Source organism: Saimiri boliviensis, chromosome 17 (assembly GCF_048565385.1).
Source record: "Saimiri boliviensis isolate mSaiBol1 chromosome 17, mSaiBol1.pri, whole genome shotgun sequence".
Taxonomy (NCBI): Eukaryota; Metazoa; Chordata; class Mammalia; order Primates; family Cebidae; genus Saimiri; species Saimiri boliviensis.
The window spans coordinates 48922425-48988595 of NC_133465.1; the positions used below are offsets into that span (position 1 = coordinate 48922425).

The following is a 66171-nucleotide window of genomic DNA, read 5'->3' on the forward strand; positions in this document are numbered from 1 at the left end:
ACAGGTGTGTGCCACCACACCCAGCTAATTTTTGTATTGTTGGCAGAGACAGGGTTTCACTCTGTTGGCCAGGATGGTTTCGATCTCTTGACCTTGTGATCCGACTGCCTCGGCCTCCCAAAGTGCTAGGATTACAGGCGTGAGCCACCGCGCCCGGCCCTGAGATGGATATTATTTTAAAGATGAAGAAACTGAGGTTCAGAGTGGATAAACTATTTGCCCAGATTACAGATGTATTTTAGATTTTGTCTGATTATTATAACTACCACAATGATGAATTACATTCTGATTCCAGCTTTTTTCTTTTCTTCTTTTTCTTTTTTTTTTTTTGAGACGGAGTTTCACTCTTGTTACCCAGGCTGGAGTGCAATGGCGTGATCTCGGCTCACCGCAACCTCCGCCTCCTGGGTTCAGGCAATTCTCCTGCCTCAGCCTCCTGAGTAGCTGGGATTACAGGCACGTGCCACCATGCCCAGCTAATGTTTTGTATTTTTAGTAGAGACGGGGTTTCACCATGTTGACCAGGATGGTCTCGATCTCTTGACCTCGTGATCCACTCGCCTCGGCCTCCTAAAGTGCTGGGATTATAGACTTGAGCCACCGCGCCCGGCCTCTTTTTCTTTTTTTTAAGATGGAGTCTCACTTTGTCACCCAGACTGGAGTGTGGTGTTGTGATCTTAGCTCACTGCAACCTCTGACTCCCAGGTTCAAGCAATTCTCCTGCCTCAGCTCCCCAAGTAGCTGGATTACAGGTATGTGCCACCATGCCCAACTACTTTTTGTATTTTTAGTAATACCAGGTTTCACCATGTTAGTCAGGTTGATTTTGAACTCCTGACCTCAAGTGATCCGCCCACCTCAGCCTCCCAAAGTGTTGGGATTACAGGCGTGAGCCATTGCACCTAGCTGGCTTTTTTTTCTTTTTATAAAAATTATTTCCTTGGAATAAATAAAATTATTTCTCATCTCTGAGTCTCAGTCCAAGTGCAAATAGTGACTACTCTGTAGGGTTGTACTGAGAATGAAGTGAGGTGTCCCACGTAAAAGCACCAGGCAAAGATTGGCATTTAATGAGTCTCCATCAATGTGGGGTTCCTGCCTTCTTTTTGTGACCCTTGAGAGCAGCTTCTGTGTTTGCTTATCATTTTTGTCAATAAGATGGTTCAGGGCTGTGTGGAAGCTTGACCACATATGCAGATGGCTCAGAGTTGGGAGAGTAAATGAATACAGAAGATGTAAAATAGAGTCTGCGGGGTCCTCACTTGCCCGGGGCAGGCAGAACGACTGTTTTCTAGAACTACTTTCAAGTCCTACATCTGGGTTCTGAAAATCAGTGGCATTGCCGGGCAAGGTGGCTCACGCCTGTAATCCCAGCACTTTGGAGGCCAAGAGTTTGAGACCAGCCTGGCCTACATGGTGAAACCCCGTCTCTACTAAAAATACAAAAATTAGCTAGGTGTGGTCGTGCACACTTTTAGTCCCAGCTACTTGGGAGGCTGAGGCAGGAGAATCGCTTGAACCCGGGGAGTGGAAGTTGCAGTGAGCCGAGATGGCACCATGGCACTCCAGCCTGGGTAACAGAGAGAGATTCTGTCTCAAAAAATAAAATAAATCAGATAAATCAATGGCACAATTATGCAATGGTGGGTGACTAGGCTTTCCTCACATTTCATAGAACATAGACCAAGGGGTTTTAGTCAAGATCAAAAGAAATCATCTGTGAGATACAGCCATTAAAATGCTAATGGCATCTTGGGCAGGAATCAGGGACAGTGTCCATCACACAGGGGGAAACAGTCCCACTGCACAACCACATCTAGAGAGTTGTGATCCATTGTAGCAACCATATTTTAGGAAGGACGCTGACATACTGGAGTATATACGGAGAAAGGTTGGGGAAAGTGACAGAGCGCCCTCATCGCAGACTGCCACTGCCACTTTAGGTTCCAGCTCCCTTTCTAGCCTCAGGCATTTCAAGGAAATCACTTCTCTTCTAACTACAAGCAGCCAAAAAGAGCAGACAGTAAAACAGACGAGACAGCTCGGGCACAGAGGAAGGTGGGGAGAAAGCCTCTTAGATTACTGCCAAACTTCACCCTCGTACAAGGGGCCCGGTGAAACAGTGGCCCCTAATAAGCTCGTTCCTTTCCCTTCAGGTGCACCGAAACAGAGCAGACTCAGAGAAATGCTGCAGCTGAAGAAAGATGCATGGCCACAGACACTCAACTCTCCCTCTTCAATAAGAACAAAGAGACACAGAAGCAGTCCAAAGCCGGGCGCGGTGGCTCATGCCTGTAATCCCAGCACTTTGGGAGGCCGAGGCGGGTGGATCACGAGGTCAAGAGATCGAGACCATCCTGGTCAACATGGTGAAACCCCGTCTCTACTAAAAATACAAAAAACTAGCTGGGCGTGGTGGCGCGTGCCTGTAATCCCAGCTACTCAGGAGGCCGAGGCAGGAGAATTGCCTGAACCCGGGAGGCGGAGGTTGCAGTGAGCCAAGATCGCGCCATTGCACTCCAGCCTGGGTAACAAGAGCGAAACTCCGTCTCAAAAAAAAAAAAAAAAAAAAAAAAAAAAGAAGCAGTCCAAGCCTCTGATAAATTCTCCCACCCCGAATTCTTCAAAACTCTTACTCGGTAAGAGAGTGTGCCTCTGACCTAACTGGGCCAGAAGCTTCTCCCAGGTTTGTTTTCTCTAAAATAAAGAGAAAACAAACTGTTTTGATTGGCGAGCCATCTTTCATGTTTCTTTCCTCTTTCTTTAATTCTTACAGAAGGGTGTGGCAATAAGTAGAGGCTGGAGGAACTGAGATGCTGAGTCCTGTATTAGTTATTAATTGCTGTGTAACAGATGATCCCCAAACTTAGAGGCTTAAGAAACCATACCCATTTATTATCTCCCAGTGTCTGTGGGTCAGGAATCTGGTATGAGTGCTCTGCTCAGGATTCCCCAAGGCTGCAGTCGGGGTTTTGGTCAGGGATATGGTTCAGGGGAGGAGGATTTGCTTCAAAGCTCATTCTCACTGCTGTTGGCCAGAGACATTAGTTCCTGCCCTGTGCTCTCCATAGGGCGGCTCAATATGGCAGGTGGTGTTGCCCAGAGTGACGGCTCTTAGGGACAGGAAGACAGAGTGAGAAAGATGGAAGTCACAGACTTTTGGTCACCTGATCTTGGAAGTGACAGCCCACCACTTTTACCCTGTTCTGTTTGTCAGAAGTGAGTTGCTATGTCCAGCCCACACTCAAGAGGAGGGGATACAAGAGGTGGGGCTCCTTGGGAGCCACCTTAGAGGCTGCCTACCGCAGGTGAAGAGGCAGGGAGGACAGAGGATAGACGTGCTCTTTATTAGGAAGGGGCGCCGGTTGAATTGCATGTGGGTTGTGGACACAGAGGGGAGAATGCATGAGTGAGAAATGGCAGGGAGGCCTGTTCAGCTAGTGAGTCAGTTAGAACTGCCCAATAATGGAAAGGACAGCCTAGGTAGATAGTGAGCTCCCTGTCACTCGTTGAATCCAAGCAGAAGCTGATGCCTTGTAAGGGAAGTGGTGGAGAAGCTTCTGTTTTGGGTGGCAGGCTGGACTGTCAGACAGGCCTCTGAATCAGGCAGGCCTCTGATTTTCTGCTGTTTGAACTTTCAGGCATTTGGAATTTAGGAATGATTAGGTGGCAATTTCTACCTAATCATAGCAGAATCTATTTAAATAGTAAGCTCTTTAACTTTTTAAAAGTCGGATTTTCTACAAAGCGGTGGAAAGTGGACGGGACTATCTTTTGAGCTTCTGTAATAGGCCAGGTACTGTGTCACTTACTCCTGCTAACAACTCTGCCATCTCACAGTCAAGCTCCTGGGATTAATATGATGGCTCCAGAGTGCTGGGGACCCAGGCTCCTTCTCTCTTGTTGCTCAGCCAGCCTTGGAGCATTGCCTTTGTCTGCATGGCCCAAGACAGCTCTCCACCACTTCTGTATTCCCAAGCAAGGCTAAAAGAAGGGTGTAGGAAAAGGTCTGACTCTTTTTTTTTTGTATTTGACTGCTGACAGCTTTTAAGCCCTACCCCTCTGTCTTCCTTTGGTGCCTCATGTCTGGCAAGTTGAGAAAGCCCAGGAGAGTCAGGCATGCTGGTACACTGGAGGCTGAGGATTGCTTGAGCCCAGGCATTTGAATCCAGCCTGGGCAACACAGGGAGACCCTGTCTCAAAACAAAAAAATCGCAGGAGTTCCCTTCTTCGCTGTCAGCAGGAAGTTCAAGTCATGAACTCGATCCCTCATACCAGCCCCACCCCTACCCCATCCCCATTTTATGTCCACCATAAAAATGCAGGACAGGTGAGCCCCCAAATTGGGGCTTAACCCAGGAGGGTGCTTAGCTTCACCCAAGAAAGAATTTAAGGGTGAGCCAGTGGTGTAGGATAGCAACTTTTTTTTTTTTTTTTTTTTTTTTTTTTTTTTTTTTGAGACGAAGTCTCACTCTCTCCAAGCTGGATGGACTGCAGTGGTACAATCTCAGCTCACTGCAACCTCCGCCTCCTGGGTTCAAGCAGTTCTCCTGCCTCGGCCTCCTGAGTAGCTGGGACTACAGGTGCACACCACCATGCCCAGCTAATTTTTGTATTTTTAGTAGAGATGGGGTTTCACCGTGTTGGCCAGGATGGTCTCAATCTCTTGACTTCGTGATCCACCCGCCTCGGCCTCCCAAAGTGCTGGGATTACAGGTGTGAGCCACCATGCCCAGCTGCAACTTTTTTTTTTTTTTGAAATGGAGCTTCACTCTTGTTGCCCAGGCTGGAGTGCAATGGTGCAATCTCAGCTCACTGCAACCTCTGCCTCCTGGGTTCAAGCAACTTTCCTGCCTCAGCCTCCTGAGTAGCTGGGACTACAGGTGCATGCCACCATGCCGAGGTAATTTTTTGTATTTTTAGTAGAGACGGGGTTTCACCATGTTGGCCAGGCTGATCTTGAACTCCTGACCTCAGGTGATCTGCCTAGCTCGGGCTCCCAAAGTGCTGGGATTATAGATGTGAGTCATGGCGCCCAGCCTTGGATAGCAACTTTTATTGAAGTGGTGCTGTACAGCAGCAGCAGAGAGACTGCTCCTTGTGGAGTAGGGCTACCCCACAGGCAGTGTGCCCAGAGTAGCAGCTCAGAGGCAGCTCTGCAGTCATATTTATATCCATTTTAGTCATATGCAAACTAAGAGGCAGATTATCCAGAAATTTCTGGAAAATGGGTGGCAACTTCTAGGTTATCAGGTTGTTAACACGGAAAGGGGCAGTAACTTCTGGGTGTTGCTATGGTACTGGTAAACTAACATGGCACACTGGAGGCCATGTCTTAAAGAGAGGTGCTTTCCCCTCCTCCCCTGTTTTAGCTAGTTCTCAAGCTGACCCATTGCTGAAGCCCGCCTCTAGAGTGAAGTCCCACCTCCTACCTCAACATGACCAAACCTAACTGCAAGCAAAGCCGGGGATGTAGTCTGTCTTGGGTGGCCACGTGCTCAGCTGAAATTCTAGTCTGTTGTTAATGGAATAAGGGAAGGATGGATATTTGGGGCCATATCACCCTTCTATTGAGGCAGAAACTGAGACACAGAAAGGCTAAATAGGCCAGGTACAGTGGTTCACACCTATAATACCAGCACTTTGGGAGGTGGAAGTGGGCAGATCACTTGAGGCCAGGAGTTCAAGACCAGCCCGGCCAACATGGTAAAACCCTGTCTTTATAAAAATACAAAATATAGCCCGGCGTGGTGGTGGGTGCCTGTAGTCCCAGCTTCTTAGGCCGAGAAGTTTGGCGATCTGGTGAGTTTCAGTTCTTTGATACTCTTTTTTTTTCCCCAGAGGCCTGAAGGTCTATTCCTGAGGAAGGAACTCAGATGAAACAAATGTAAGTTTTTTAAGACCAAAAGGGGCAATATCTATGTTTATCCAAAAAAAAAAAAAAAAAAAAAGGCTATTTATTGGGTAGATCTCACCACTTGTCTCCTGAATGTCTTCCCCAAGAGACTCTGATCTCCTTGAGAGCAGGGCATGTGCCTTTCATCTCTGGAAGGCACCTAGTAAGTGCCCAATACGCATTGGTTGTTATTGTGAAACAGCAGTAACAGATTACAGCTGCTTCCATAGCATTTCCTGGAGTCCAGCACTCACTGGGGACAAGGCTTCAAGTTTCTGGATGGGTAGGAGGGCTGGGGGTGAGGAAAACAAAGGAAAGCTGATTTGGTTCTTTGTTCCGTGTAGCCCTGTGCTAAGCTTCCCCCTCCCCCAGAAGCTGGCACAGACCCTGCACTTGCTGCGTTAGTGTGATATGTATTTTCATGTCTGTCCCTTCCCCTGGACTGAAAATGCCTTAAGGTTTCTTTAGCTCCAGCACCTAGATCAGTGCCTGAAACATAACAGGTGTCTTGTAAATGACTGTTGACCGCATGAGTGGGTATTTATTTTATTTTATGTTTGAGACAGTCTCACTCTGTCATCCAGGCTGGAGTGCAGTGGCATGATCTGAGCTCACTGCAACCTCCGCCTCCCAGGTTCAAGCGATTCTTGTGCCTCAGCCTCCTGACGTAACTGGGACTACAGGCGTGCACTAGCACACCCAGCTAATTTTTGTAATTTTAGTAGAGATGGGGTTTCACCATGTTGGCCATGCTGGTCTCGAACCCCTGGCCTCAAGCAATCTGCCTGCCTCGGCCTCCCAAAGTGCTGAGACTACAGGCATGAACCACCATGCCCAGCCTAATTTTTGCATTTTTATAGAGACAGGGTTTTGCCATGTTGGCCAGGCTGGTCTTAAACTTCTGGCCTGAAATGATCCACCTGCCTCAGCTTCCCAAAGTGCTAGGATTACAGGTGTGAGCCACTGAACCCAGCCTGCATGAGTGAATGAACTGAAGAAGTGAGGACAGAAGGAAGGATGGGGACAAGATCGAGGTTTAGCAGGGAACCAGAGCCACCGTACTAGGCAGTATTACTGCAGTAATGCTCCATGACAAGCCCTCCCAAAACACTGGCTTACATTAACCAGTGTTCATTCACATACTTTCCCCACTTAAGAGTCTGTGAGTGGGGAGTTCTCATTCACGAGGCTGGCGATGCTGGGGCTCAGCTGTGCTTGGCTCTGGGCTTCAGCTCAGGTATGCTACATGTGTTTCTTCCCTTTCTTGGGCAAGTTCCTATTTGGCATGTGCCCTTCTCATGGTGAGTGGCAGGAGTGGAAATATATGGCGTTGCTTCAGGCTTTAGCTTGGAACTGGCATGCTGTTGCTTCTTACATCCCATTGGCCCAAACTGGTCACATGGTTAAGCCCAATGCTGCTGGGTGGGGAAATATGTTCCACCCATTCTTCTGCCCGAGTCAAAGGTAAGTCACGTGAAGGGCTGAAGAAAACAGTCCACTGCAGCTTCCCTGAAACAAAACCCAGAACCTCTTTGGTTCCTCCATTGAGAATCTCTAGAAGAGTGACTGCTAGTCCCTGAGTGCCACTTGTGGTCCTGATAGCCCTTTCCTTCTGGGGTTAATGGCAGAAAGTGACAATTGTCCCCATGACCCATTGCCCCTTTCTTCCTTTTAGTAATAGAACACCCCAGGTTTTAGTTGGGCATGTGGTGCCCACTGGAGACCACATTTCTCAGCCTCCTTTGCAGCTAGATGTGATCATGTGACTAAGCTGTGGCCAAGGGGATGATGCAGAAATCACAGGCATCACCACAGGCACCTTCTGGTGATGGTCGTATGAGGAAGCTGCATGTCCTCCCCTCCTCTGTCCCCTTGGGCTGGAATGTGGGTGCTCAGGGATGGTGAGGTAGCCTCAGCCATGAAAATAGGGACCACACTCTAGGATGACAGAGTAACACAGTGGAAGGAATCTCTGGGTGTCCTCACAAGCTCTTGGTATTTGCCTGGATTGCCTGTCTAACCCTGGTCCCTAATGTGAGAAGAATAAAATTCTCTTCTGTTTTATATTTTTGTTTGTTCCTGTATCTTAACTCACAAAAGCTCCCTCACTTGTCACCCCTTTGCCGCCCCCGTTCTGGCTCCTAAAGACCCCTTGACTGCCTCTTATCTCCCATTCGCCAAAGTGTGGACACAAATCCCTTTTCTTGATTTTCTTTAGTAAAATGGAGACAGGATGGATTTTTTTAAAATCGTGAACTACAAAGAATAGTCAATGGATAAATAAAACCCAAGAAGTGAAACAGAAAGCAATCAAGTTTCCATCACAGAGATACCTTGCCCCATAATGGCCATGACCCAGGGCAGCCTGACTGGGCTTTGCCCAGGGGTCTGGACATTTAGAGGATATGGAATTCAAAGCGCTAAGGTGCGGAAAGTGATGAAAGTGAAAACGTTATGACATTTTTAACATCCTCACCACACATGCACCCCTGCATGACACAGAAACAAAGGGATGTGGCCCTTCCACAGGAAGCTTCCAGAGGGCGTGTGGTCAATAACATCTCTTTTGTGATTCCTAGATGGAAAACCAAAGTTGGTCTGAGAGTGTGTTTCAGACTCTTGCCTGAGGCAGCCAAAATGCCAGTTAAAGCTCTGTGTCCTCCATAGGTGACTCACCCCCCGGACTCTGCACCTTTACACTCTCACCTTTCAGAATTTCCAACAATTCCAATTTTGTGGCCACTTTATGGAGTCTTTTGCTCCCCAAACCTCAGGTTACTTCCCTCCAACCCACATCATCTTATTTCCCACCCTCTCTCACCTGGGCTCCTGGCCATGCCATTTCTTTATTGGTCAAGACCAAGAAAGTTACCCCCACTCTCTGGAACCCTTCTTCATCCTTCCGGGTTCCATTCAGAGTGACTGTATCATTCCTAGGCCATTGCCAGGAATCTGGTGATGAGTCCAAGAAGTAACCTGTGACCCATATTTTCCAGGGTCCTGTGGGAATTTGACATTTGCAGATCCTAATCTCACCATTTTATTTATTTATTTGTTTTTATTTTTTGTCTTTTTGAGACAATCTTGCTCTGTTGCCCAGGCTGGAGTGCAGTGGTGCAATCTTGGTTTATTGCAGTCTTTTTTTTTTTTTTCTTTCTGAGATGGAGTCTTACTCTGTTGCCTAGGCTGGAGTGCAGTGGTGTGATCTTGGCTCACTGCAACCTCCGCCTCCCGGGTTCAAGCAATTCTCTGCCTTAGCCTCCCAAGCAGCTGGGATTACAGGCACCTGCCACCATGCCCAGCTAATTTTTGTATTTTTAGTAGAGATGGGGTTTCACCATCTTGGCCAGGCTGGTCTTGAACTCCTGACCTTGTGATCCACCTGCCTTGCCCTCCTGAAGTGCTGGGATTACAGGTGTGAGCCACTGCATCCAGCCAGTTCACTGCAGTCTTAACTTCCTGAGCTCAAATGATCCTGCTGCCCCAGCCTTTCAAAGTGCTGGGATTACATGCATGAGCCCCCATGCCTGGCCCAACAATTTCTTAATTATACAATAGCCTTTCCTTCCACAGGAAGAAAGGGAGGAAGAAATATATATATATATATATATATATATATATATATATATATATATAGAGAGAGAGAGAGAGAGAGAGAGAGAGAGAGAGAGAGAGAGAGATGGAGTTTTGCTCTTGTTACCCAGGCTGGAGTGCAATGATGCAATCTTGGCTTACTGCAACCTCCACCCCCTGGGTTTAAGTGATTCTCCTGCTTCAGCCTCCCATGTAGCTGGGATTACAGGCATGTGTCACCATGCCTGGTTAATGTTGTATTTTTTTTAGTAGAGACGGAGTTTCTCCATGTTGGTCAGGCTGGTCTCAAAACTCCTGACCTCAGGTGATCTACCCACCTTGGCCTCCCAAAGTGTTGGGATTACAGGCATGAGTCACTGTGCCCAGCCAGGAGGAAGAAATATTAAGGAAATATCTATTACATGCCAGATATTTACCTATTTTCTTTCTCATCTAGCTGCAAGATCATATGGTAACATGAGACAGCAGAGAGAAGACCCTTTTCGCCCAACCGGTAAGTGATGGGGCTGAGATTTGAACTTGGGTTTCTTCAACTGCAAAGCCCATGCTCTTTCCTTCATGCAGTCTCCACACAAGAACATGCATAGGTGCTCAAGGGTGCTGAGGGGGAGTGTTTGGTTGGAGATGCAGGAAGAGAGAGGGATTCAATGGGAGTAGGCTCAGATGAGGGAGGATGGAGATGATGGGGAAGGAAGGTGGCAGACGGACTGGCTGATGGAGAGGGAGGTGGGGGGCGGGGAAGGGTCACAGGGGTCTGCTTTGCAGGGATTTGGGATCTCAAGTATGGAGCTTTTTTTTCCACACTGTGCCTTGCTGGAATCACCTCACGTCCCCACATGCAATGAGCTCACCCTTCTCTTGGCAACTGCCTCTCACCTTGGCCCTGGCTGGGACACACCAGCATTTCTGCAGGAGGAATAAAGCAGTAACAGGAATCTCATTTTTCTCCTTAAAATAATACCTCTCTGTTCTGCCAGCAAGCAGGGAGCTACTCCTGCCAGCACTCCAGTGGGAAGCCTGTTCCCAATCTGATGGGATTAGTCTGATACTGGCTTCCCAGGAGCCCCCAGCAGCCAGGGCAGCCCTCAGGTGACCTTGAGCTCCTGGCTACAGATCCCCTGATGTCCTTCTCAGCCCCCGGACAGTCGCTCACCTCCCTGTCTCCATCCCAGGCTCTTCAGGGCAAAGGGATGCTATTCTCACTAGTCCCAGGCTCCCCTTGCTGGTGGCTCCTTCAGCATCTCTCTAGGACCTAACCAATTTCCTCCAAGGAAAGGATCACTGGAAAAACCATTTTGAACAGGAAGAATTTAATTTTTTTGCAATAGGCTTTCCCCTCTTTAAAGAAAAGAAAGAAAAAAGAGTCCTCATTTACCTAAAGGTCTGAGTGCCTGGAAATTTCTTCCCTGTGTGCACATTACCCACTTCCTGGCTGCAGGAATGGAAGGACTCAGAGAATTCGAAGGATATTAAACAGATTCATAATGGACCCAGCAGTATAAACATGTCTCAAGTGCAGACAGAAATGCCACAAGCTCCTATTTGGTTTAATGAAAACATACACCAGTTGTGTCTGTGTTCCCATTTTACAAATAAACAAGGTGGGGAGATGGACTCAGAAATTCTCCCTGGGGAGCCAGGTGCCTCTGTTCATTGCAGTTTCAATGGCTTCTCCTGCCCACAAACAACTCTTAATGTAGCCTTGCAGATCAGTGCCAAAAGGCACAGCAAATGGGAGATGCCCGGCCAAATGGCCCACAGCCATTCCCGTTCTTTGTGGTGATGCCCCAAGTGGCTGGGGGCTCAGGGCCCCAGAAGAGGGTATTACCAACGGCACAGCTCCAGGCAGGGGGATGTGCACAGGATGGGGCATTGGGAGCCCTGGGTTCAAATCCAGCTTCTGTTCCCACTGCCAGCAGGCTGCGCCATCCCAGCACCTGACTCCACCCCTCTGCCTCCAATCAGGTTTTCCTCATCTGTGAAATGGGATAACAACCCCAGACCTGTGTTGGTCGCTGCGTGATCATGAGTGCTCTCTGAGGCAAGGTGGGCCAATGTCCTGGGTTAAGATGTAAATGACTTCAGAAATGGCCATTTTCCCTTTTTTTTTTTTTTTTTTGAGACGGAGTTTCGCTCTTGTTACCCAGGCTGGAGTGTAATGGCACGATCTCGGCTCACCGCAACCTCCGCCTCCTGGGTTCAGGCAATTCTCCTGTCTCAGCCTCCTGAGTAGCTGGGATTACAGGCATGCACCACCATGCCCAGCTAATGTTTTGTATTTTTAGTAGAGACGGGGTTTCACCATGTTGACCAGGATGGTCTCGATCTCTCGACCTCGTGATCCACCCGCCTCGGCCTCCCAAAGTGCTGGGATTACAGGCTTGAGCCACCGCGCCCGGCTCATTTTCCCATTTGAATTCAAGATCAGTATTTCCTATTACTGGTTCTTTCAAATCTAGAGCTGGAGGGACCGTGTCACTGTCAGAAAGCCTAAGCAAGTCAAGTCAGGATCACTGACTCAAAGACCAGCATGACTAATTTGGCCCCATAACTAGTTAATTTGGTGCTAGGAACATCCACCAAACCAGTGAGCTGGCTGGGTTGACCTGTGGGCTTGGTCAAAATGGGTATCCGGGTGTTCCAGCGGCGGGTACAGCCCACCTCTGGACAGAAAAGGAAGATAGTTGTGGATGTTGGAGCCAGCATGCCTGGGTGCTTCTGTGTGACACGAGGCAAATTCTTGAACCTTCCTGTGTCCTGGGCTCCTCATCTGCCAAATAGGACCTAATAGAAAGCCCTCAAAGGGGGTTTGGAGGTATAACTGCGGGAAGCTCTCTGAACAGTACCAGCCCCCAGCGAATGCTCTGCAAGTGTTAGGTAATGTTTGTGTCAGGGGAACTCTAGGCATGAACAGCAAGATGTTTCTTTCTTTTTTATTTTTATTTTTCAGTTGGAGTCTCGCTCTGTTGCCCAGACTGGATTGCGGTGGCATGATCTCAGCTTGCTGCAACCTCCATCTCCTGGGTTCAAGTGATTCTGGTGCCTCAGCCTCCCAAGTAGCTGGGATTACAGGTGAGCACCACCACACCCAGCTAATTTTTTTTGCGTTTTTAGTAGAGACGGGGTTTCGCCATGTTGGCAAGGCTTTCTCAAACTCCTGACCTCAGGTGATCCACCCACCTTGGCCTCCCAAAGTGCTGGGATTACAGGCATGAGCTACCACACCCAGCTATAGCAAGATGTTTCTAAAGAATAAAAGAATTTCGGGCCGGGTGCGGTGGCTCAAGCCTGTAATCCCAGCACTTTGGGAGGCCAAGGCGGGTGGATCACGAGGTCGAGAGATCGAGACCATCCTGGTCAGCATGGTGAAACCCCGTCTCTACTAAAAAAAAAAAAAAAATACAAAAAATGAGCTGGGCATGGTGGCATGTGCCTATAATCCCAGCTACTCAGGAGGCTGAGGCAGGAGAATTGCTTGAACCCAGGAGGTGGAGGTTGCGGTGAGCCGAGATCACGCCATTGCACTCCAGCCTGGGTAACAAAAGTGAAACTCCGTCTCAAAAAAAAAAAAAAAAAAAAAAAAAGAATAAAATAATTTCTCAGATAAGGAAGCAGAGGCCCCTAAGTGGGGCATGATCTGAGCAAGTTCACACAAGTTCAACTAGCATTCAACTGACATTTTCCAGGCACCATGATCGTAGTAATAATCGCGTGGTTAACATTCAGCGATCCCTTTTTCCATTTCAGGAGCAGTGCAAAAAATATCTTGGGCTCTAAATAGTCAAATCCTCAAAACACCATTATCCCCATTTTATAGATGAGAATATTGAGGCCCAAAGAGGGAGAGGACTTTTCCTGACCTCAGGTAGCTGGTAGCTGGGATTAGTCCATTTCTCTTCCCCAGAATGCTCACCACCTCTTTGGCCAGGCTCAGGCACCTGGTTCTTTATTCTTGGCCGACTCCAGTGCTCCCTGCATCACTCCCTGTGGCTTCTTCCTCTGTACTCGGTCTCACCCAGAGTGGGGACATGGGACAGGATGGCTTTGAGCTCAGCCTCGGGCCTGGATCAGTGACCAGCTGGGCGTCGCTGTGTCTCCCCGTCTCCTTGTCCAGCACTACATTTTTCACTGTGCTTGGTGAGTGCCTGCAGCATTTTTCCCCTCAGGTTTTTGGCCATGCTCAAGTCCAAGGCTCTAAGGATTCTCTGTTCTCAGATAATAAATAACAAGTTCCTAAGTCTTCCAGAGAGGTGGGAAGGGAGGTGCTCAGCAGCTCTTCAGGCCTTGGACCTAACCCAAGAGTTCCTGGCATCCTGGTTCATCTGTCCCCAAAGATACCTACTTTCCCACTTCTCTGACTGGCTGATGTGTACATTATCCCCAAATTCTTTCCTAGGAAAAGAAAAACGAAGAGTGGAGAATCAGAGAGAGAGAGAGAGAGAGAGAGAGAGAGAGAGAGAGGAAAGAAATGCCAAACCCTTGGGAAGAGAATAATTATTCCTCCTATTCATCATCACTTTATATAGAGATGAACCTACTGCAGAACATACTGCCCCAGACCAGGTAAGAGAGACCCCTGGCCTAGTCTTCAGCTGTATAGCTGGTCTCATTCTTCAAGCCATGCCCCTCTCTATGGGGCGAGGAGTCCATGGGGAAGGGATGTGCCCGTCTGGAGCCAGTGCCTGCTGATCCACCGTGCTGGGTGTGCCTGGACCCTAGAATGTCCTGCCACAATGACCCTGAGCCCACTTCCAGGATCTGCATGGGCGTCTTCCCAGAATCCATCCTCCCCAGCACCCCCCACCACCACCCAGTGTGTGCACCTCTGGGCTGAAGGGTGTGTGTGTGTGTGTGTGTGTGTGTGTGTGTGTGAGAGAGAGAGAGAGAGAGAGAGAGAGAGAGAGAAAAGAGAGATTAGGGCTAGGGCATCCTCATGCACCTGCCTGAAGCCCTTGCTGTGCAGGACGGAGCTGGCAGGAGGAAGGGAAGGGGAGAATGGGCCATAAGTAAGGGCCAAAGGCTGCTTCTCCCCATGCTGGAGTGTTCAACATTGAATTCCAGAGTCCAAGACCTGCAAATGCAAACCTGGCCTTCCAGAGTGTTAGGATAGGATATTTGTGAGAGTTGGAGGATGAAACATTTCATTTACAAGTTTACTAAAGTTGATTTTTTAAACCTCTTTAAGTACTTAGACATATGTAGGTGAACTTCCATCTATACTCTTGCCCCAGGCCCTGAAATCGTTAGGGGCTGGTCAGGTTTCCACATCCCCTTTTATCTCCTTTAGTCACCATAGCTGGTATAATCATTTGCATTTACAAATGAACAAGGCTCTGAGGCTCCGGGAGGTTCAGAACTTGCCTGACTTTGGAGTTCAAGACCAACGTGGCCAATACGATGAAACCCCGTCTCTCCCCAAAATAAAAAAACTAGCTGGATGTGGTGGCACGCATCTGTAGTCCCAGCTACTCAGGAGGCTGAGGCAGGAGAATCACTTGAACCCAGGAGATGGAGGTTGCAGTGAGCCAAGATTGTGCCACTGCACTCCAGCCTGGGCAACAGAGGGAGACAAAACACCAGAACTTGCCTGACTTTGCATGGGTGGGAAGTGGTAGAAATTGGACCTGAAACCAAACCCCCCAACCCCACATCTGGTTCTTCGTACTCTCCTGAACCCCGCTTCTGTCTTGGAGACTCTTTCCCCTCTAGGAGGTGGTGACTTCCTCCTCTGTGGGTGCCCAGGCGGAGTGGGCAGCCAAGTGGAAGGGGCACGTGCAGCCTTGGTGGGGCGATGTAATAAAACAGACTCACTCCAGCATGGGGGGGGGCTCTAAATTGGGGGCAACAGAGAAGAGCACCTACTTAGAAGAAAGAAAAATGAGAGCCTTGTTGCTCCTCAGATTGGTGATTCCTGACAGCTCCTGTTTCAAAACCATAACCTCATCAGGCCCCCCTTCCCAAAGCTCCCCTCTCCCGACAACAGAGTTTTCCATTGTAGAGAAGGAAAGAAATGCAGCTCTAATCCCCTTTGTTCCATGATTTCATCTCCTCCTCTCTCTCTTCCCTCGGGACTCCAGGCAATCACTTGGAGGAGGGAAGGTGGGGCAGGGAGGGGAGCCAACGCGTTCTTCGCGTGGTCTGGGGGGTCATCCGGGGCTTTGGGCAGCAGTGGGGAGCTGGAAGGTATAATCCATCCCCTCCCCAGCAGCCAAGAGAGCTGGAAAACTGGGAGGCTTCCATGAGGCCACCCTCCCCTTCCCTCCCCACTGGCCCACATGCCACTGATATCACCTCCTTGCCTCTGTCCCCAGTCATGTATCACGAGTACATGTATCATGGACACTCTTGCAGCTGGAGCGCAGCCTCATCATTTCTCACTGGATTTTGCGGCAGCCGCCTCGGTGGGCCTCTCAGACTCCAGCGCTGTCCACCTTGGGCCCGTCCTCCACCCAGCTGTCCCTGTGATCCTCCAGGTCACGCCTCAGGAGCTCCGCAGCACCCACAGGGTGAAGCCCACACTCCAGATGGTGCTCAAGGCCCTCCTTGTCCTCTCCCCACTTTCTCTCCAACCCAGTCATCACAGTCTCCTCTTGGCACTTTTTTTTTTTTTTTGGAAACAGGGTCTCACTCTGTCACCCAGGCTGGAGTGCAGAGGCACAATCACAGCTCACTACAGCCTCAACCTCCACATGGAGGGTTCAAGCAGTCTTCCATCCGCAGCCTCTCAGGTAGCTGCGATTACAGGCATATGCCACCACGCTCGGCTATTTTTAAAATTTTTTTTGTAGAAATGGGGTTTTGGCCAGGCACAGTGGCTCATGCCTGTAATCCAAATACTTTGGGAGGCCAAGGTGGGTGAATCACAAAGTCAAGATATCTAGACCATCCTGGCCGACATGGTGCAACCCCACCTCTACTAAAAATACAAAAATTAGCCAGATGTGGTGGTGCGCACCTGTACTCCCAGATGCTCCGAAGGCTGAGGCAGGAGAATCGCTTGAACCTGGGAGGCAGAGGTTGCAGTGAGCCGCGATCGTGCTGCTGCACTCCAGCCTGGCAACAAAGCAAGACTCCGTTTCAAAAGAAAAAAAAATATGGAGCTTTGCAATGTTGCCCAGGAGGCTAGTCTCAAACTCCTGGGCTCAAGTGATTCACCCACCTCGGCCTCCCAAAGTGCTGGGATTACAGGCATGAACCACTGTGCCCGGCCTTCCTCTTGGCATTTTATGATCAGTAACCCCAGATTCTATAAGGTGCTGTCCTGGTCTCTCCAAGGCTGCTCCTGTTGCTGTGCCTCCTCCAGGAAGCCTTCGTGGTCACATGCACATGCACACGCACAGGCACACATGCACACAAACACATGCGTGCACAGGTGGGACCACCACTTCTCTGTGGGGCTGCTGCTGAGTCCCCTGTGCTGCTCTCTCGTGTGCACGGACCACATTTTTCACCTATCATCCTCCTATCTCTCACCCACTAAGCTCCTTGAGGGATATGTGGTTTCTGCATTTTTACATTTTTTTTTTTTTTTTTTTTTGAGATGGAGTTTCGCTCTTGTTACCCAGGCTGGAGTGCAATGGCGCGATCTCAACTCACCGCAACCTCCGCCTCCTGGGTTCAGGCGATTCTCCTTTCTCAGCCTCCTGAGTAGCTGGGATTACAGGCACGCGCCACCATGCCCAGCTAATTTTTTGTATTTTTAGTAGAGACGGGGTTTCACCATGTTGACCAGGATGGTCTCGATCTCTTGACCTTGTGATCCACCCGCCTCGGCCTCCCAAAGTGCTGGGATTACAGGTTTGAGCCACCGCGCCCGGCCTAACATTTTTACATTTTTGCTTTCCCAGGTCCTAGCAAAGCCCGTTTACCCCATGCTCCCATGTGCTTCAGGGAAGCAGGCAGGCTCTCTGCTCTTAATCCTGTGCTTCCTATCCATACCTCCCAGCCCATCCTGCCGCCTGGCCCAACCCCATTGCAAAGCCCTTCATTTCTTCCATCTAAAGATGGTCCTAACCCTACCCCTTCCCTGGCCCTACCTCTTTCTGCCCCGTTCTACCTGGGGCCTCCTCCAGCCCACTGCACACCAACCCTGGGCTCTGCTGACACAGGGGTGCTGTGTGTTTTATAGACTTGCACTCCTGGTTTGAGGTGATATAGAGTTTCCAGGAAAGAGCCACATAGAATCGAATATCATCCTTTCTTTTTTTTTTTTTAGACAGGGTCTCACTTTGTCACCCAGGTTGGAGTGCAGTGGCACCATCTTGGCTCACTGCAGCCTCTACCTCATGGGCTCAAGGGATCCTCCCATGTCAGTCCCCCAAGTGGCTGGGACTGCAGGCACATGATACCACACCTGGCTCATTTTATTTTCGTATTTTTGGTAGAGACGAGGTTTCATCATGTTATCCAGGCCGGTCTCAAACTCGAGTTCAAGCGATCCACCTACCTCAGCCTCCCAAACTGTTGGAATTACAGTTGTGAGCCACCACGCCCGACCTGAATATCATCTATTGTTAGACCAGGAGTCAACAAACTTTTTCTGGAAAGGGCCAAATAGTAAATATTTTAGGCTTTCTGGGCCAAGAGCAAAATTAAGTGTATAGACTTACATAACAACAGAGAAAACACATTTTCACACGTCTTTTATTAATAATTCAAAACAATGAGAGAAAGACGGAGTTATTTTGGGGGAATAACATTTGGCTTAACTGAGGTTCAAAGTTGGTGTTCCTTCTCATCAAATTGATTGTAAATGTTCATCTGTAAAAACCATTCTTAGTGCACAGACCCTACAGAAACAGGTGTGGGTCGATTTGGCTGGTGAGCCATAGTTTGCTGAGTTTCATAGTTTCATCAGCCATCCCCAGCCTCTCTAACCCTCTACCACTGGCCTTGACCTGTCCGTTCATTGACCCTCCAGACCTTGTCTCTTATCTGTTCTCTGTCCTCTCACCGTACCCCAAGGCTTCCAGGCAGACGCTAGGAGAACTGTTTTTTGTTTTGTTTTGTTTTTTTAGTACTGAGTATTTAAATCCCATTAGGCTAAATTTTTCCTATCTAGGCCAGCAGTCAGCAAGCTACAGTTTGTGAGCCAAATCTAGTCTCCTATCTGTGTACAATCGGTGAGCTTAGAATCTTCCTGGTTATTTATTTATTTATTTGAGATGGAGTTTCACTCTTGCTGCCCAGGCCAGAGTGCAGTGGCACAATCTCAGCTCACTGCAGCCTCTGCCTCCCAGGTTCAAGCAATTCTCTTGCCTCAGCCTCCCGAGTAGCTGGGAGTACAGGCACATGCCACCATTCCTGGCTAAGTTTTGTATTTTTAGTAGAGATGGGGGTTTCACCATGTTGGCCAGGATGGTCTCGATCTCTTGACCTCGTGATCCGCTTGCCTCGACCTCCCAAAGTACTGGGATTACAGGTGTGAGCCACCGCACCTGGCCTGTGTACAGGTTTTCATGTGAACATAAGACTTCAGTTCTTTCAGGTAGAAGCCCAAGCCTGCAATTGCTGGTTTATATGGTATGTACATGTTTAACTTCATAAGAAATTGCCAAATGATTTCAACCATTTCAAAGAGTTACAGACACCATGACATGTCACTCCTAAATGTTTGTGCATACATTTCCAAGCATCAGAATTTCTCTCCTCAAATCATAATACTATTATCATAAGCTAACAAGGGTCTCTGAAACCATTTCGGTTTTTTTTTTGAGACAGAGTTTTGCTCTGTCACCAGGCGCCAGGCTGGAGTGCAGTGGTGTGATCTCTTGACCTTGTGATCTGCCCGCCTCAGCCTCCCAAAGTGCTGGGATTACAGTTGTGTCTGAAAACTATTTTTTAAAATAAGGCCAGGTGTGGTGGCTTGGCTGGGTGCAGGTGGCTCATGCCTGTAATGCCAGCACTTTGGGAGGCCAAGGTGGGTGGATCACCTGAGGTCAGGAGTTCAAGACCAGCCCAGCCAACATAGTGAAACCCTGTCTCTACTAAAAATACAAAAAGTATCCGGACGTGGTGGCACGTGCCTGGAGTCTCAGCTACTCGGGAGGCTGAGGTAGGAGAATCACTTGAACCTAGGACATGGAAGTGGCAGTGAGCCGAGATTGTGCCATTGCACTCCAGTCTGGGCAACAAGAGCAAAATTCTGTCTCAAAACATCTCTCATTCATGGATTGGGATATTTAATATTGTTAAGATGACAATACTTCTCAAAATGATCTACTAACTTGTGATGATTAATTTTAGGTGTCAACTTGACTGGATTAAAGGATACCCAGATAGCTGATAAAGCATTATTTCTGGGTATGTTTGTGATGGTGTCTCTGGTAGAGAATGGCATTTGAATCAAGTGGATTGAGTAAGTAATATCTGCCCTCACCTAATGTGGGCAGGCACCATCCAATTGGCTAAGGCCCCCGAGAGAACAAAAAAGCAGAGGAAAGGTGAATTTGCTTTCTCTCTTTTGGAGGTGGGACACTCTTTTTCTCCTTTCTTTGGACATAGAACTCCAGAGTATCAGGCCTTTTAGATTTCCTGGTTCTGAGGCCTTCAGACTTGGACTGAGTCATGCTACCAAGTTCCTTGGTTTTGCAGTTTGCAGAGGCCATATTCTCAGCCTCTGTAACCATCTGAGCCACTTCTCCTAATAAAGCCCCTCTCATCCATCTCTCTCTCTCTCCTATTTATTATCTGTCTCTGGAGAACCCTGACTAGCAGAAGATTCATTGTAGTCTCTATCCACATTCCAGTGATCTTTTTGTAGAAATGCAAAATTCTATTCTCAGATTCATAGGGAATTGCAATGGGCCTGAATAGTCAAAACAATATTGAAAAAGAGAAAGTTAAAAGACTCACACTTGGCCGGGCGTGGTGGCTCTCACCTGTAATCCCAGCATTTCGGGAGGCCAAGGCAGGTGGATTACCTGAGGTCAGGAGTTTGAGACCAGCCCGGCCAACATGGTAAAGCCCCATCTCTACTAAAAATATAAAAATTAGCTGGGTGTGGTGGCACAAACCTGTAATCCCAGCTACTCGGGAGGCTGAGGCAGGAGAATTGCTTGAACTTGGGAAAGGGGCAGTGAGCCGAGATAGAGCCACTTTACTCCAGCCTGGGTGAAAAAGTGAGACTCCACCTCAAAAAAAAAAAAAAAAAAAAAAAAAAAAAAGACTCATGCTACTTTCCAATTTCAAAATGTACTACAAAGCTACAGTAATCAAAACAATGTGGTACTGGCATCGTGATAGAAACATAGACCAATGGAACAGAACTGAGAATTCAGAAATATAGCCAAGTGGTTTTCAAGGGTGCCAAGACCATTCAATAAGAGAAACAATATTCTTATCAACAAATGAAGCTGGGATAATTGGAAAATCACATGCAAAAGAATGAAGTTGGACTCTTACCTCACTCCATAAACAAAAATTAACTCAAAATGGATCCAGAACCCAAATATAAAAATTAAAACACAGGAGAAAACATAGGGGTAAATCTTTAGGACTTTGGATTTGGCAATGGATTCTTAGACTCGATAAGAAGAGCACAGGCAACAAAATACATTTTAGATAAATTGGACGTCATTGGCTGGACGTGGTGGCTCACGCCTATAATCCCAGCACTTTGGGAGACTGAGGTGGGCAGATCACCTGAGGTCAGGAGTTTGAGACCAGCTTGGCCAGCATGGTGAAACGACATCTCTACTAAAAATACAAAAATTATCGGGGCATGGTGGCATGCACCTGTAATCCCAGCTGCTTGGGAGGCTGAGGCAGGAGAATCTCTTGAACTCAGGAGGCAGAGGTTGCAGTGAGCTGAGATTGCACCTCTGCACTCCAGCCTGGGTGACAGAGTATATCCAGCCGGCGATGTACTTTGTGAAACTGGCAGTATAGGTGAATGTCGGGTTTCCGTGAAGAATCCTCTTTGAGTCTCCCTAGTAGCCCTGCCACGTAAATTATTCTCATTTTATGAATAAAGAAACTAGTTGGGCAAGGTGGCTCACGCCTGTACTATCAGCACTTTGGGACGCTAAGGCGGGTGGATCACCTGAGGCCAGGAGTTCCAGATCAGCCTGGGCGATATGACAAAACCCCATCTCTACTGAAAATACAAAAAATTAGCTGGGCATGGTGGCTTATGCCTGTAATCCCAGCTACTTAGGTGTCTGAAGCACTAGAATCAATTGAACCTGGGAGGCGAAGGTTGCAGTGAGCCAAGATCGAGCCACTGCATTCCAGCCATGGCGACAGAGTGAGACTCTGTCTCAAAAGGAAAAAAAAAACAAAACAAAACAAAACACGAAACAAGAGTTTCAGGGACTCAATAATTTGCCCAAAGCATGGAGAGATATTTTGCGATTTTCACTTGTATTGTTTTCCTTCCCTTTACGCTGCCCTTTTGCATGCTGCCCAATGCCAGCAGACACCTGGTGTACTTAGGTACCCCCACAGGGTGGACAGGTTCTACCTCCTCAAATGCAAGCAGCCCTATTGTGCGGTCCTGTGAAGGCTGAGGTCCTGTCCTCAGGCCTGAGACCCTGAGGACAATGGTGGCTGAGGAGACATGGGCACGATGGGAAGAATGCCCCCTGCTCCCCCTCCCACCTCCCCCCACCACCCTCCACTACTAAGCCTTTTGTAAGCAAGAGGAGCAGACCAGATCTCCTAGAAGGAGAGAAAAAAAAAAAAAAAAAAAAAGGAAAAAATTCTCCCATCTGTTGAGTATTAACCTCTGAACCATTTAACCAAACATTGGCTTCTCCTGTCATTTGATAAGGTGTATCCAGCAAAGGGAGATGAGAAAATTGGGAGGTTATTCTTTTAAATTACATCAGCTGGGGGTTTGTTCCTGCCGCTGAGCTTGGAGGGTCCCGTCTGGGACATCACATCACCATCAGCACACTCAAGGACAGGCTTGAGTGCTTTCCTCTGCCTGGGAGTTCAGGCATTCACAGGGATATAGAAAAAAGAAAAAAAAAAAAAAGCAAGAGGGCTTTAAAAATAAAGTTCATGCACAGCAGGCTGTCTGCCCCGAGCCAGCGCCGTAGCAAGGGGCGATTATGGAGGAAGGAATGGTTTGTGTCACCGTCACACGGAAACGTCCGACGGCTTTTCTGCAGAGACAACACCTCTCAGTCTTCCAGAGACTCTGTGCTCAGACTTCCGGAGCTGTCGGGGACCTTCAAGTCCATTCTGCCTGCCCCAGCCCCGCTTTGAGTCAGGTTTCTCAGCAGAATGGGCCAACGAGCAGTCTAGACAGATAGGGACCTTCAGCGCTGGCCAACTGGCTTCCACTGACAGGTCGGACCTGTTGTGAGGACATCAAGCCCTGGACAGAGGGCAGGAGCCCAGACTTGGGCTGCTGTCTTTGGTCCAGCCCTCCCTCCTGTCCCTCTGCTGACCTCCAACTGATAAGAGCAGATTATCTCCCTGGGCTTAGGCCCCTCCTGAACTAGTCCCTTCTCTCTGCGCCTCAGTTTCCCCAGGAGTGCAAGGAGCTGGATGGGAGGGTCTCCAAGGGCCTACCAACTCTGCTACATAGTGGTGTTTGTTCATAAGATTCCTCTGATGGGGAGGAAACACCTATTCACCTATTCTCTACCTTCCCCAGTGACTCACAGCCCGTTTGTTGAAAGTCTTCCTTGCCGTCTTTTCTAGCCTCATTTTACTGAAACTTCACACACACCCCCCCTTTTTTTTTTTTTTTGAGATGGAGTCTGGCTGTGTCGCTAGGCTGGAGTGCAGTGGCATGATCTTGGCTTACTGCAACCTCTGCCTCCTCCTGTACCTCCCCGGTTCAAGCCAGCCTCCTGCCTCAGCCTCCCAAGTAGCTGGGATTACAGGCACATGCCACCACACCCAGCCAATTTTTGTACTTTTACTAGAGACAGGGTTTCACCATGTTGGCCAGGCTGGTTTTGAACTGACCTCAGGCAATCTGCCCACCTCAGCCTCCCAAAGTGCTGGGATTACAGGCATGAGCCACTGTGCCCGGTTACCTGAAACTTCACTCCTTTCATCTGGTCCTTGGTTTCCAGAGCCAGTGAGATCTTGCCTACCTTTTCTCCTGGACTTACTAATTTGCTCTCATTTATCACTTCTTCCCCAGTAAAGGCAAGGGAAAGGCAGCCCACTCTCCGGGTTCGCTAACTGAGCTCTAGACTCGGGGCTGGGCTCTTCCATGTGTGTTAGCTTATTTAATCTTCACAGCAGCGCAGAGCCATGGATGAAGTCCCACTTCAGATGAGAAAAGTGAAGCTCAGAAACGACGGCTTGGCCAAGCTTCCGCACTAGGAAGAGGAGTTGCTGGGATTCAAAGCAGATCTGTTTGAGCCTAAAGGCCAGAGTCTTCCCATCATATATAACACCTCCTCAGAGTCCTTCAGTCTTCGGGGCTCTTCCTGATCAAGATTCCTTCCTGGAAGAGACTCCAGGCACCTTGAGGACAGGGGAGGCAGAACAGCAGAGAAGCAAAGCATGGAATTTTGCTCCAAAGACCTAACCCTCCTCAGGCAGACGGGAAGAGAAAGGGAAGTAAGTACTCAAGTCTCAGAAATTGGTCAGGACATGGCAGTCATTAACTTGAGCCCAGGGCTCCACTGCAAGTGACTTTGCACCTAATCTATTTCCCATCTCAGGTGATGCCCAGTGTTGCTGGCCAGTGTGGCTCGCCGGAGAGAGCTCTATGGTGGGTTCCTTCCAACAGCGCAAATGACACAACACAAGGCATGTCATTTCCAGCATAGAGCAGGCATGTGACTGTGAGCAAGAGGGGGCCCTGAGACCACCCACTGTCAGAGCCTTGATTTCCTCACCTGCATAATGGGCATGATTACCTGCCCACCTCAACAGCTTGTGGTGGACGACAGTAAAAAGGCTGCACCGGCTCTGATGTCCCAAATACCGTTCCACCAGGTGCAGTGGCTCACACCTGTAATTGCAGCACTTTGGGAGGCTGAAGAGGGAGGATTGCTTGAGCCCAGGAGTTGGAGATCAGCCTGGGCAACACAGTGAGGCCCTGTCTCTACAAAAAATTTAAAAATTAGCTGGGTGTGGCGGTGAGCACCTGTAGCCATTTGGGAGGCTGAGGTGGGAGGATTGCCTGAGCCCAGGAGGCTGAGGCTACAGTAAGCTGTGATCATGCCACAGTACTGCAGCCTGGATGACAGAGGGAGATCCTGACCCCCTCCCACACTCCCACCAAAATTGTTCTTTTTCCTACTCTCTCATAGTGTCCGTCCCAAGTCTCACCTGTAGCAGACACCTGGCAGATGTTTACTGGATGTAAACCAGCCACTAACCTTTGGACAGCCCTTGAGAGTTTACTGAGTGTTTCCACACGTTACGTTCTTCATTTTTCTTTCTTTCTTTCTTTTTTTTTTTTTTTTTTTGAGATGGAGTTTCGCTCTTGTTACCCAGGCTGGAGTGCAATGGCGCGATCTCGGCTCACCGCAACCTCCGCCTCCTGGGTTCAGGCAATTCTCCTGCCTCAGCCTCCTGAGTAGCTGGGATTATAGACACACGCCACCATGCCCAGCTAATTTTTTGTATTTTTAGTAGAGACGGGGTTTCACCATGTTGACCAGGTTGGTCTCGATCTCTCGACCTTGTGATCCACCCGCCTTAGCCTCCCAAAGTGCTGGGATTACAGGCTTGAGCCACCGCGCCTGGCCTCTTTTCTTTTTTTTTGTTTTTGAGATGGAGTCTCGCTCTGTTGCCCAGGCGTGAGTGCAGTGGTGTGATCTCGGCTTACTGCAACCTCCACCTCCTGAGTTCAAGCAATTCTCCTGCCTCAGCCTCCTGAGTAGCTGGGATTATAGTGAGCACCACCATGCCCAGCTAATTTTTGTATTTTTAGTAGAGACAGGGTTTTGCCAGGCTGGTCTCATACTCCTGACTTCAGGTGATCCACTGCCTCAGCCTCCAAAAGTTTACAGGCGTGAGCCACCGCACCTGGCCTTTATATTCTTTAATTCTCCCAACAGCCTTTCAGAAGGCAGGGTTTGCCCTTGCTCTTGTTCACAGGTGTGGAAACTGAGGCTGGTCCTTTGTGGCTTCCAGCTTGCTGAGGGGTTAAGGTGCTTTTCGGAGCCCTCTGCCGACAGCTTTCTGTCTTCTTGTTTGGAGAGAGCAGCCAGCTGCAGCCCAGATGTGGAGACCCGGCAGGCCGCAAATGAGGTAGGTGGATGGGAATAGCCTACCATTTCCTCTCCTGAAGACAAATGGTTCGGGGCCGCTGGAGGCTCCGTAGGCTCCTCTGTGGCTGGATTAGGAGCCTCCGTGGGGCGGGAGACGTGCTCGTCTTGAAAACAATTCCTGCCTTGTGAGGTGGCCACTTGGAGGCTAGAAGCAGCAGACAGGGTCCTCAGTAAGCTGCCTCCCCTGCCCCTCACGCCACCGCTCTCTAAATAGCTTTGTTTAGGCTCTAGGTCCCAAAGGTCCTCAGCCTGGACTGTGAAAAGGAAGGGGTTCTAAAGAGGGTGCCCTGTTGACCGACATTTTGTGTGTTCGGCCAGCACTTTGAGCCCTCTCCTCTGGCCGTGGAGTGAGCAGATACACACACAAACTCAGAAAACACCCATACAACGCACGCACCCGCGGGCTGATAGATGTGTGCACACAGGTACACACACGCGCATACACAAGGGTACACACATGCACGTACATTCACACCTCCAAGGAGCAGCCAGGAGCTTCCCCAGTCTCTCAGAGCTGCGTTAAGCCCCTCAGGAGTGGAGGGAAGGAAGCTGGGTGTCGTATATCATTTCTCTCGAAACAGGCAGTGTCCTCTCTGCCCAAAGCAGGGGTGGGGGAGGTCGGCAACCGTGAACTGGTCTCGGGAAGGAGCCCCTCTGGCCCATATTTCACAGACACCCCAGACGGAGCCTGCTGTCAGGAACGCTGTCTAATTTCCTCCCGACTGCCGGCCCGGATCCCCCCGACAAAGAGGGGCTTTGTGTCACCTCCCCACCCCTGGCATCTGCTCCACAGAGATCCTTCAGGGGACACACAGAGGGGATTTGTGGGATGAAGGCGCCGCATCCTGTGCCACAGCCCTCAGAAGGGCCACAAATTCTTGAGTGGAAAGAGCCCGGTCTTGGCTGCGGGGTTCCCCCGGGCTCAGGGGCCTCGGTCCCTCCAGTAGAGACAGGGTTTCTCAGGCCTGTCAGGGAAGAGGGGAGTGAAGGGGAGCAGCTGAGGATGAAAAGACATTTTAAGGGGGCCAGGCCTCCCCACCCTCTCTTAGAAGAAACACAGCCTTCAGCACTCGGTACCCACTTCTGGAGGGGGACATGCCCGCTTGGCAGGCCACCTGCAGGGCACCTTGCTGTGGGGAAGGGACAGTTGTGGCTGGTTTCTCCCTGCTCTAGATCCTTCATGGGTTGGTCATGCCGGGAAGGAAAAGTGGGGTCCTGGGGGGCAGAGCCATGGAGGACGGGATGAGGGAGAGTGAACTGGCAAGCATGACATGGGCCTAGTGCCCTGGGCGACCTCCTGGGAGAACACAGCCAAGGAGTGCCCTGGGCCTTCACTTTCTGATCCGTCCTAATGAGGCTGCTCCTCCACAGGTGCCCCTGGGTCAAGATCCCAGCGATACCTCCTTTGGAGGGGGTGTGGATGGGAGGGGATTGACCTAGTAGCTGATTGAGTATCTTAAGGTGTGCTTAGGGGCTGTCATGTGTGGCCACAGTGTGAAAAGTTCTGTTCTGGGTTAACACAGAAGCTAATCTGGATTCTGCATCTTCCAAGCCCTTGACTTTCCCCATCATCCCCTACTGCCTCTCAGCTGCGCTTCGTATTTGGTATAGCTCAGTGCTTTGAAAACATTTTGCCCATAGTGTCTGTTTATGCTTTATATTCAAGGCAGAACAAGGTATTAGAATGCTCTGTTTTTGCAGTTGGGAAATCATCCCAGGGAAGGTGAGTGGCTTCCTGAAAGCTACACAGCAAATGAGTAGAAAACCAGGTACTGAGGGCCGGGCTTGATGGCTTATGCCTGTAATCCCAGCACTTTGGGAGGCCGAGGTGGGCAGATCACGAGGTCAAGAGATCGAGACCATCCTGGCCAACATGAAACCCCATCTCTACTAAAAATACAAAAATTATCTGGGCCTGGTGGTAGGTACCTGTAATCCCAGCTACTTGGGAGGTTGAGGCAAGAGACTCACTGGAACCCAGGAGGTGGAGGTTTCAGTGAGTGGAGATCATGACACCGCACTCCAGCCTAGCAACAGAGTGAGAGTCTGTCTCAAAAAGAAAGAAAGAAAACCAGGTACTGAAATGTAGGCCTCCTCCTTCGTGCTCCATGCTTGTACTCAAGGCAGAAGACAGTTCTGACACTGTGTTGCACCCTCCCTGAAGAAGGGGAAGAACACTCTGACTAGAATGTGTGTGTGTGTGTGTGTGTGTGTGTGTGTGTGTGTGTGTGTATGAGAGAGAGAGACTGACAGAGGGGAGCTCGCTCCCACTCGGAAGGCCCATTCGGCGAGGTGTTCTATAGACCTTACCCCATTTTCCTGGGGACAGTCTGACTGTCTCCACTCACCGTACCCAAGATTTAACACACAGTTAGCTCTCACGTAATGTTTTTGTGGAGTGAATGAAAGAATCGAATCCTCCTATCAGCCTGTGAGTTAAATATGAACTCTATTTTGTAGAAGCATTTTTAACAAATGTTTATCAAGCACCACTGCTTCTGCAGGCCACTGGATGAGGAAACAGGATCAGAGAAGACGAGTGACTTCATGCAGGCCACACAGCTAGTCTGTAGCAAAACCTGTGTCGGAACTGGAATCTGACAGTGTCCAAAGCTGGGGTGTGTGCATGTGCGTGTGTGTGTGGGGGAGATGGGGTGAGAGCTGTGGAGAGGAAAGGTGATAAGAAATACAGGATTTCTCCTCCTGCAATGCAGATAATTTTTATTTTTATTTTCATTTATTTAAGAGATTTTTATTTATTTATTTTTTTAAGAGATGGAGTCTTGCTCTGTCACCCAGGCTGGAGTGCAGTGGCGTGATCTCCGCTCACTGCAACCTCCACCTCCCGGGTTCAAGCAATTCTCCTGCCTCAGCCTCCCAAGTAGCTAGGACTGTAGGCACCCACCACCAGGCCAAGCTAATTTTTTGTATTTTAATAGAGACAGGGTTTCACTGTGTTGCCCAGGCTGGCCACGACCTCCTGTGCTCAGGCAGTCCACCCGCCTTGGCCTCCCAAAGTGCTGGGATTATAGGCATGAGCCACTGCGCCCGGCCAGTGCAGAGAATACTTTAAAGGAAAATAACCTGAAGATAGTATGGTCCCACCAGGCAGCCAGCCAGCTCAGACACAGGCCTCCAGCTCTCTAGCCAGGTGCACCGGGTGCTTTAGACAGGATTTGTGTTCCTGGAAAAGTGGTTTTAAATCATTTTTAAAAACACAAATAAAACCATCCTTTATAGCCACTGGGGAAGCCTGCAGCTTGATGGGAGGCTGCGGCAAGCTTTTTTATACCTGGAGGAATGCTTTAGAGCCTTTGGATCTGCCCTACTGGGTAAATCTGCTGGATGGTGGAGAAAACCAACCACGAGGCTCTTGCCAAGATGAGCACAGACTCGGTGGATGTCCATCCTGGGGGTTCTCAGACCCTGGCTAAGCCCGTTCCCTTCCCACTAACGCTGGATTGAAGCCCAGCCGTGGGCCCCAGCTCTGGGGCCAGGCTGGAGTCCTGAGCCAGCAGCTCCGGTTAGGAAATTAAAAAGAAAGAGAAGCTCTTGCAGCCAGGCCCATGGCGAGAGACGAGTTAGGTCATGTCTCTTTCTGTTCAATCGGATCTTAGTCCCAACACTGATGTCACCTTGAAGCTATTAAGCGTCACCCTCAAAGATGTGTGTGAGCGGCTCACGAACCTCTTATCAGGCACGCCTCTGAGTCGCTGCTGTCAGTGGTCAGGCTCTGGAAGCTGTCTCTTTGCCAACCGCAGGTCAAAGAGGAGAAGCTTGTCCAGACTTAAGCCAGAGCTCAGAGAGTGGGAGAGGGATTTGCAGAGAACTGTGGTCCCAGAGAGTTCCCAGGGCTGTAGAAACAGGGTGACTGTTGAGTGCCCCTCCTCAAGGGCACGGCCCGCCAGACCTGGTGGTCTCTGAAGGCCTGACTCCATCAAGCTACCAAACCAGCTTCTGGGCTGAGCTTCTCCCACATTGTCCGTGTGTCCAGCAATGGGCAGTTTTGAACTGAGAAGGCAGTGATGTCAATAATTTAGCAGTTCCCCCATCCATCCATCCATCCATCCATCCATCCATGCATGTGTGTGTCCACTCATCCAGTACTATCTATTGAGCATTTATTAGGTGCCAAGCATCATGCCAGTAGCTGGGAACAAATGGTCAGAAAAACACATCCCTTTCTCTTTCTTCCAGCCTAGAAAGCAGACCACACATGAATAGGCAAACAAAAAAACAGAAGAATGTTGGGTTGCGGTAGTGGCCATAAGGGAACACGTGCAAGGTGGGAAGATAGAGCATAAACAGACAGTCGTGGCCACAGGTCACGGTAGCATTAGAGAAAAGCATGGATTTGAGATTTATTTTATTTTATTTTGAGATGGAGTCTCACTCTGTTGCCCAGGCTGGAATTCAGTGGTGTGATCTCGGCTCACTGCAACCTCTGCCTCCCGGGTTCAAGCGATCCTCCTGCCTCAGCTTCCCAAGTAGCTGGGATTATAGGTGTGCACCACCATGCCCAGCTAATTTTTGTATTTTTAGTATAGAGATGGGGTTTCACCATGTTGGCTGGGCTGGTCTCAAACTCCTGACCTCAGGTGATCCACCCACCTCAGCCTCCCAAAGTGCTGGGATTATAGATGTGAGTCACTGCACCCAGCCAGATTGGAGGTATTTTTGAAAGTGTTTCAAAAATATTCAGATGCCCAGGGTTGGCAGCAAATGGGGCTGAGAAGGGGCAACTGGTGAGAGAAGGAACGTAGTGAGAGCCCAGCGCTGTGGTGGCCAAGAGAGGACATGACTGACCAGTGCCTCAGTGGTGGCTGTGAGGAATTAGCAGGCACAGGCTCCTCTGCCTGGCCAGGGAATATACAGCTCTTAAAGGGAATCATTTCCACTCACTGGAAGGAAAGAAAGCCACTCACCACAGGCTTACTCAGTTACTGGAACTGTGGTGCTTTGGGGATCTGGAGAGAAAAGAGTAGATCTCTGCCTGACACTGATTCTTATCTTTGAATAGAGGAACTATCAGAAATGCACGCATCCATTGCAGGACCTGGCCCAGGCAGGTGAGCAAGTTTCTGAAGGCCTGAGCTCCTCCAGGCCTTTGCATTTGGAAATTGATTCCATACTCGCTTCATCTCTCTCTGTTTTTTCATATTTCCTGGCCTGTCTCAGCAGGTCAGCCACACACTCCTTCATCCCTGATGCTCTTTCAAGGATGGAGAATCCCATTACTGAAAAGTTACTGTCTGGGAATTCTCAGTTGTTTGGATTCCTACCAAGCCACCATCTCTGTTCACACTCACTGGTTCCCATCAGGGTGGTGCCAGTGGGTGGCCTTGCTTCCTTCATGCAGCTTTGCCCTCGGAAGAAAGTAGAGGATTTTTACCAACTCGAAGAACAGCTGGTCCCAGCTAATGCCCACCCAGCGTTGGTCAATCAGACACCAACGCTGAAGAGGGAGAGGCATGTAGAGAGTGTTCAAAATCAGAACCCTCTTGATTGATGTGTGCGCGTACTTTTAATTTCATGACCAGACTCTCCTCAGTGGGCTTATTAACTGGGTTTATTGGGGAAAGGAAAATTCTCACACTGAGATTTTTTTCTGATGGTTTTAGAAATCGGTGACTGTTGCTGCCTCATATTAGGCATTGGCCTACTATTGAAAGTTAGTTTGGTCTGGGTGCAGTGGCTCATGCCTGTAGTCCCAGGGAGTTGGGAGGTGAAGCAGGAGGACCCCTTGAGGCCAGATGTTCAAGACCAGCCTGGGCAACATAATGAGACCCCATCTCCCAAAATTAAAAATTAGCTGGGGTGGGGTGTGGTGCCTCATGCCTGTAATCGCAGAATTTTGGGAGGCCAAGGTGGGCAGATCACAATGTCAGGAGATGGAGACCATCCTGGCCAACACGGTAAACCCCCATCTCTACTAAAAATACAAAAATTAGCTGGAGCTGGTGGTACACGCCTGTAATTCCAGCTACTCGAAAGACTGAGACAGGAGAATCGCTTGAACCTGGGAGTTGGAGGTTGCAGTGATCCAAGATGGTGCCACTGCACTCCAGCCTGGTGACAGAGTGATACTCTGTCTTTAAAAAAAAAAAAAAAATGCTGGGTGTGGTGGGTCACACGGCTACCCAGGAGGCTGAGGTGGGAGGATTCCTTGAGTTTGAGGCTGCAGTGAGCCATGATTACACCACTGTACTCCAGCCTGGGTAATGTAGTCTCTTGAGAAAAAAAAAAAAACAAAAAACACTTGGGCCATATTTACATTAAAACTTGTTGTGTGTTCCTTCAGAGTGCTCCTAGAATGCATAAGTCCTTGGGATTCCAGGTCTGGGAGAGGACTCCAGACAGAAGGGAATGAGCCAGGGAATGGAGAAGAGAAATCACAAGGCCTGTGGCTGTGGAAGGAAGGCAGCTTGGTCTTGATAGAGCACATGGCGGGGGTGGTGGGTTGCAGCTGTAGAGGTGGTCAGGAGCTGGATCATGGGGACCTGTGAAGGCTCTTGGACTTTATTTTATAAGTGAGGGAAGCTACTGATAGGTTTTAATTTGAGGGAGGCAGGGTTGAATTTTTGTGTGTGTTATCACTGTACAGGCTGAGAAGGGTTAGAATTTGAGCAGCCTCAGATCAAGAGGGAGAGCTTCCGAGGCTCTAATTCAAATGAGACGTCAACAGCAAGAAGGAAGCCAGTGGTGGTGGGAAGACAATGCCATGGGTGGGAGAAATATCTATATGGAAAGTAAAATGAGCAGGACCAGGTAGCGGATTGGTTTGGAAAAGCAGAGGTCAGTATCAAGGATGTGTCCCAGGTTTCCAGCATGAATGAACAGGTTGGTTGTGGTGTCGACAGCAAAAGTAGAGGCATCAGAGCACAGGGAGAGACTCTCACCTAATTTGGGGGATGGTGATTTCCCCTTCAGATATCAGAGTTTGAGATGCTTATAGTCCCCTGAAGCATGGAGTTGAGTTTGCAGCAGGAGGGTGGCCAGGTCTCCTCTCTTGCCTCCCTCTCTCCCCTCGCCATAACCACTCCTGTTTTGTCCATTGTTGACATCTTGGTGAGACAAATTGTTTTCTAGTTAAAAAGACATAGAGGCTGGGGGTGGTGGCTCACGCCTGTAATCCTGGCACTTTGGGAGGCCGAGGCAAGTGGATCACCTGAGGTCAGGAGTTTGAGACCAGCCTGAACAACATGGAGAAACCCTGTCTCTACTAAAAATACAAAAATTAACTGGGTGTGGTGGCGCACATCTCTAATCCCAGCTACTCCGGAGGCTGAGGCAGGAGAATCGCTTGAACTCAGGAGGTTGAGGTTGCAGTGAGCCAAGATGGCACCATTGTGCTCCAGCCTGGGCAACAAGAATGAAACTCTGTCTCAAAAACAAAACAAAAAAGATGAAGAATATGGGATATTTTTTTTTCTTCTTATTTTTTACTACTATTAATATATACTTTTCTACCTCGAAAAATAAAATCTTCCAACTTTGAATTTAAACATTAGGGATGGTTCCGTTTGTGGTCGAGTTTCCTTTATTCACAAAAGAGTTCATCTTTTGTTTACAAAACCCTATTTGATAGGTCATAGTTTAGGGAAACTGAAAGCTGGTTTTACAATGAGAAATGAAGACCATGCATTTGCATTGGAGAAAAGATTTATTTCCAGCAACGATTCTATTTGGCATGCACCTTTTGAGAAACTAAAGGGGGACTCCTCGATCTAGGTCATTTCTTCCCTTTTTCTCTTGCTTCTAGACATTGTCTCGTCCATCAGGAGCCTGCACATAAGAGCTGTGGTTGTTAGCCCTGCAAAGAAAAAGGCTGGGAACTTTGCTTTTTATTGATTTTATTTCTCCAAGAGTCTTCTTACAAAGCGAATTGACCTTGCACAATTAGCTTGATGTAATCTTAAGAAAATATATGAAGTATGCTTTAGAAAAAAAATCATCCTCTAAGCAGCCATCTCATTTGGGGATCATTTTCCACAGCTTTTGTCCTCTTTGGGGTGGGGAGGTGGGGTTATTTTTACATGTGAATGATTAAATCTGTGTACAAGAGATCCAAACTTACGTTGACCTCCCTCTGCAACACCAGCTGGTGTTGGGAGACAGAACTCTGAGGCAGGCCAGGGGGTCGGTCCCCCAGGCTGTTTGGCCATCAGTCCTCAAGCGGCATCCCAGAAGACCTGGCTGAGGTCTGAGCAGTCCACACACAAAAACCTAGCATTTCCTCCCGCAATAACAGCATGCGTAGAACACACAGGGAGAGCTTAAATCCATCCCATGGAGGAAGAGAACCTTCCACGCCAGGGTTCCACGTCTCCAGGCCCTCACCTGGCAGCCCTCATGATTATTTCCCCACCCCCTCCAGAATGCAGGGGACACGTTCCAGCCCCTGTGTTGTTTCCAGCTCCTAGTAGTTCAACTCAACAACTGCGCATCTGGAGAGGTTTTCAGTCTCGAAATCGTGGATTTAAAAGGAGTAGCTGCTCCTTTTCTCTGGACACTGCTTAGCAGCCCCTGCTGAATCCCAGAATTGATTTTGATTCAGAAGCAGCAGGTGCTATCATGGGTTCATTCTTTGTCCACCCAGTCAAGCCTGTGCGGATGGGCCTGTATGGGGGCACAGTAACCTACATCAGGCTCTTTTGCTGTCTTCTCTAGTCAGTGCTCAGAAGTGTCCCCACTTAGCCAACAAATTTGGAGACAGGGATGGGTTTCTGGCTTGCAGCAGCTGAGCTGCTGTCCTTGACTCTCCTTGTTCTGATTTTTCCTGGGGTTCGGGGACAACTAAGGGGCCCCAAAGCCTCAGATGTACAGCCTGCAGAGGAAAGGTGGGTCAGGGTGTGCGTGTCTCCATCATTTCCTTCCTTCTGAAGCATTTACTTTCCGAGTCACCAGCTGGTTCCAAAGCTCCTCTCCCACCAGGCCAGGTGGTGTCCAGACCAGGAGGAAGCCTGGCTGACACAGGAGAACGGAGGTGTGGGTGGCAGCCAAGAGACCCTGAGCAGCGGTGTCCCTGAAGCTGTTCCCAGATTCATCCGGCCTGGTAGGATGGCTGTCTGATTCCATGAGAGTGTGGGAAGCAAAGGCCCTAGGGAAGAGGCTGCTAAGAGGCTGGACAGAACTTCCTGGAAGACTCCCAGGAATGCTGGGCAGTTTCATATCCAAGAGTCAGTGAAAGATGTGGAGAGGCTGCCTGGCTGGGAAGGAAGAAGGTGAAGGTGGGGGTAGCTGGGGAGGGGCTCAGTCCTCAGTCATTTTCTCTCCATGCAGAATCTCACTCTGAACTTGGAGAGGCTGCAGAGTCCCCATCCTCAGGGTCCTGCCCATTGGGGGAGATGGGCTGACCTCCCTTCACACGCTTCCACTTCATCCTTCGGTTCTGGAACCATACTTTGACCTGGGGGAGGAAGCAAAGGAGCCTGGTCACTGCAGGGCTGGTGTGACCTCCTCCCCATATCAGTGCTCAGGCTAGCCGGGGTGTCACTCCAGGGACCCCAGCTTGAAACCATCACTTACTACTCCCTACTCCCTCAAAGGCCCCAGGAACTGAGACCAAAGAGAGGACACACCAATCTGCCAGAGGGTCTTTCTTGTGTCTTGGGATAAAGCCCCAGACAGGGGAACAAGTTCTCAAAGCAATCTGCATCGGCCCCACCGCCTTCACATGGCCTGCTCCGCAGGTGCCAAGTCCCATCGCCTCCCCCTCCATTCCTCAAGGGTCTGAGAGCTCAACCTTGTCCTCAGGCCTGTGTATAGAGCTCTTTTTGGTTTAGACAGCTTTGGTCAACACATTTTCTCATCTGAGCTTCAGTGTTACTTGCAGGCTTATGATCCCATTTTGCAGATGGAGACCCAGAGGTCCCAGGACTAGGAAAAGTGATAGAGGCAGGATTTGAAGCTAAGTCTTCTGACTCAAAGTCCAGCCTTCTGGCATAGCCCTCTATCAGTGGAAATCTTCTCTCAAATATTACTGTTATTATTACTATGCTTCCGTATTAGAGCATGGGTGTGGGGGGTGGGACGGCTGAGGGAAAGTCCAAAGCAAAGAGCCAGGGAAGGTTCTCAAAGTGTGCCCAGGAACCAGTGGCATATCCAGGTCACCTGGGGAACATACTGGAAATACAGACTCTCAGGCCCGCTCATTATGGCAAAATTGCTCTCCAGACCTCTGGAATCCACATTTTGAACAAGTGCCTTGGGGATTCCGACATATACTCAAGTTTGTGAAGAGGCAGACCAGAGGTCCCAACCTAGCTGCATATGAGAATCACCTAGGGGGCCTTTGAAACATTCTGAGGCCTGTATCCCATCCCAGACCAATTAAAATCATCCCTAGGGGTACAGCCCAGACGTTAAGCGCTACTAAAATCTCCCCGTGTGATTCTTAGGTATGGCCACAGTTGAGAACCACTGGACTGGGTGGAGGAGGAAGAAAAAGGAGAAGGTCCAGGGAGCGGGGGCAGGCAAGGAGGGAAGGGAGGGAGAGGAGAGCAGAGAAGAGAAGAGGAGGTGCTGCTGGGGGCGCACCTGGCGCTCAGAGAGGTCCAGGTTTACAGCGATCTCGTATCTGCGGAGCCGAGTCAAGTAGTTATGGTGGGCAAACTCCGCCTCGAGCTCCCGCAGCTGCTCCTTGGTGAAGGCTGTCCTCTCCTTGCGGGCCTTGCTGCTGCCGTCCGGCTTCCCTCGGCTCTCCTGGTTGTCTAGGGAGAGAGGATCCCAAACAGGAAGACATGGGCTGAAGGAGACTCCATTCCCTTTCTTTTGTCCTTGAGCAACTAAGCAGCCTTTCCCAGTCTCCCTTATTTTTACAGGATGCCGAGAAAGCTACACCGCCCCTTTCATTCCTTCTGGTGTCATACCCATCTTAGAACTTGGAAGTTTTTTTTTGTTTGTTTGTTTGTTTTTGGCTTCCAATTTCAGGTACCTGCTCCCTCCCTACCCCTACCCAAACTTTCTTTTATTCCCAAAGCTCACGAAGCTACTCTTGGCTGTTTAATGATGTCTACTCCCCAGCCCACCCCCCAGCATGTCATAACTGGTGGCCGTAAGCTTGTGGGGTGAGATGAGATGCTCTAAAAGCCTCAAAATGTGGTCCCCAGATCAGCAGCATCAGCCTTACCTGAGAACTTGTTAGGACTGCAAATCCTAGCCTCACTCCAGACCTACTAAGTCAGAAGCTCTGGGGATGGCGCTCAGCAATCTATTTTAACAAACCCTCCAGATGCGTCTGGTGCGTGGTCAAGTCCACTGCTGTACGACCTCACCACTCAAAGGAGGGCCTGGACGCCAGCGGCATCAGCAGCACCAGGGAGCTGTTCAGACCTGAAGGATCTCAGGCCTGCCCCAGACCTGCCTACCCAATCAGAATCTGCCCCAGAGGACCAAGTCTGGAAAGCCATTTGGACCCCTCCAGAGGAGGCTCCTGTTAGAATCAGGGTGGCTCAGTCATAACTGCCAGCAGGGTCCGGGACGTACCCTGTGCCAGGTGCTGTACCTGACAAATATTAGCCTCTTAATCCTCAATAGCCCAACCAATTGGTTCTAGTATTAGCCTCACCTTATGGACCAGAAAATGAACATGGAGAAGTTAAACAGATTGTCCAAGTTTATTCAGCCAGGGGGTGTGGGAGACAAGAATCAGATTCAGGCGGTTTGACTCACACATACTGTTCAAATGAAAAAGATGTAGGGGCCGCGCATGGCAGCTCACGCCTGTAATCTCAGCACTTTGGGTGGCCAAGACGGGTGGATCACGAGGTCAGGAGTTCAAGACCATCCTGGCCAACATGGTGAAACCACGTCTCTAATAAAAATACAAAAAATTAGCCTGGTATGGTGGCACACGCCTGTAATCCCAGCTACTTAGGAGGCTGAGGCAGGAGAATCGTTTGAACCCAGGACGTGGGGGTTGCAGTGAGCCAAGATCGCGTCATTGCACTCCAGCCTGGGCGATACAGCAAGGCTCCAGGAAAAAAAAAAAAAAAAAAAAAAAAAGGGTAGGAAGGGCTTACAAATGGTAAAGTCCTGAATATATAAAAGGGCTGCGTGGTTATCTCTTGAGCAGACGGTGGGAGGCAGCTTTATCTTCACTTTAATGAATGGAGATGGTAGGTGGAGAGGAGGCGGGGCAGAGACCACACACCTACACCATTAACTCTCAACGCATGCCATGTGGCCAGGGAATGGCTGCAGGAGCCACGCGTAAGAGGCTCTAATATTTAAGTCTTTCGCTTCATCGTCCTCATTGTATAGGCACAGAGACTGTGGTTCGTAGTGAGGTGGTTTACTGAAACCTGCACCCCAACTTCCCGCTCCCTGAAAGACCCATCTCTGCCTTGCTGGACAGTGTTGGAAGGGGTGTCCTGTTTTCAAAGGCCCAGTCTAAGCTACCTGGAAGCCTGGGCTGGGGAATTTAGACCAGCCAGTCTAAGGCAGAGAAGCCGCCCATGCAGGCGCCTAAGCAGTCGCACTGGGAGTGGGTGGCGAGGCAGGAACCCCACCTTAACCCGGCGATCCGCTTTGGAGCTTTGCGCCTAGCTGGTTCCCTTCCCAACACCTCCCTCTACTGCTTTCCACGCCATCCCTTCGTATTCCAGTTTCCCCGTCCTCCGCCCCCGCTCGCCACTGCCTTGGGCCGGGCGGCTCTCGAGCCGGAGGCGCGCGGTAAAGTGATTTGGGCGCCTGGCCGGGCCCACCTCCCGCTGCGCGTCCCTGGTCCCCGCCGGATGGAAGGGGAGTGGGTGCCACCGTTCCAGGAACCAGAGAATGGGGAGGAGCCTGATAGTCCCGGTGCCCGGGTCAGGAGTGTCGCGGCTCCCTGGCCCGGGGGTCCGCGTCCGATCCCGTTGGCCGCCTGTGGGGCGCGCCCAGGGAGCAGGGCAGGGGGCTGAGTTCCCGGCGCGGGCTGCCTGCCCGGTGGCCTCTGGCTCCCGGCAGGAGAAGGCAGGCCCAGACCCTCCGGAAGCGGGAGCGTGGGCCGGAGGGAAGGACGCACAGCACAGCCCCGGGCCGGGGTCCCCGAGGAGCCCTCCGGCCTTGGCCGCCGCCAGCATCGCGCCCCCTCCTGGCAGCAGGCCCAGGAGGGTCGGTCACGAGCGGATGACGGGCTTCCCGGAGCACAGCCCGGCCTGTGGGCCCGGAGAGAGGCAGGAAACCCGGGCTTTGACACCGGGCGCGGTCGGAGACTGGTTTCACAGTCTCCTCCGCCCCGGGACTCCGTGTTTCCCAGCCCTTCCTTTCCACGGTTGCCGGGAGTGGATAGCCCAGAGGACTGGCGCAGAGGCTTGAATCCTCAATCTCCTTGCTGGGGACTTTGAGGAAGTCACTTAACCTCTCTGGGCGTCGGTCTCCTCATCAAGAAATTGAAAACAATTTCACCTAGGGTTATTGGAAGACTGAATGAGTTAATATGTGTTTGTAAAATGCTATTAAAATCTAAAAGTGGCTCACGCCTGTAAACCCAGCACTTTGGGAGGCCAAGGCAGGCAGATCTCCTGAGGTCAGCAGTTCAAGACCAGCCTGGACAACATGGTGAAACCCCGTCTCTACTAAAAATACAAAAAGTATGGTGAAGAGGGCCTGTAATCCCAGCTACTCAGGAGGCGCAGGCAGGAGAATCACTTGAACCCGGGAGGAGGAGGTTGTAATGAGCCAAGACTGTGCCACTGCACTCCAGCCTGGGCGACAGTCAAAAAAAAAAAAAAAAAAAAAAAAAAAAAAAAAAAAATCTAAAGTGCGGGACAAATATATTCTCCGATTTATCAGCTCCACGAGATGCCACCTGAAGGGCTGGGCTAGAAACAGCTGTGCTTCTGGAAGGCTTCTGTGTGTGCCCAGTGGCATCAGTGGCTTTAACCTCACCAGCAGCAGCCTTGAAGTGGATACTGCTCTTACCCCCTTTAGCACTCTTACATGGGTTTGTGTGATAATTTGATTAATAGCGCTCTCCTCCGGGAAACACTTTCTCACTCTAGCCTCTAGCCATGGTTGCTTCTGTAACCTGGCACAACTGCCCCCCTCCCCCACCCTATCTCAACCAGTTTTGCACATAATCCTTCTAGAGAGAACAGGAAAAAGTACTAGCTAAGGATTTGCTAAATTATCCTGTTTGATACAGAGGAGGCAGCCTCAGACAGGCCCAGGAACTTGCCCAGGGTGTCTGGCAGCTTTTAGATAGCAGAAGGGAGATTTGAACCCAGATCCATCTGATTAGAACCTAGGCTCTCCAGCATCTCCTGGCTGGCTGGCCCAGTTGGGGCCTGGAGCTGGACCATGGCAGCTCGGCTTGTCACCACTTCCAGGGCCTCTGGAGGCACCACCCTGTTTGCTACCCACACCTACCCTCCTCTGAGGCCTGCTTAGGTGTGCACAGGTGCCCCGTGGCATCCCCCAAAACAATTCCCCCTGCCCCAGTTCTATACATAGGCCTCCCTAGAGAGAAGAGGGAAAAACAAGAGAGGACCCCTTTGGAGCAGGTCTTGGCCTGGTTGTGTGGGCAGGGCAGATGATCACTGTCAGCCAAGCTATGCCCCATCCCTGGCCACCTCTCCTCTCCTGTCTCTTATTCTTCTGATTTAGCCTCTGGGGCTCCAGCGACGATTTCCAGCATAGGAAACAGGAAGCAGCAACCTGGGTTGGGAATTAAGGGTCTCAGCTAAACCCCTGTGTGAACCTGGGGATGATACCTCGTAATGGCGAGTAGGATGGATATTGGTTCTGGGAAGGTGCTAATCCCTTGTCAACTTCCCAGAGTGGGATCAACTGTCACCACTGTTGGAAATGATAAAGGGACCAGAAGTATGGGAAGCAAGCTATGAAAGTTGAAGTGGAGGGCTGGGCACGGTGGCTCACGCCTGTAATCCTAGCACTTTGGGAGGCCAAGGCAGGTGGATCATGAGGTCTAGAGATCAAGACCATCCTGGCCAACATGGTGAAACCCCATCTCTACTAAAAATGCAAAACTCAGCTGGGCGTGGTGGCGTGTGCCTGTAGTCCCAGCTACTCAGGAGGCTGAGGCAGGAGAATTGTTGCAGTGAGCCGAGATCCCAGCCACTGCACTCCAGCCTGGCAAGAGAGTGAGACTTTGTCTCAAACAAACAAACAAACAAACAAAAAAGAATAAAAAAAGAAAGTGGAAGTTATGGTTCTCTTTGTTCTGCAACAGTATGACAAATTGCAACATATTCATCAAGATGGACACACTGTGAGTGCTTGCATGCCATTTCTGGCTGGGAGCTGTTTGGTCACCCTGCTCATGGGCACAGTTCCTGTGCACCCTACCACATGAAAGTAACTCATGCCTCCCAGGATGGTTTGTTCCCAGGATAGTACGACTTGGTTAGGGCACCTTCCTCCCCTCTCTGGGCCTCAGTTTCTCCATGTGTAGAAGTATGGGATTGGACTGGATTCTATTTCTGCCAGGGAGCTGGTGTCAGAGTTCCTTCCCGGTACATAAGCCCTGATGCCCTGCACTCCCTACTCTCCTGTTGAGAATCCCTGGCCTTGATGAAATCCGAGGCTTCTCCAAGTTCACATATTCTTGTCTCGGCTCCTTGTTTCTCCCTTCAGTCAGATCTGAGGTCTTGTTGTGTGCCGTGTTTCAAAGCCCTCCCCAGCCTTCCCACGGCCCAGTGATCAGGGCTCTGTTGGGCTGTTTCTCTCTCCCTGCCCGGAGCTGTGTAGAGGGAAGTTATATCCGCAGAAGTGTCCGAGGACCTGTCGGTGAACCTGGGCCTTAGCACTCGCAGGTGAGGGAGGCACCAAGGAAGAGCTGTTGGACCTCGGGCAAGTCCTTTAGATTCTTGGAGCTTCAGCTTCCTCTTTTGTAAAGCAAGAATAGCTGCGCCGCTGTGCTCATAAGGCTGAGAAGTAACATGAGCTGGGTAGTGCATTGACACCTAGCACAGTGCCTGCCTTCCATGGAAGCTCGGTTCACTAGAAACATCAGGAGGAGTTCTACCGGAGATGGTATCTGGGATGACTCATGGACAGAGCTTAGACACTATGCTCCTTAAGGCACCACGTCTTCAGACCTGTGTGAAAGGGTTATCTTTTTTCTTTTTTTTTTTTTTTGAGACAGAGTCTCACTCTTGTCTCCCAGGCTGGAGTACAATGGTGTGATCTTGGCTCACTGTTAATCTCTGCCTCCCAGGTTCAAGCGATTCTTCTGCCTCAGCCTCCCAAGTAGCTGGGATTACAGGCGTGTACCACCACTCCCAGCTAATTTTTGCATTTTTGATAGAGACAGGGTTTCACCATGTTTGGCCAGGCTGGTCTCGAACTCCTCACCTCAGGTTATCCGCCTGCCTCAGCCTCCCAGTGCTGGGATTACAGGTATGAGCCAATGCACCCGGCCAAGGGTTATCTTTTAAATGTCTGGCCTTTCAGCATTTTTTTTTTTTTTTTTTGAGTCTCGTTCTGTTGCTAGGCGCCAGGCTGGAGTGCCGTGGTGCGATCTCAGCTCAATGCAACCTCCGCCTCTCAGGTTCAAGTGATTCTCTTGCCTCGCCCTCACGACTAGCTGAGACTACAGGTGCGCACCAGCACACCCAGCTAATATTTGTATTTTTTTAGTAGAGAGAGGGTTTCACCATGTTGGCCAGGATGGTCTCAATCCCTTGAACTTATGATCTGCCCGCCTCGGCCTCCCAAAGTGCTTGGATTACAGTGAGCCACTGTGCCCGGCCCTTTCTTTCTTTCTTTCCTTCCCTCCTTCCTTGCTTCCTTCCTTTCTTTCTTTCTTTTCTTCCTTTCTTGCTTTTCTTCCTTTCTTTCTTGCTGAGTCTCACTCTGGTCATCCACGCTGGAGTACAGTGGTGTGATCTCAGCTCATGGCAACCTCTACTTCCCGGATTCAAGCAATTCTCCTGCCTCGGCCTCCCGAGTGGCTGAGATTACAGGAGCCCACCACCACACCAGGATAATTTTTGTATTTTTAGTAGAGATAGGGTTTCGCCATGTTGGCCAGGCTGGTCTCAAACTCCTGACCTCAGGTGATCCACCCACCTTGGCCTCCCAGAGTGCTGGGATTACAGGCATGAGCCACCACATCCGGCTTAGACCACTATTACTGCAGCCTTTGGGGTCCCACAGTTCCAGGCACAATAACTAGATGAGTCACATGGCAATCCATCACTCCCCCTGCGCTGCTTCTCTCTTGGAGGCTGCGGCTGCCTCTTCCAGGACTTCGGAGGAAGAACGCTGGCCCTCAGCCGGCTGCCTCTGTGGTTAGGGAGGAGCTGCCCCACCCCAGCCCCTGCATGACCCTCACCCTCCGCTGGAGTAGGGCCGTGAGGGAACAGTCAACAGCACCCAGCGAAATGCAAACGGTGTGTGTGTTATTGTGGTTTCCACCATGAGCTTCCACACCATCCAGGGCAAATTATTTCAGACATAGCTCCCATGTTTGGCCGGCCTTCCTCAACTGAGCAGACAGCTTTATCAGAGCTACGGGGAGGTTCAGACAGACCCAGTGGAACGTCCCTTTCTGGGGTTCTGTACTCTACAGTCCAACTCTGAGGGCGCCAATTTACATAAATTCATATTCAAAATCAGATAGGCGGCCAAATGCCCCACATTAAAATAGCACTTTGCAGTTGACAAGGGATTTCTTTCCCCCAAAGAGATCTTCTTTTAGGCTTTCACAGATACTACAGAATCATAGAAAGTAGAGGTGGGAGGGACTTAGAGAGGGTCAATGTCACCGTTCCGTTTTATAGGTGAGCCTAGAGAAGGTAACAAACTCGTGTAGTGACACACAGCAAATCAGGGGCAGAATTGGGCCTAGCACCCAGATTTTCTTGTTAGGAAGCTGTTTCTACCCTACTGGGCTGTCTCCTGTTGTATTCTCTTAATTATTCCATTAGGTAGGTAAGATCCACATGACCCCATTGAAGAGATGAGCAAGTTAAGACCCAGAGACTAAATGGCTTGCCCAAGGCCCCTGGGACCAGTCTAGGGCTATAGCCTCATGTTGCACTGCTCCAGGGGGATGATGAGTAGGGAGGCTGTGCCTATCCTAGGGACATTGTCTGGGTCTGGGTTCAGGTCTGTCTCCCTGGGACTCCCCAGAGAGGGAAGAAGAAGGGAGTATTTGGAGCATGACATCAGTAGGTGAAACATTGGCAAATCCTCTGAAAATAGTGTCTGTGACTTCCTGCAACGCCACAGCATAGACACTTTGATGTCCTCATAAGTTCTGCTACCTTCAACCTCAGAAGGAGGGGTCAAAGCCCATGGAAATAGAAAATACTTGAATGGAGTTAGCCCAAGACTGGTTGGATGTTCGCATCTGGGACCTCCCTGGCTTCCTAGGGTTGGGCTGACTTTTTCAATGAGCCCTGCCAAACCCCAATGTCCAGGCCCGTTCCCTCTCCTGTAAGTGTCTAAAGAGACGTGGGCAGGGCTCCAGCCTTTCTGAGGAGCCCAGCAGTGGGGCCAGGGAATTCAAGGGATGATTCATGGGAGAGAGGCAGGTTCTTCCGGAATGAAAATGCCTGGTGCTAGTCTCTGCTAGGGTCCTAGGTGGGGTAGGTTGGTGACGGGGAAGAGCAGCAGCTTTTAAGAGGGGATGGGAGAGGCATGGGCAGTGCTGGGTTTTGCTTATGTTTCTAAGTTCCAGATGTCATCCTTAGCTGTCACCAAAGGAAGTGTGGCCTTGAGACCCAGGCCCACAGCTCACACTGTTCTTCTACCTGGCATGCAAGGAAAACAAGGGGGAAGGAAACAGAACAGGATGGGGGTGGGTCCCGGCCAGAGCTCAGGGAGCCTAATTGGGTGGGAAGCCCAAGTAACGGGCAGGGAGGGAGTTGGGCAAAGGGGCCAGCTCTGGAGGTCTGCAGGGGCTCTGAGTTCTGCCCCTCAGACGGAAAGGATGCTTTGCCTCTGAATTAGCCCCCTCCCTGGGCCCAGGTGCCCCTGATTTCTTCAAGCCAGAGAAATAGGTGAGTGGACAAGATCCCTGATTCCCTAGCATGGCAGAGTGGCGGGACAAAGCTGAGTGGCCCCTGGGCTGGCCTTTTTACAGCGCACGGGCTCATTGGACCTTTCCCTCTTGGCTGTTGGTCAGGATCCTGCTGCCTCAACAGAAATTGACTATCGCCAGAGCTTCCAACTACCTGATCGGGGCCTGAGCAGGCCCAGGCGTGGGATTTGTGCTGGAGCCTCTGAGTTCAGATGGCGGCCAAGGCCTGAGTCCTGCTTTGTTTGGGCTCTGAGCTTTCTCTCCTTATCAGAAGAGGCAGTCAGGAGCTCTAACCAGAAGGCTGGGATGCCCAGAGGGACACTGGCTGAGTGTGGAGTTACTGTCTCCCCTCCCACACTGGCCACTCTGGACCAGAAAACTTCTTCCTCACTGGGGATTCTGGACATGGACTCAGGAAAAGAGGGGCTCCTGCAGCTGTGCACCCCTCAAACCACACCCCACCCAGCACGGCCACAACCCTAGGTCAGTGACATCCTCAGAGTCAGGCAGGCCCGGCTGGTGTCAGGGGACAAAGACTCAGCAGAGCTCAGGTCACTGTGACCTGACTGAACATGGGTAACCGGATGCAGCCAGCCAGCGTCAGGGGAAGACTTTAAAGAGAGAAGGGTACTCATCTGTGGGTTTGGGAAAAGTGGACTCTGCGTCTCTGGTGTCATTTAGTCCCCCAGCCACCCACCTTATGAAGTAGGTACTGTCATCCTTATTCCTCAGAGGAGTCGAGGACTCAGGAAGGGTTAGGACTCACCCACGTCCACACAGCCAGGAAGCTGTGGATCAGGGATCTGATCCTGGGCTACCTGGCTAATGCACTTGACCTCAGCCTCTCACCACCCTTCCTCATACTGCCGTGCTGTGGCCCAGCAAGGGGGTGAGTGTGGGCATGAGATTGCCTGTATGGGACTTGGCATCACTCTGGTGACCAGGTGACACTTATTGGAGTTGTCCATTTATTTCATTCTCATCTCTATCATTGCCTTTTTTTTTTTTTTAATCTCGAGACAGAGTCTCACTCTGTCTTCCCGGCTGGAGTGCAGTAGTATGATCTTGGCTCACAGCGACTTCCACTTCCCTGGTTCAAGTGATTTTCCTGCCTCAGCCTCATGAGTATCTGGGACTACAGGCGTAAGCCACCATGCCTGACTCATTTTTGTATTTTTAGTAGAGGTGGGGTTTCACCATGTTGGCCAGGCTGGTCTCAAACTCCTGACCTCAAGTGATCCGCCTGCCTTGGCCTCCCGAAGAGCTGGGATTGTAGGCATGAACCACCGCGCCTGGCCCCATTGCCTCTTTTTTCTCTTCCTCTGCCAAACAGTCCCGTTCTTGACAGATTCACTCCTAAAACTGCCTCCACTGTTTACGTTCTCTACTTGTTGGTGTAAGATGGGAACTCAGGGATCTGCTTGTGGCTAGAAACTACTCCCTGTCTCGAGTGGAAGGGCTCTAGCGGCCAACAGGACCCTGGGTTAGCAAAGCTCTGGGGTCAGGCACACATCGGGGGTGTTGCTTCACCAAAGGGGCTTTCAGCTGGAGGGTCTGTGCCACGGCTTGAACCTTGTCCCTTGTTCCTGTCCCCATACAGTCCCTGTGTGGGCTGAATTGTGCTTCCCTTCCCAGTTCCTGTGTTGAAGCCCTAACCCCAGTTCCTCAGAGTGTCTGTATTTGGACATAGGGCCTTTAAAGAGGGGATGAAGTTAAAATGAAGCTGTTAGGGTGGGTCCCCATCCAGTCTGCCTGATATCCTTATAAAAGGAGGAGATTAGGGGCCGGGGGCGGTGGCCCACCCCTGTAATCTCAGCACTTTGGGAGGCCGAGGCGGGCGGATCACCTGAGATCAGGAGTTCGAAACCAGCCTGGTCAACATGGTGAAACCTCATCTCTACTAAAAATACAAAAAACTAGCCGGTCCTGGTGGGAGGAGCCTGTAATCCCAGCTACTTGTGAGGCTGAGGCAGGAGCATTGCCTGAACCCGGGAGGCAGAGGTTGCAGTGAGCCGAGATCGCGCCACTGTACTCCAGCCAGAGCAGTAGCAAAACTCCAAAAAAAAAAAAAAAAAAAGGAGATTAGGATACACAGAGACGTGCCAGGGAAAGACCTGGGGGGCACTGGGGAAAGATGGCATGAGGACACAAGAGGGTGGCCATCTGCAAGCCAAGGAGAGAGGCTGTAGGAGAAACCAAACCTCCTGACACCTTGATTGTAGATTTCTAGTCCCCAGAACTGGGAGAAAATGAATTTCTGTGGCTTAAGCCACCCAGTCAGGGGTGTTTTGTTACAGCAGTCTGAGCAGACTAAGGTGTCCCCCAACTCGCCACAGCCAGTGCTTGCCACGGAGGACTGAGAAGGAGTAAGGTCCAGAGGGGTGCTTGGAAAGGCTGATGCTAGCCTATAGGAGACCTCTGTGCTTAGAAAAAAAGTGCCTTTTTCTCTAGAATGGAGAACACAGCCACACAGCCCTGTGATGGCTGACCCTCTAGCTGTCCAGCATGGTGGTGCCCCTACCTGCCTAGCCATGTTGGGTCCTTCTTATTGCCCGGCCAAGGCAGCCACACTTGCTTCCCATCCATGGTAGCCATGGTGCCTCTGGGGTCAGTACCCGGTGGAGGGTTCCTGCAGAGTCAACCCAGCCTGCACGTGGGTGTTTATGTCTCCTTCTGGCCCCGGCACTCACTCTGACCCTGGGCTGGTTTTCTGATTGAAGTCTGGCTCTCTGAAAATCATTCTCATAAGTGAGACTGTGAAAATCTTGAAGCATTTCACAGATGCATATGGCACAGGGTGGATATCTTCATGCCAGGCAGTGGAGCTGCTCTCAGAAAGTGAAAAAAAAGGAATGAATGACAGGCTGCAATTGAGGCCACTGACCGGACATTCAATGGGCTTCTCCTGTGTGCAAATGTTTCACCAGGTGCCAGGGAGACTGCAGAGGTGGATCGGATATTATTCTACCCCTCCAGACACTTCCATTTTAGGGAGAGAGGCAGCTGTATGCATCTATATCTCTGGATACAAGACCAGATGTCCTTTGATGCTACTATGGAGGTATAAACACAAAGCATTATGGTACTGGAACAAAGACAGACATAGACCAATGGAATAGAATAGAGAGGCCAGAAATAATGGCCACATATATGGTCAAATCCGTCTTTGAGAAAGTTACCAAGGCTACACAATGGGAAAAGGATGGTCTCTTCAACAAGGGGTGCTGGGAAAACTGTATATGCACATGTAAAAGCTGGACCCTTACCTTACACCATGTATAAAAGTGAATTCACAATAGATTAAAGACCTAAATGTAAGACCTAAGAATATAAAACTAGAAGAAAACACAAAGAAATCTTTATGACATTGGATTTGGCAATGATTCCTTGGCTAAAACTTCAGAAACAGGCAACAAAAGCAGAAACAGACAAGTGGGACGACATCAAACTTAGAAAACTTCTGCACAGCAAAGGAAGCAATCAACAGAGTGCAAAGGCGACCTACGGCGTGGAAGAGAATGTCTGCAAACCATATATCTGAGGGGGGTTGATATCCAGAATATATAAAGAACTACAACTCAACAACAAAAAGCCCCCAAAGCTGGGCACAGTGGCGCGTGCCTATAGTCCCAGCTACTCGGGAGGCTGAGGTGGGAGGATCGCTTGAGCCCAGGAGTTCTGGGCTGTAGTGCGCTATGCCAATCGGGTGTTTGCACGAAGTTCGGCATCAATATGATGACCTCCTGGGAGCAGGGGACCACCAGGTTGCCTAAGGAGGGGTGAACCGGCCCAGGTCAGAAATGGAGCAGGTCGAAACTCCCGTGCTGATCAGTAGTGGGATCGCGCCTGTGAATAGCCACTGCACTCCAGCCTGGGCAACATAGTGAGACTCCGTCTCTTAAAAACGCCCCCAAAATCCAGTTAAAAATGAGCAAGGGGGCTGAGCACAGTGTCTCATGCCTGTAGTTCCAGCATTTGGGGAGGCTGAGGTGGGAGGATCGCTGGAGCTCAGGAAGATGAGGCTGTCGTGAGCTGATTGTGCCACCACACTCCAGTCTGAGCAACAGAGAGAGAGCGAGACTGTATCTTAAAAAAAAAAAAAAAAAAAAAAGGCAAAGGACTTAAACAGACATTTCTCTAAAGAAGATATGCAAATAGCCAGGAAGTATGTAAAAAGATGCTCAACATCACTAATCATTAGGGAGATGCGAATCAGAACCACAGTGAGGTATCATCTCATACCCGTTAAGATGGTCACCAACAAAAACAAAACAAAACAAAAACACCACACAACTCGTGTTGGTGAGGATGAGGAGGAAACTGGAACCCTTGTGTCTGGTGGTGGGAATGTAACGTGGTGCAGCTGCTATGGAAAACAGCATGACGTTTCCTGAAAAAATAAAAAATATGGCCAGGTGCAGTCGTTCACACCTGTAATCCTAGCACTTTGGGAGGCCGAGGTGGGAGGACTGCTTGAGGCCAAGAGCTCAAGATCAACCTGGCCAGCATAGTGAGACCCTGTCTGTATTTTTTTGATAATAATTTTTTTTTTGAAAAATTAAAAACAAAATTGCTACATGATCTGGCAATTTCCCTTCTGTGTATACACTCAACAGAATTGAAAACACGCTCTCCAGGAGGTATTTGCACACTCAGGTTCATTGCAGCATTGTTCACAATTGCTGAGAGGTGGAAACAACCTAAATGTTCATCAACAGATGAATGGATAAAGAAATCTGGTATATCCATACAATGGAATGTTATTCTGCTTTAAGAAAGAAGGAGGCCAGGCTCACACCTCTAATTCCAGCACTATGGGAGACCAAGGTGGGAGGATTGCTAGAGGCTCAGAGTTCAACACCTGCCTGGGCAGCATAGCAAGACTCCATATTAAAAAAAGAAGAAAAAAAAAATCCTGTCACATGCTACAACGTGGGTGAAACTTGACGACATTATGCCAAGTGAAATAAGCCACTCACAAAAAGACAAATATTGCCCAATTTCACTTATATGAGGTATCTAAAGTAGTCAAACTCTTAGAAAGTAGAAGGGTGATTGCTAGGGGATGGGGGAAGGGGAAAAGGGGAGTTGTTTAATGGATATAGTTTCTTTTTTGCAAGATGAAAGGTTCTAGAAATCGATTGCACAACTACTGTTATGTATCACATAAAAACAGTTAAGACGGTAAGTTTTATGTTAAGTGTATTTGGCCACAATTTTTTTTTTTTTTTTTTTTTTCTTGAGATGGAGTCTTGCTCTGTCTTCAGGCTGGAGTGCAGTGGTGCAATCTCATCTCACTACAACCTCTGCCTCCCAGGTTCAAGCGATTCTCCTGCCTCAGCCTCCTTAGTAATTGGGACTATAGACGTATGCAACCATGCCTGGCTAATTTTTTGTATTTTTAGTAGAGACAGGGTTTCAACGTGTTAGCCAGGATGGTCTTGATCTCCTGACCTCGTGAATCACCCGCCTCAGCCTCCCAAAGTGCTGGGATTACAGGTGGGAGCCACCGTGCCCGGCTGACCACAATTTTTAAAAAAGGAGATTTCAAATATAAGATGTCCCAGGTAAGAAATCTCAGGAGAGTTCCTTTACGAAGCAACTGCAAGCTAAAGGGAGAAAATCAACACAGATTCTAGCAGAAACTTCTTTGAAACTTCTTAACTACAGGTTTCTCTGATACCATGTTACATACAAGTGTTGCTATAAATTTTTGAAAAAGAAAGAAACAAATATTCTTGGAAGGGGTGGTTCTCAAGGAGGACTTCAACGGGCAGAAGTATGGGGAAGGGAAGGGTGCTCTAAGCAAGGAGAAACCGCCAGAGCATAGCCATAGCGGGAAGAAAACACAGGATGTGTTTGCAAGGTCAGTCCCCTGGTGTGGCTTCATGGCAGGGATAGTGCCGGGGAACTGGGGGAGGTGGCCGGCAAAGAGGCATCAGGAGGGGAAGTGGGAGAGAGAGGCCCATTTGTGGAGTTTTATACCGTAGGTGAATTTGTGGTTGGGCAGGGGCAGGCAGAGAAATTGCAAGGAGAAATTGGGGCAGGACAGCTCTGGGAACACGTGTTAGAGCTGAAGAAGGATGAGACAAATCACGTCTGATTAAAGGCACGTCTCAGCAGAGGGAGGACGTGAGAGCAGGAGGGAGCAGTGCTGAGTTCTAGCACCACGGCTTTCCCAGGTGGGCGATCAGATTCACCTGTAGCCACTCGAATCACATGCAACCTTTCCTTGAACCCCATCAGGAACCCACCGCAAAATCCCTCACTCCCATAAATTAAAGGCAACCACAGTAGCAAGGACAGTTTGGGGGAAAACAACAGTGACCTCACAGCTGTTCCTGCCAGCAGGGGCCTTTAACCCCCATTGGCCTGGGGCTGGGAGTGGTTTGGGTAAGTTAACACCAGGCTGGTCTCCAGGGTGGAGAAGTGCCAAGGGCCAGGGACCTTTCTTTCTTCTTTTCTTTTCTTTTTTTTCTTTTTTCTTTTTCTTTTTTTTTTTTTTTTTTTGTCACCCAGGCTAAAGTGTAGTGGCGTGATCTCTGTTCACTGCAACCTCTCTACCTCCTGAATTCAAGCTATTCTCCCGCCTCAGCCTCCTGAGTAGGTGGGATTACAGGTGCCTGCCACCATGTCTGGTTAAATTTTTTTTTTTTTTTTTTTTTTTTTTTTGTATTTTTAGTAGAGACAGGGTTTCATCATATTGGCCAGCAGGCTGGTCTTGAACTCCTGGCCTCAAGTGATCCACCCGCCTTAGCCTCTCAAAGTGGCGGGATTATAGGTGTGAGCCACCGTGCCTGGCCAACCCTGCTTTCTTGATCATTTCTTTGAGTAGAACAGCTCCAGATTCCACAGGAGTGAGCGGGGAGAAGTTGAAGGAGATGGCAGAGGAGGAAGGGAGAGCAGAGAACGTTCCTCTTGCAACAAACTTTCAATTTTTTGGAGGCTTCTCAGCCACCCCAAAAGGGGTACATTTGCCAGGCCCAAGTCACCCACAACCTCTCCAGCAGGTCTCTGAGCTCCATGCTCCTCACTGATAATGACGGGGCCAAAATGATTGCCAGAAGTCCCCCGGACTCAGGAATTTCTGAGACAGCACAATTGAAATATTCAATTCCACCATCCCCATAAATATAGAAATATTTGTCAGATCTTACATTCTGAAGGCTGGTTCAGGAAATATGGGCCTGATACCATTCACAGCTGCTATTTATTGAACTCTTAGTATGTGCCAGGCACAGAGTGAATCTCATGGATAACTGAATCTAACCTTCACAGAGACTCTACGGAAGGTGCTACTGCTGTATTCCCATTTTACAGCTAGGCAAACAGAGGCTGGAAGAAGTTAAAAACTTTTCCAAAGTCATGCAGCCAAAAGCTGCAGTGCGGACATTGCAGCCTGTCTGACCAGGAAGAGCTATGGAAAACACGTTTCTGATCAATGCCGGTTAATCTTCCAGAGACCACTCAGTCCAGACTTGGGGAGCCCCAAATGAGAGGGCAGGCCCAAACCCTCTGTAATCCAGATCAATAACATTTTAAGGCAGTATTTTTAAAACCAAAAATTAATGCAAAAAAATTGATGATGAAAAAATATCACAATTTTAGAGAGAGGATCCGATCACAGACTCAGGACTGGCAGGGTCGGGAGGGGGAGGGTTCTTTGTGGGGTTTGCCTATTCTGAGCTGAATTCCAGATTCCTGGAGTAGGTTATGAGCCTACCTCGTCACTTTCCCCTTCTTTTTATTTATTTATTTATTTATTTTGAGAGGGAGTTTCGCTCTTGTCACCCAGGCTGAAGTGCAATGGCGGGATCTTGGCTCACCGCAACCTCTGCCTCCTGGGTTTCAAGTGATTCTCCTGCCTCAGTCTCCTGAATAATAGCTGGGATTACAGGCGTGTGCCACCACGCCCAGCTAATCTTTGTATTTTTAGCAGAGACGGGGTTTCTCCATGTTGGCCAGGCTGGTCTCAAACTCCCAACCTCCAGGTGATCTGCCTGCCTCAGCCTCCCAAAGTGCTGGGATTACAGGCATGAACCACTGCGCCTGGCCACTTTCCCCCTTCTTTAGGCTCTTACAAAGCTGATCTTTCTTGCGTCCTTCCTTCCCTTCAGTTAAATCCCAAAGGAGGACTCAAGCAACTGGGCAATAAAGATTTCCGTGCTGAACATTGAGTTTGTCTGGAATCATAGGGATGAGTGAGAGTCGGCTCGCTGGACCCTACCTCAGCTGCTGCCGCTGCTCCTCGGGGAACCCCTAGGGAAGCCCAGGGCCCCTGCGGATGGGAACCTCCCTCCACTGGAGTCTGACCCCAAAGTGTGCAGGCCGTTCGGCAGAGGGTGTCCCTGTATCTCTGGGTGGCCAGCTGCTTGGCGTGAATGTTCTCTCGGCATTGCAGGGCCATCGGCCACTTGGCGAAAGGACAGCTGGTGCATTTAGATTTTGCTGAGACTCAGAATGCTGAAAGACTCTGCCTGCGCCCAGCAGCCTCTTGGCTTTGCGATCCCTTCCCACTGCCCTTGGCTCCCAGTACCCTGGAAAGTGGCAGGCGCCGCCACCAAGGGGAAAGTTCTTCAACCCAGAGAGTTCCTGCGCATCCTCGGCACGTTTCCTGCCAGGGGTAGGATGAGTTCATTTTTGGGATGGCGATCTAACTGGCTGTGGGTTTAAAAGGCCCCGCTGTTTCCTGGTGGGTTCCTATCACCCACTGTGAGCTCACGGAGGGGCTTCTTCAAGGAGGAGGACCAAAGATCATTTCAAAGTGAGCATTTCAAATCTATAGAAGGGTTGATACCGGTTCTGAAGCCTGAGGTTCGAGCACACTTCTAGGGTGACTGATTGTCTTGCTTGCCTAGGACTGAGGGGTTTCCCAGGACACAGGATTTTCAGTGCTCAAACGGGAAAAGTCCTGGGCAAACGGAGATGAGCTGCTCGCTCTTTTTTGACCCCAATCTTTCTGTGTTCTCACAAACTTCCAGTCTTTCATTTTGCACACTGAGAGAGTCGAGATACGAATAAAACCTGCTTTATTCGTATACAAATAAAACTCAAAAGGGCTAGCGTTGGTATCCCACAGCACCTAGAACCTCCCCATCGGGGCACATCCCACTGCAGACAGGCCTCTGCAGGACGCTTCTTCCTCTCGCTTTGAGCTTTTTTGGGTGAGACCCCCTTCGTTCACCTTAGCATTCCTGGGGCTTGGCTAAGAGCAGAAACTCGGCAAAGCTGTGCTGTGTCGAAAGTGCCTTGTAAAGAAACCCAGAGCGTTCCCGCTTGTTAATTGGTGCCCTCCTTTTCCGGCCTGCCCTGGTTAGCCCCATGGGAAGGTCCTCTACAGGCTCCGACAGACAGGCGTGCCCCCGAGGGCGGCTGTCAGGAGGATCACAGGGCAGCACAGGCAGGAGGCCTGGACACTACCGTGTTCTGAATAAGGCTAGGACAAGGAATCAGACAAAAGGTGAACAGGCAGTATGAGAAGCCCGGGAGGGCCTGGCGGGGCGGTAAAGAAGCAGCAGGTCCCCACCCTGGGGAAGAGAAGGGCTTTAGCTGGGATCTTAACAAACAGGCCCGTCTCACCCTCCAGGCACTGGGACTCCAGCACGGACTCCCTCGGCTGCCTGCCTCCCTGACTCTCTCGCAGGCTGCCCATCCCTCGCGGCTCCTTGAGGGGCTGCATTCCTGGAGGAGGTCAGCCCGATCTCAGCATGCTGAGCTGTCCCCTGGGCCTGGGCATAGCCCAGCTCTGCAGGGTGATACCTGGTGGGCGGTCTGCCCCAAACCTCAGCCCTCCATCCCCCCCTCACCCCTTCACTCCCCCATCCCAGTCCCAGCCCTACTTCTCTGCCTCTAGGCTCCTGGACACGTAGGGTCCTGGCTTTGGCTGGCCACCCAGGGTCCCAGCTTCAGTCTTAGCTCTCAGAGCCTCAGTCTCAGCTGACTTCCTTGGTAAGTGAGGCCTGTGGCTCTAGGACAGGCGTCCCCAAACTACGGCCCCCGCGGGGCCGCATGCGGCCCCCTGAGGCCGTTTATCCGGCCCCCTCGCCGCACTTCAGGAAGGGGCACCTCTTTCATTGGTGGTCAGTGAGAGGAGCACAGTATGTGGCGGCCCTCCAACGGTCTGAGGGACAGTGAGCTGGCCCCCTGTGTAAAAAGTTTGGGGACGCCTGCTCTAGGACCACTTAGGGCTAGCCAAAGCATGGTGGGGAGGAATATGACTCAACGGCAGCCTGACTCAGGAAAGCCCCTCACTAGTCCCGTCAGTCTGCACCCAGAGGATCCATTTCACTTGTCCTCCAAATCCTTGCTGATCCTTTTTCATTCTCTTGCTGGGACATCTTTTCTGGGGCCCAGGAGTGCCAGGACACAGACACTGTCCCCATCACCAGAGGATCCTAGAACTCTCAATGGAAGAAACCACTAGTCTCCTGTATTTGGATAGGCTAGACAGAAATTCATGGTCAGAGCACCTAGTCACAGAAAGGGTGAGTAACCTCCCCAAGGTCACACAGTAAAGGAACGATCAGCAGCTCCTGAGCCACCTACCTGAACTCTCCTTTCTCCGCCTGGATGACTTCTTCTCTGTCTCATTGGCAGTGCTCCCAAGCACCGCGTAGTCCCCGCCTGGGCCTCCTGTGGTGTCCACCAGGCCCAGGCTGCTGGTCCCCATTTCCTTGGAACCCCCTGCCGGACTTGAGCTGGGCCTGCGCCGGGCCTCTGAAACAGGGAAGTGCCAGTTGGGGGACTGTGGGAAAGCGGGGTGCTGCTCAGTGAAGATGCGCTCCTCCTGGGGCAGGCTGTGTGGGGTGGCCGCCAGGCAGGAGGCCGAGAAGTCGGGGTATGCTGCCGTCGCTGTCGCCGGGAAGTCTGGTTTCTGGTGGAAGGAGAACGGGGTTGGCGGGTAGTGGGGTAGCCCTGAGGCCCCATTGCCTTCTGAGTGGGGGTTTCGAAGGCAGCCCCAGACAGGAGCTGGGGGCTGGAGGCTCCTCATGCAGCTGCTGGCCACGGGATCCATCTGCTGTCCGCGGCACGCCTCAGTCCTTTCAAAGATTTGACTCTTTATACTTTTTATGTTCAGTTTTTCTTTTAAATGCAAAAGAAAAAAAAAATAGGGAAAAAAGTTCAACAGAAAATTTACCCCGGGACCGAAAACAAAAACTAAAACGAAAGTCTCTCTTTAAAGGACACACACATGTGGCCAGATACTCCTATGCGTGTGCACACACCTATGTCGGGCTTCCTCCTGCCCCTCCAACGCACCAGCCTGCCTAATGGGGTCCCCTGTACGTGTATTTGTCGCCAATGACACTAAACATTTTCACTGTCCCAACCCAGACGCACCAGCTGATGAGGAGCTTGCCCTGGAGCCCGGAGCAAATGCCTGCAGAGGGCTGGACCGGGGCTGCTGGGACACACTTTTAAATCCTGCGGTGGGGAGAGAGTGACAAATTTCTGAAGTGAAATGTGAGAGAGGAGAGGGAGGGGTTAACCCGCACACACAAGATCCCCTCCAACCAAAACCCTAGCAGGCAACTATTAATCATCAGAAACCTTATATGCACATCTAATGGGATTTGCAGATGGAGACTTTTAAAGAAACATTGTCTGTATTTTTTTTTTTTTTATTTTAAGGAAAGAGAACAGCGTACACGCGCGCACGCGCGCACACACCCGTCTTTAATGTCCCTCCCGTAACACTATGAAGTTATTTTTATTGCACTGTTAACAAAATTCCCCAAGTCTTGGATTTAGAAAAAGCCTTAAGTCAGATCCAGAATCCATCAAATGCCAAATTCCAGGGAGCGAAGCGAGGAGTAAGTACAAGCGGCAAGCGTGGTGATTGCGTTTGATTTAAAGGCCCTTCTACTGCTGCCTTCGAAAAAGGAAGGTGGATTAAAAGAAATCTTTTTTTGCAAGTCTCAGCGGCCCACTATGGTCTCTAGTATAAAGAAAGGCACACTCTAGAAAAAAAAAGAATTTCTCTCTGCCCAGAGTGGCATTCTCACTTTCTCAGTAACTTAAAAAAACAATCAGATTCTTCCTTCCGCTCTTTAACCTCCAACTTACATGCCAATTAGCCACACTCTTCTCTAGAGAGGTTTCAAGTCATTTTTCTTCATGGCAATGGCAAGGTTCTTAAATAAGGTCCGTGAAGTTTCTTCGAGTCTCCTCCCACCTGCTCCCTGCCCCCTTCACCTCCACCCACCTGCTTCCCTTTCTCAACCTCCAGAGGCAGAGCCTTCTGAGGAATTTCGGGCAGGGAAATAGGAATCAGGGGCTCCTTGTTCCCCAAAGGAGCCTCTTTGGCAAGCAGGCACGTGGGTCTCTGGGCTGGTGCACATCACAGGGTGGCCAGCCCAAGGGCCATCTCGATGCGCGATCAGTTTTTCTCATGGCTGTGCCCTGCTGGTCTCTCAGAGGGTTAATGCAATTTCTTGCAGGATGACATTTCTAACACCCAGGGGCCAGAACTCCTTCCCCATGTGATCTACATGGTCCAGAGCGGCAGGATGGGGGCAGAAACAGGCACGGACCTTAACAGCAGCATCTCTGCTTCCAAAGACAACCAGGGTTCCCTGAGGAGGGGCCCCTGGGTCTTAGCTGTGCAGCCTGGAGGTGGGGCCCTGGGGGGTAGGTGCAGGAGATGCTCCTAGGAAGAGCAGAAAGGCACCCAGGGATGTGAGATAAAGCTGAGACTTGTCTTTAATCCAGAAACTCCAGTCAGATACACATCCCGGGAGCAAGAACAGCTGTAAAAGATGAGGAGGGGCGTGCATATGGCAAGACATGCGCTCTTCTGGAACAGGCGGTCAGGGTGTTGTAGACCAGTAGAGGGGATGGAGTCATAGCTGCCAACCAGACTCATCTCTCTGCTTTGCCCAGGGCTTAGCTGTGGCACACACAATTCTCTGAGCATCATAACTTTCCTAGGATGGGTAAAGCAAGAATTACATCTCCATTTTGCAGATGACCAAACTGAGGCTCAGATGGGTGACTGGGCTGCCCAGATGCACACAGCAAAGAAAAGGTGGAACCAGCGCTCAGGCTCAGGGGTCCTGCTGTTAGTCTGGAGCAGGTCAGATGCAGAGGAAGAGACATGGGGTTTGAGGTTAGACAGGTCTGAGTTCAAACCTCATGTCTGCCACTTCCTGGCGGTGTGCCCTGGGACAAGTCACTTATCTCTCTGAATTTCTGTTTACTCATCCGAGATGACAGTCAGAATGGGATCTAAGGCACTTTGCACCTTACACATTTTTACCTCCATGAATTCCCACGAAAGCTTTCAGAGGCAAGAGTCATTCTCATTAGCTCCATTTTTCAGCAGAGGACTCTGATGCAGAGACTGTGTAACCTGCACAAGGTCACATAGCAGGGAAGTAGAGGATGGACCCAGGATTCAAATCCAGGCAGCCCAGCCCACAGACATTTGTAAATTTCAATGAAATCCTTTATGCAAAGGGCAGAGTAGGTAATGGACAAACGTAGCGTCCTTCCTAGCACATTTATTTGTGGTTAACCTCGAAGATCCCAAAGGGTAAACCTGGGAATGGGGAATTCTGAGGAAATTCTACAGAAACAGCCTTGTGCGGTCCTGTGGGGGGCGGGGGGCACTCTGTGCTGTGGGGGTTCTGGAAGGAATCCGTGGGAGGCTGGGAGGAAGATCTGGTCTGTCAGCTTCCCTAGGAAAACCTTCCCCTGGGCCAGCCACAGGCTGTAACCGGATTCCTGCTCCGCCTCTGCATCTGGCCCAGGGACCTCATGGCAGGGAGGCCCAGCGCCTGGCCCTTTGCCCCTGGACGGGGTGGGCCCTGGGTCATGGTGGGGTGGGTGGGGAGGTCAGGAGGGCCACGGGAGGGGGGCGTGGTGGGGTGCTCTGCCCTGAGAACACAGGGCCCGGGCACCCCAGAGCCCCCGGCAGCTGCTGGCGTCTGTCAGCCACCTCGCAGGGCGCGGCTGGGGGCCTCCTGGCCCCTACATCTTCCTGACAGGCCCCTCTTCTGAGGCCAGGAAAAAACAACAAGAGTTCCTCCCCTCACGCAACCCATTTGTTAGATGAAGCCCGGGCACCAGCACCTTTCACCTCCTCAAAGCCAGCGTTTCCCTGTCAAGGCCCCGCAGGGCCACAGACAGAGATGGATGGAAGGGGCTGTGTGTAAAAAAAGCCCTGTAGGCTGGGCGCAGTGTCTCATGCCTGTAATCCCACCACTTTGGGAGGCCAAGGTGGGCGGATCACGAGGTCAAGAGATCGAGACCATCCTGGCCAACATGGTGAAACCCCGTCTCTACTAAAAAGACAAAAATTAACTAGGCATGGTAGTGCGCGCCTGTAGTCCCAGCCATGCAGAAGGCTAAGGCAGGAGAATCTCTTGAACCCAGGAGGCGGAGGTTGCAGTGAGCCAAGATCGTACCACTACACTCCAGCCTGGGCGACAGAGCAAGACTCCGCTTCAAAAAAGAAAAGGAAAAGAAAGGCCGTGTGGCTGTGCCAGGAGAGCCCTGTTTTCAGGAAGGGAGGGAACCCCGGTCTCTGGTGGTTGTAGGGGAGAATGGGGGGAGGAAGAGGAAAAGTGTGGGGGGCCCAGGGAGGGCTTGCAGCCTGGCCACACCTGAGCCATCCCAAGGAACTTGTGGAATTTCCCCCATTGTGTGCGGCAGGCAGGCATGTACTTGGCGGGACAGGGCGGCTTCTGTTGGTGGCCACCCCACCCAAGAGGCAGGATGTCAGGGAAGGGCCCTGGACCTGGAGGCAGAAGACACCGGTTCAAGGTGTGACCTTGCTTGTTAGGGGCTGTGTGGTCTCAGGCAAATCACAGCCCTTCTCTGAGCCTCATTTTTCTCACTAGCAAAGCAGGGCTGACAGTTCCAGCCTCATCTGACAGTGAGGAGGATAAATGAACTGCGTCTGAGAACAGCTGGCTATTAGGGTGATGCACGTGAGGAATAGCCACACTTCTGTGCTCAACTAGGCAGGGCCAGCCTACAGCCACACCACCCTGAATGTACCTGATCTTATCTGATCGCAGAAGCTAAGCAGGGTCAGGCCTGGCCAGTACTTGGATGGGAGAACTATGCAGAGCCACTGGGCAGGTCACATCGTGATGTAGGTGAAGATGGCTCATCCTCATCCCCAGATACCTTCTCCTAGGGCAATATAACCCAAGGGTCCAAATCATGGCCTTGGGAATCAGGGGCCTGTGGGTTCAAATCTCAGCTCTATGTTTTTTTGTTTTGAGACAGAGTCTTGCTCTGTGGCCCAGGCTGGAGTGCAGTGGCTCGATCTCGGCTCACTGCAACCTCTGCCTCCTAGGTTCAAGCAATTCTCCTGCCTCAGCCTCCCGAGTAGCTGGAATTGCAGATGCCCGCCACCACGCCTGGCTAATTTTTGTATTTTCAGTAGAGATGGGTCTTGCCATGTTGGTCAGGCCGGTTTCCAACTTCCGACCTCAGGTGATCTGCTCGCCTTGGCCTCCTAAAGTGCTGGGATTATAGGCATGAGCCACTGCGCCTGGCCTTAGCTCTGTTATTAATAAGCTAAATGACTTTGAGTGACTTACCTTATCGCTTGAGCCTCAGTTTCCTCATCTGTCAAATGGGGATAAACTTCCTCCTTCCACAGGGGTTTGCTGAGAGACATGAGTGAGGTGGTCTATGAAAGCTCTCCTCGTAGTCTGGCATGGAGGGGTAACAGCTGCATGATGATGATAATACCTGAGATTTTTGCCTTAAGGACAACTCCAGAAGGGCCCTGTGAAATATTTATATGCCACCGAACAGGAAACAAGATGAAGTCATTAGCCTGAGCTTACATAGTAGAATGTGTGAATCAGATGAGATGCCTGGTCTCTAGCGAGGCTTTAAGGGATGAACAGAAGACAGGCAGATTTCGGACATGGTGTACAGGGCTGTGGACTAGTGTGTTTACCACTGGGCCTGGGATTTATCTGAAATGGACACGTGTGTCCTTTGTTTCTCAGAAGACTTTGAGGCAGCAGAGTTACTACTGCCTGCCAGCCTGCCTGACAAAGCTCTTTTTTTTTTTTTTTTTTTTGAGATGGAGCCTGACTCTGTTGCCCAGGCTGGAGTGCAATGGCACAGTCTCGGCTCACTGCAACCTCCACCTCCTGGGTTTAAGCAATTCTCCTGCCTCAGCCTCCTGAGCAGCTGGGATTACAGGCACCTGCCACCATGCCCGGCTAATTTTTGTATTTTTAATAGAGACGGGGTTTCACCATGTTGGCCAGGCTGGTCTCGAACTCCTGACCTCAGGTTATCTGCCTGCCTCAGCCTCCCAAAGTGCTGGGATTACAGGTGTGAGCCACCATGCCCAGACCCAACAGGGCTTTTATAAGGCTCAAATAATATGATCCAGGGGTCAGAGTTGAGTAAACTACAGAACAGTCCTTGCATTCCACCCCAGGGGCCCAATGATGATGAGGTCTTTAACTCTCAGAAAACAAAGCTAAGGGAGATAAGTTCTGCAGATGGGTTTTCTCTGTGTGCGTGTGTGTGTGTGCGCGCGCGTGCGCACACGGATATATGCACACACACACATTTAAACCATTGGTGCTATACTTTTCTGCCGCCAAGATTGCAGGCAGATGACTGAAAAATATAATACACAGAATGGCCTGCACAGAAACCTGGCTCTTGGAGGTGACGTGACTCAGTTTCCTCGACTGTAAAGTGGAGGCTGACTGTATAATCCAGGTACAGACACTCAGTAAGCACCCAGCAAATGAACACTTTCCAGGGGGTCTGGATTGAAGTCAGCTGCGCAAATGAAAACAAATGACAAAAGGGGAAACACACAGAGTTATTATTCTCCCCCATAAAATCACAGGAGGTGACAGTCCAAGCTGGGACCGCCTCTCCTCCAGGCACTGTCTCTCTGCTTTGCTCCCCTGCAGCACCTTGTTCAACTGGCATGTCAGCATTCCCAGCAGCACAAGGGAGGAAGGGCAAATGGACTCTCCCCATCTCTCTGTCCACCCCCTTTTTTCAAAAATAGACAGGAGGGCTGGGCGAGGTGGCTCACGCCTATAATCCTAGCACTTTGGGAGGCCAAGGCGGGCAAATCCCAAGGTCAGGAGTTCAAGACCAGCCTGGCCAGCATGGTGAAACCCTGTCTCTACTGAAAATACAAAAATTAGCCAGGCATGGTGGCGGGTGCCTGTAGTCCCAGCTACTCAGAAAGCTGAGGCAGGAGAATCGTTTGAACCCAGGAGGCAGAGGTTGCAGTGAGCCAAGATCGTGCCACTGCACTCCAGCCTGGGCAACAGCAAGACTCTGTCTCAATAATAATAATAATAATAATAATAATAATAATAACAACAACAACAACAACAACAGAAATGAGTCTTGCTCTGTTGCCCAGGCTGGTCTTGAACTCCTTTCCTTGAGCGATCCTCCCGCCTTGGCTTCCCAAAGTGCTGAAATTTACAGGAGTGAGACACAGTGCCCAGCCTCTCTACTTTTTTTCTCTTTTTTTGAGACAGAATCTCACTCAGTCACTGAGACTGGCGTGCAGAGGTGTAATTGCAGCTCCCTGTAATCTCCACCTCCCGGGTTGAAGCAGTTCTCCTGCCTCAGCCTGCTGAGTAGCTGGGATTGCAGGCACACATCACCACACCCGGCTAATTTTTGTATTTTTACTAGAGACAGGGTTTTGTCATGTTGGCCAGGCTGGTCTCAAACTCCTGACCTCAAATGATCCATCTGTCTCGGCCTCCCACAGCGCTGGGATTACAGGCATTCGACAGTGCACCCAACCCTCCCTGACCTGTGTGAAGGAGGCTTTCTGAAAGTCCTGTTCAACAACTGCTCTAGAGACCAACTGGTCAGAACTCTGTACTTGGCAGTGAGGAGCCGCTGGGGAGGCTGGGAGATGCAGCCTGTAGGGACCTTGGTGGACCCAATAATTCTTCCCTCTTCTTCCCCATCAAAATCTATTCTCAAGGAAAAGAGCTAAGGTAGGGCTGCCAGCTAAAATGCAGGGTGCCCAGGTAAGTATGTTCCAGGAAATATTTGGGACATAGACTAAAACACTGTTTGTTGTTTTCTGAAACTCAAGTTTAGCCGGGTGTCTTTCCCCCGCCCCGCCCCGCCGCCAAATCTGGTAATCCTAATCCATGGCTAAACTTATTTCTGGGATGCAGAAGGCTCCGGCCTTACCTTTTGAGTCAGGATGTTACACTTTGACAGAAGGCTCTGGAAGGAAAGTTTAAGGGAGCTTTCCAGAAGGAAATGTGGTGTTGGGGCAGGTCTGCCTTTGGCTGCGGGCTTTCTGGCTGCTGGAGGAGCCCAGGGTCCCCCAGGAAAGCCTTCCGTGGAGGCCTTTTGAGAGAGACAAAGCAGAGGGGTGGAGGAAGGGCGGCCCAGGTGGAAGGAGCGGGGACAAAGGTGAGTGCCCCTGGGCAGGAAGTGCTGAAAGAGAGAAGGAGGGAGGCCACCAGGCTTGGGCCCAGAGCCAGCCTGGGAGACTCCCGGCCGCTCACTTCCCGGGGCTCCCTCTTCCAGCCCCTTGCTTTCCAGGCAGTAGTGCCATTATTTGGGGAAATCAGCTAACCAGATAGGACAGCAAACCGGGGATTTATGTGGTGTGGGAACAGCTCAGGTTTCCCTCACTGTTTACCCAGCAGTATTTTTTAAAACAGAAATCAGCGTGCGGGTAACCGCAGCTGTGAGTTACTAGCTCTGGCTGTGAGAGCTGGGGCGGGGGGAGTCTCTTCAGAGCCCTCTGCCCACTGGCCTGGGAGCTGCCTTCAGAATGGGCCTCTCCGGACCTAGGCCAGGTGGAGAGGGTGGCCCCAGGGAGGTCCCAGATCACTGCCCAACTCGCCCTTCCCCTCTGGGTAAAGGCCAGCATCCCCAGGGGAGGTGTGATGATGGTTCGATGTCTAAAGCCTTAGAGATCGGTCAGTTTAGGGGTCAGAACCCATGGAGCTGGGCAAGCAAACACAGGTTCCCCAAGCCAGCTGGGCGGGAGACACCTGGATTCCTTTGATGGCAGAAAGGGAGGGGCAACAGCTACTCGGCACTGGCCAATTTCCCCTTGCATGAACATGGGCCCAGTATAACCAACTATATCTTTCCGTTTGTCCAGAAAAGCCATATTCCTGGATTTTTTTTTTTTTTAATCAGCAGCCCTGTCAACTTTTAAGTGTTGGCAATGAATTTAAAACACCGCCATTCCATTAAAAGCAGCCCAGACCGTGACACGACTGGTTATCTGCAATCTCTGATCTTCGCCAAGTGTCTCTGGTCCCCATTTTACAGATCAGGAAACTGAGGCCCAGAGAGGCCTTGTGATTTAGCCACGGCTGCATCGTTGTTAATGGGAATGCTGTGAGGCCGGGAAGCCTGTTTCATGTTCTTTGCCCAGCCCAGCAGTTTTGCTGGCTTGGCTACACCAGGGGTCTCACCAAGCAGTTCTCAAGTGCTTCCTGTGTATCTCTCATTTGCATAGACATGACATTTACAAACACATCCATCATCTACTTGATTCTGGCAAGGACCCTGAGGGAGCAGAGCTGGCATTAATCCATTTTTTAAACTGGTTAGAACACTGAGGTTTGGAGAGATTGGTGACCTGCCAAAGTCACAGTGCTAGAAAGGGCTGGAGCCAGGGCCTCCCATTACAGATCGAGGGTTTTTCCGTCCCTAAACTCAGTCATCCCATAAAAATGTCAGGCTCCTTAGGGAATACAGCTTGAGATGGATAATCAACTCCTCCTAAAAGGGAACCATAAATGGATGGGATACTTGGGTAAACTGAATATTCTTTGTAACTTAAAGTTAATTGAAAATCCATAGGTTATCAATTTTCCAAGCAGGAGAATAAAATAGAAGGTATTTCAAAGAGCAATTATAGTAGGCATGGCTTAATCTTTCTTTGATGATTCTGAAGGCATTTCAGGGGAATGTAATGCCTTAGGGCATCATTATGAACACCAATAATTACTGTGTAGGGCTGCGAGGCAAGTTCTCATCCACCCCCCTCCTGGCTGTCGGGGGTGTTTTGAGAGAGGATCGGGCAGGGAGTGGTGAGCGTGTGCCCGTCTGTGTTACTCGCTGCTCTCTCCGCCTTTGTCCATTTCAGAGTGGTGTTGTGGAAGATGCAGTGTTCCTGGAAGGGGGAGGCCACTTCACCTTAATGAGCTTCTGCTGCTTTAGTAAGATGGGGTAATGTCAACTCCTATACTCGTCAAGATTTTGTGGGGCTCAGGTGTCGGTGTCAGAGCAGGAAGAAACCTCAGATCGCAATGTGCACTGGCTTCATTCTGCCATGGAAAAATGTGAGGCCCAGAGAGGTTAGGGACCTCATCCAAGGTCACCCAGCCAGGGAGAGGGTGCCAGAATCTGGGTTTTCTGCTTCCTAGCCCTCTTTCCTGAATACAACACTAAGGAAGAAAAAGATCTGGAGGGACGGAAAGATGAACACACGATTACACATGCAAACAATACTGGGGTCTCTCCGGTCAGAGAAGAAAAGGTCTGATCTCCCAGCCTCAGGAGAGGGGCCGTCCAAGTCCTGGAGGAGGTGAACCCCTTAGTTCAGGGCGGGGAGGAGCCTGGGGGGAGCAGGACATCACTGTGAGGTTTATAGTTTCATGAATGCCAGAGCTTTTAAAAATACGGTAATTTTAAATGTGCGACCTCCCAAGGTCTTTCTTCCTTTAATTGAAGAAATAAACCATCACCTCTAAGGCATGCTTGGCCAGAGAAAGGCAGGTGCAGCGCTCACGGAGGAGAACAGCAGCTTAGAAGGACTCTGTGTCATGGAGAAGTAAAACATCCCAGAAACAGAGAGCAGCCAGCCTTGACTGAGCCCCAGGAGAGGCAGGACACCAGGGGTGCACACACATAAACACGCATATACACGTATGCACGCCTCCTCCCTGGAGTCTGAGAGTCCCTACATACATCCTGTGCATGTGGGCCACACATCACACAAAATTGAATACAGACAGGCTTGGAGCACCAACACACGTGTGTCCTTGCCAGATGACCTTAGGGATGCTACTAAGCATGTTCACCCATAGGGCAAAGTCCCTGTATCTGGGCAGAAATGCCAAAGCAGGGGAAGGCGCACACACACACACACACACACACACACACACACACACAGAGCCACAAAAGCTCAGTCCACACTCGGCATTCCTGACAATGCACACACACAGCTAGATACGCAAGGAGACATGTCAGGTCAACGTTCTCATCCCACTCCCCATACACGTGTGCATGTCCACATTCACCAGTGGGGTATATATAGTCCAGATTGGCAGACAGCTGGACACAGAGGTGAGCTCTGAAACCTGGTGTCTACACACTCTGGTCTTTGTTACACACACACACACACACACACACACACACACACACACTGAACCGATGTCCTCAGCCTTCGGTTATTTTTGTGTTTTTTTGAGCCGCGGTTTCACTCTTGTTGCCCAGGCTGGAGTGCGGTGATGCGATTTCATCTCATTGCAACTTCCACCTCCCGGGTTCAAGTGATTCTC

General features: G+C 50.4%; 1 protein-coding gene across 2 annotated transcripts; it reads right to left on the minus strand.

The window, feature by feature from the left end:
• Positions 1–33381: 33381 nt before the first annotated feature.
• Positions 33382–56043, minus strand: MEOX1 (mesenchyme homeobox 1). 2 transcript variants are annotated; one of them, XM_003943649.3, is made up of 3 exons: positions 55202–56043; positions 36223–36395; positions 33382–35092 (listed from the first exon to the last, which is right to left on the minus strand). In XM_003943649.3, exons 1-3 carry the CDS (start codon positions 55668–55670, stop codon positions 34970–34972), a joined length of 765 nt encoding a protein of 254 aa, XP_003943698.1. In that variant the 5' UTR covers positions 55671–56043; the 3' UTR covers positions 33382–34969. The 2 variants fall into 2 exon arrangements, with proteins under 2 accessions (XP_003943698.1, XP_010329816.1); XM_010331514.2 differs by lacking the exon at positions 36223–36395.
• Positions 56044–66171: the final 10128 nt, after the last annotated feature.

Excerpts from the sequence above, each read along its gene's own strand:
- MEOX1 (XM_003943649.3), bottom strand. The coding sequence starts at position 55,670 with ATGGATCCCGTGGCCAGCAGCTGCATGAGGAGCCTCCAGCCCCCAGCT. Across the intron at positions 36,396-55,201 it reads GCGGAGAAAGGAGAGTTCAG|ACAACCAGGAGAGCCGAGGG; the intron begins GTAGGTGGCTCA and ends CTCTCTCCCTAG. Across the intron at positions 35,093-36,222 it reads TGGACCTCTCTGAGCGCCAG|GTCAAAGTATGGTTCCAGAA; the intron begins GTGCGCCCCCAG and ends TTCCTCCCCCAG.